General features: G+C 37.9%; 1 protein-coding gene across 1 annotated transcript; it reads left to right on the forward strand.

Moving 5' to 3' along the window:
• Positions 1 to 16,122: 16,122 nt before the first annotated feature.
• Positions 16,123 to 47,568, forward strand: LOC107159700 (fatty acid desaturase 2-like protein FADS2B). Its single transcript, XM_015506307.2, has 12 exons — positions 16,123 to 16,732; positions 24,019 to 24,129; positions 27,052 to 27,249; positions 28,826 to 28,927; positions 34,470 to 34,595; positions 37,546 to 37,606; positions 39,911 to 39,987; positions 40,183 to 40,280; positions 41,222 to 41,318; positions 43,831 to 43,910; positions 45,136 to 45,261; positions 46,547 to 47,568. Exons 1-12 carry the CDS (start codon positions 16,406 to 16,408, stop codon positions 46,593 to 46,595), a joined length of 1,452 nt encoding a protein of 483 aa, XP_015361793.1. The 5' UTR covers positions 16,123 to 16,405; the 3' UTR covers positions 46,596 to 47,568.
• Positions 47,569 to 72,089: the final 24,521 nt, after the last annotated feature.

Consider the following 72,089-nt stretch of genomic DNA (forward strand, 5'->3'; position numbering starts at 1 on the left):
ATGTTTTTAAAATAACCTTTTTATTTTTAAATAATTTTGGTTGTATACAGTATATGTGCCTTTAAGATTTTTTTTTCTATTTTTCACTCAGCATAATGCACTTAAGTGTTATACAAATTGCTACTTGTATGAATAATTCATTCCTTCTAACTGATGAGTAGTATTCCATTTTGTAAATATATAAATGTTCCACCATGTATTTAACCATTTACTTGTTGAAGGATGCCTGTTTTTGTTTTTGTTTTTCTAATTCTTGGCCCTTATAAATAAAGTTGCCATGAGCTTTTGTGTACAGTTTTTGTGTGAAAAAAAGTTTTTTAAAATATTTTTTTAGTTGTAGTTGGACACAATTCCTCTATTTCATTTATTATTTTTATGTGATGCTGAGGATCGAACCCAGGACCCCTAACATGCAAGGCGAGTGCTCTACCTGTTAGCCACAACCCCAGCCCCATAAGTTTTAATTTCTCTCGGACAAATAACCAATTGCCAGGTCATTCATATGTTAAGGGTATAATTACCTTAATAAGAAAATGCCCAGCTATTTTTCCAGTGGATCTGTACCCTCTTTCATTCCCATCAACAATGCATGGAGAGATCCATTTATGAGGCTGGTGCTTCAAAATGGAAATTAATGTCTCTAAATAATCAAATGAGGCTTTTTAAAAGCAGGTAACCAATAAGTTCTTTTCAAATATTTTTTTAGATATTAATGGACCTTTATTTTATTGATTTACTTATATGTGGTGCTGAGAATTGAACCCAGTGCCTCACACATGCTAGGCAAGTGCTCTACCACTGAGCCACAACTCCAGCCCCCAAATGAGGCTATTTTAACATCTAAAGTGACTTCATAGCTATAACACCTGACTTGACTGCAATTGTATAAATGGATTCCTCTGCCAACCAGGAAAAGAAGATTCTAAAGGTCATAAAAAGTAACAGTTATTAAAGAAAATAAAAACAAGTATTGCTGTACCTCAACAACAAGAAATTCCTCAATCAAACATATTACATAATTAAAATATCACTTTGTTTGAAAGGCAAATTTCTCTTTCTAGTTTTTATTTCTTAAGGACATAGGTCACTACCATTGAAGCTTCTGATCACTGCACAATAACTCAAGGCATCACCCCAAGATGTGCTAATTACAGCCAAGTGCAAAGACCCTGACATACTTAAGACCTACAAACAGCCTCTTAGGTATCCTTTTAAAATTATTATGTACTTTTTGAATCATCTTTATTAATGCACCATTAGAAATATTACTCAGGAGGGCTGAAGATGTAGCTCAGTAGTAGAGCCCTTGCCTAGAAGTCCCAAGTTCAAACCCCACCACTAGAAAAAAAAAAAAGAAAGAAATGTTGCGCAGCAGATATATATCTCCCTATAAAACAAACATATGATCCCTCTTTATTTAAGATCTTCCCTGGTTCAGGCAATTTAACAGGATCAGCAGAAATAAATACACTAGTATCTGATAAACACCTACTAAAAGCTCAGCTTCAGGGAAGGGGTGTGGTAAATTCTAGAAAATAACCTAGTAGCAGATTATGACAATATGAATTAAGAGCCTTAGAAAGGCTTTTGACTTTATAATCATTACGATTTTAATAAGAAAGAAAATGTAAACACCAAAAATAATTTACAATAGGTGTCAATAACTTCAAAAACAAACTATCTGGCCTAACACTTCCTACTCAAGCATTTGTTCTACAGAAGTAATGAAAATAAATATTTATCTAAAATAACTATATTATTGCATTATTAATAATGGAAACAATTTGAGCATCACCTAGCTAATAAGAGGAGTATTTCTTTCTTTACTTTTTTTTTCTTGGTACTAGGGAGTGAACCCAGGGATGCTTAACCACTGAGCCACATCCCTAGCACTTCTTTATTTTTTATATAAAGACAAGGTCTTGCTGAATTGCTTAGGGGCTTGCTAAGTTGCTGAAGCTGACTTTGAACTTGTGATCCTCCTGCCTCAGCCTCCTGAGCCACTGGGATTATACCAGGCTAATTGAGGTCTTTCTAAATAAAAGATAATACATCCTTAGTGTGGAAAATTATGTAGTCCTTTAACATTTTGTTTTTTTCAAAGAATATTTTACCTAGATTGTGGAGAGTAGTGATTTGAATCAATCATGGCCTCTGATTCTCTCAAGGTTACATTTGCACTGGGAGCTGCCTGTGTGAAGGTACACAGCCAAATGCTCCAGTTTCTATGGTGACATTAGCCTGAGAAGGCTCCGTATCAAAGTGCAGACCTGTTATCAGTGAAGGCCTTGAGTTCAGAACCTTCTCCCCGGGATAGTGAATTCTGAACAGAATAAGATGACCACTGTCTTGCCGGTCCTTTGTCCATCAGATTGCCTGCTTTGCTGAAAAATTCCCACAAATAACCTTTAGATGATGAAACCTATATAATAAACATACTGAGCTAGCTTGGAGTCAATAAAGCTTCACCAGGGCCCCAGCTTTTTCTCCCTATGTGTGTTTGTCTTTTCTTTATCCCCCATTACCCTTTGTCCAGTATCTCCAGAATTAATGACCACGGTAGAGAGAGATGAGAAGATCACAGCAATAGAGAAAATGTTAGGAAAAAAAAGGTGCTAGGTGGTTAAAAACAGGGTATGGAATAGCACATATGATGTAATTTGTGCAGTGTTATTTGAAAGACCAATATATGTACGTGAATGTTTGTGTGTGTGTGTGTGTGTGTATGTGCATGTATGTATAATGATCCTCCTCAAGGGAAGGGTCTATTGATGCGTGGTAGTCTTACAGGTCATTTTAAAACATTCATTTTCTTTAAAATATTTTCTATAGAATCAGAGGAAAATGTATAACAGCAACTAACAGATTCCTTTCTCAAAAAGAGTGAGCCCAGAAGAGAAGATACAATTTACTCACAACAAAGACAGAATTAACATCGATGTTCATAGCAGCACAATTCACAATAGCAAGACTGTGGAACCAACCTAGATGCCCTTCAATAGATGAATGGATANGAATGTCAGTAGAGGGGGCAGAGAGAGAAGAGGGGAGGGGAGGGGAGGGGAGGGGGGATAGTAGAGGATAGGAAAGGCAGCAGAACACAACAGACACTAGTATGGCAATATGTAAATCAATGGATGTGTAACTGATGTGATTCTGCAATCTGTATATGGGGTAAAAATGGGAGCTCATAACCCACTTGAATCAAAGTGTGAAACATGATATATCAAGAACTATGTAATGTTTTGAACAGCCAACAATAAAAAATTTAAAAAAAAAAGACAGTATTAAACAGAATATGGGAATAAGGCATCTTCTGTCTCATTCTCTGTTCTTCCACATGCTTTCTTTTGGGAAATCACTTCTCCAGATCAACACAAATGTGATTCCAGGGAGCTGACCTCATGAGAGGGACTTGCAACTTTTGGGGGTCAGTTCACTAGTCAGGTCCATAAACCAGGCTGGTTAATCCAACATCTTTCTCTGAGCCACAGAATGAGAACCAATCTGGGTCCCTCTTTGGCATTGGTGCAAAAGAGAGGCTCTTATAAGAATTTAAATTTCAAGTTTGTAGCATATACTGGCTGCATCCAGCAGGGCTGTTAATTCAGAAATTGGCAAGGGACAATGTGGGATTGAGAAAAGAGGAAAAAAAACACAGAGAAAGCTGTGGTGCCAGAGGCCAGGTGGGACACTATGCTCTGATGCAGGAACAGTGACCCAGAGCTAGCTCAGCACATTTATTATATAGGTTTTATCATCAAAAACTTTTGTGGGAAAGTTTCTTCAAAGCAGGAGGAATAAAGGACTATATTAGGGTGATCTTGCTATGCTCAGAATTCTCAGATTCTCTAACCCCTGGAGCTAGTGCCTGAGCTCAAGATCCAGACTGATATAACTCCATGCCTTTGCATAGTGTTTCCTCAGGCTCAGTGTCACCATAGCAACTGGGCAATCTTGATCCTCACTTTTGCACAGGAAGTTCCCAGCACAAATAGAGCCACAAGGCAGTCAGAGTTCATGATCCAAGTTGCCGCTCTCGACATATACCAAGGAAGTAATACGACTGAGAACCAAGCCAACATGGAAAAAACTGAGATGAATGTTGAGAGAGACAAGGACAAAATCTTGAAAAGTTATTTTTACCCCCTAGATCTAGCCATGCTAGAAGACATGTGTAGTCCTAGACTTTTCTATTTTAGAGCTAATAAGTTCTTTTTTAATCCTAATTTTGAGACAAATAATTTCATGTTTTCTTTTATCATTCTGATTTGCGTTTTTTCTTTCAACTCTTAGTTACTGCTAATATACATTACATCTTTCAAGGGTGTAGGTCAAGTTTTTGAATCAGGAGAGAAAGAGGTCATTTTCTGCCCCTCAGAGAAGCAGTATTGTGAGCTGGGTCTTGGAGGAAGACAGAGAGTGAGCATCAGAACCGGAAGTAAGCCGGGGTTCATAGAGGTATACATGTGAGGTGCTTGGAAAAGACTGAAATAGAGAATTTGTGTTAGGAAACAGGAAATGAGGGAGTGAGTAAAATTTTTACCAGGTTAATGGGTTTAGAAACTTCATAAACAATGAAAGATTCACTAACTGCTTTTTTTATTTTAAATATCTTTTGGTAGTTACATATGGACAGAATACCTTTATTTTATTTGCTTACTTTTATGCAATGCTAAAGATCAAACCCAGTGCCTCACACATGCTAGGCAATTGCTCTACCACTAAGCTAAAGCACCAGCCCTATACTAATGGCTTTTAATAAGGGCATGATCTGTTGAAGATCATCCTTCCAGGAGAATGACTTAGTAGAAGAGTCATATCTAATAAAAGAGTAAAACGAGGATTTCCCCTTCCCATCCTCCTTCACCCTTCTCTTGCACTGTGGTGCCTTCCACTGGTGAATCTCCTGGTCTTCAGTCTTGACTATATTGATTCATTCCACACATATAGTTTTTCATTAAAGCATTATAATTACACATAGTATTTGGGTTCATTTTGACAAAATCATACATGTAAGGAATTTGATTTCAGTCCACATCCTCCCCCTTTATCTCCTCCTCTTCCCCCTATTCTTCCTCCTCATATCTACTGATCTTCCTTTTACTCCTTTATTTAATGATTTTTTCCCATTGGTACTTTGTACATATAAATAAAGGTGAAATTACCTTTGGTACCTTTATGTATTGATAGAACATGATTTTGTTAACTTCATTCCATATTTCTTCCTCTTTCTTTTCCTTCCTTCCTTCCTCTCACTCTTCTTCTAGTTCACTGATCTTCCCTATATCTTTATAATATCTGATCCCCTCTCCACCTTCTTTCCCTTATTTTTCTCTAGCTTCCATATATGAGAAGAAAACATTTGACCCTTGATTTTCTGAGTCTGGCTTATTTCACTGAGCATGATTTTTTTAAAAGAGAGAGAGAGATGAGAGAGAGAATTTTAATATTTATTTTTTAGTTTTCGGCTGACACAACATCTTTGTTTGTATGTGGTGCTGAGGATCGAACCCGGGCCGCACACACACCAGGCGAGCGTGCTACCTCTTGAACCACATCCCCAGCTCCTGAGCATGATTTTTTTCTGCATTTCATCTATTAATTAGCAAATGCCATTATCACATTCTTCTTTATGGCTAAGGAAAACTACATTTTCTTGATTGCTTCATCTGTTGACACGCATATGAGTTAATTCTGTAATTTGGCCATTGTGAATTGTGTGGTTATAAGCATTGAAATGGCTGTATTGTTATATAAGCTGATTTTAGATCTTTCGGATAAATACCCAGGAGTGGGATAGTTAGATCACCTGGTGGTTTAATTCCTAGTTTTTTGAGGAATCTCCATACTGCTTTCCAGACTGGTTGTACTAATTTCCAGCCCCACCAACCATGTATGAGTGTACCTTTTTCCACACATCCTTAACAGCATTTATTATTATTCACCTACACACATATTTTTTAAAAATATGTCTAATTGTAGCCCTGAGAAAACCAGGGTGTTTCTTGAGGTCTGCAACATGGATGCATCTCAGAATAAATATGTTGATTGAAAGAAACCAGACACCCCTCCTCCCAAAAAAACATGATTTCACATACATGACATCTAGAAAATTGACAGAAAGCTATTCAGCGGTTGCCTGGGGATGAAGACAGGCCAAGAAGAAGGGTAAAAGAGTGAATTATTGTTTTAGCTCGATACCAATAGTTCTCTAAAACACACTTAATCTTTCTTGATCCAACCTCTTCCAAGTCTCTCAGCTGCTCTCTCACACATCTTTATTCTAAATTTCCTTAAAAAAAAAAAAAGAAAGAAAGGAAAAGCCGGACATGGTGGCACACATCTATAATCTCAGCAACTTGGGAGGCTGAGGCAGGTGGATTGTAAATTCAAAGCCAGCCTCAGCAGATTAGCAAGGCACTTAGCAACTCAGTGAGATCCTGTCTCTAAATAAAAAATATAAAAAATAGGGTTGGGGATGTGGTTCAATGGTTAAGCATCCTTGGGTTCAATCCCCTGTATATGAAAAAAAAAAGGAAAATGGAAAATTCCATACCATAATTGGAGCTCATTATAATGCACTGTCCTTATGTGAACATTTAATTTTAAATCCCCTGAAAATTTGACCTTCTTCTACCAGCCTAAGTGGGTACATTCTCCATTTTTCTAAATCATATTCAATCTAGCTCAGACCCCAAATGTTGACATGAATGTCTCAGACAGGTGCTTTTGATGCTCTGCCTTTCCTTGTGAGCTTCAGAACCTTGGAGAACCAGGAAAATTAAATGATAGAACGTGCCTCAGCCTCATTCTGTCATTCTGTGTTTGATCGTTCGACTGCACAGAACTCTTTTTAGAGGTTGACATTGATTTATTCTTCCACTGTGTCAGGTATTATGTTAAACACACCTTTCTGCTTGTCACAGTAAACTCTGTAAGAAAGGTGCTCAATAATCCCATTTCCTACTCACTAACTGTGTGACATAAGGCTTGTCATTTGCTTCTCTGATCACCAGTTTTCTCTTATAAAGCAAGATGGTAAAACTAAGTGGCTTTTCCTACTCTTCCGTGCCCCCCCCCCAAATTCATATTTGGGAGAATTAGGATTTTGGATTTTTAGGTCAGGAATGTTTTATTTGTTTGTTTGTTTGTTTGTTCTGTGTTAATTTCTCTAGTCTTGCAACTTTCTTATAGGTTTGAATTTTTTAAAAATAGGGAAGTGATAAAAGTAAATCTAATCACTTGGTTCTTAAATGACTGTAACACATGGATTCTTAAAACTCTCTAGAAATACAAAAGTTCATCTCTCTTTAAAATGAAGAGGTGCAATGATCATTGATTAATAAAGATCTCACCCTGGTCATCCACAGTGTTTTTTTAAAATTTAATGAACTCTTATATGCTCCCATTTTATCAGAATTTTATTATCCATCATTTCTACAAAAGGTAAATTGTTTTGTAATAATTATAGGATGTATAATATGTATATTAACTCTGCTAAAAATAAGGTTAAATATACTCATATTCAAGATAGAAAATAAATATACTCCAATGTTTACTTTAAAACAGATTCCACAACCTCACTACTCTCAAACCATATGAATCAACAAAGTGGATTCCTACCTTCACACACAAACATCTGCCTCGATTTTGCCTAAAGATCAGATTACCCAGGCCAGGGCAACGGTCCCTTGTACACCAAGAAGTGTGTGTGGGTGTGTGTATGCACTCAACGGTGCATGTACACATCTGTACACATGGGCTCAAGGGAAATAACATCAAGACCTTAATGGGCTGGTGTTGTAGTTTAGTGGTACAGCGCTCACCTAGCACTTGTGAGGTACTGGGTTCAATCCTCAGCACCACATAAAAAATAAATAAAATAAAGGTATTGGGTCCAACTACAACTAGAAAAATTTTAAAAAAATCTTAAGACGTGTAGTGTTTATTTTCCATTCTTTTAAGAGACATAGAGAAAAGAGAGATATCATTATCCTATCAAAGTTTCCCAGAAAGGACAAAGAAGGAGGACAAGTGTGAGATGGCAAAAGGAAAAGTTTAGGAGAGGTGAAGAAGGAGGGAAGGGGAGGGGAGAAGGAGGATCCAGCATCTGCTGTGGGGCCTGTTGCAGTGAGTCAGGTTACGCTCTTATTTTCCCACAAGCTCCACCTTATGCATCTACATAGGTGGGTAGGAAAGGTAGGTAAATATCTCTAACCTAACCATGACCCCTGAATTCTGGAGGATAAAATGATATCATATAAATTTTATCAAATCAAGACTGCAAGCCAAAGGCCTCATAAAACCACAGGATAAACCTACAGCACCTCCCAAAATCAAGGTGAGCCGGAAGTAAAACCGCCACAAAGTTTGCAAGTAAAATCTCGCTACCCAATCACTTGAAGCCATCTGAAGCATAGCCCTTAGGACATGCATTTATTTTTCTTTCTTTTTGTAAATATTTAATTTTTAGTTGTAGTTGTCAATACCTTTATCTTAATTATTTATTGTTATGTGGTGCTGAGGATTGAACCCAGGGCCTCGCACATGCTAGGCGAGCGCTCTACCACTGAGCCACAACCCCAGCCCTGCATTTACTTTTCTTAAATATAAGACAGTCTTTAAATATTAAGTATGAGAGAATCATCCCTCCTGCTTTTAACCTATCTAGCCTCTAGCATATTTAATCTCTTTGGGCTTGATTTTTTTCTTTCCTTTAGGAGAAATAGTGCTAACACTTCTCACACACCACTATTTTGAGAATTAAGTAAAATAAAATAAGTAAATATGAGGAATGCCAGCAAATGCTTGTCAAGTACATCCTCTTTCTCACTGAGAGACCAGCTACAGGTCACTGTCAAACCTGAAATTAGGTATGAACCCCTACTCATTTGTTGGTGTATTATTTTCTAACTTAACTAATACTTGGTGAGGACCTAATCCTATTCTAGTTTCTACAAACTGAGTAATGAATGAAAAAAAAAAAAACTAAAAAAAAAAAACCTTCCCTTTCTTCTAGCGTTTAATCCCTCCCTTTCTTCTGGCTTTCTTCATCTCGTCTTTGATCGGTTAAGCAGTCTCGGGTGTCCCAGGAAATAGACCTCCATTTGTATTTTCTCCGCATGAGATAAAGTCGCAGCTGAGACCAGGACAGGAAAGGGTAGTATTGAGTCTCTGAGAAAACCAAGCCGAGCTGCCCCATTTGAATCTTGCCCATGGCAGTGCCCAGGCCAGCCAGTCACAGGCTGATAGGGGACCAGCTGAAGCAGTCCTTCCAGAATGTCTGCCTCAAAACAATGAGACTCTTTTGGCCCAAGGCACCAACAGCTAATTGCAGTGTTTTACAAACAAATTTTGTTGAAATGATAAAGCAGTGCTTCAGAACAATTGCCCTGAGAAAAATGGGTGTGCAGTTTGCACAGTGGCTCATACACTCAAAGCCAGGGTGTGCCCAAGTTAAAAGAACCCGTTTAGAAAGCAGATTGGCCAGTTATCATGATGACTGTGCTCATACACGTACATAATGTCAGACCTCAGGGAGCTCTGAGCACTTTTTAAATAGACATGTGGGTAGGTAGGGAATCAACGGAAGAACCGAATTCCCTTTTTCTCAAGCCAATTTTCTACATGGTTCTCTGGTTAAGAAGAATGGTTATATTCTTCTGTCTGCAACATAGTACATCCAGTTGAAACCATTCCCATGGAGAACATGGAATATCTTGCCTTCATTTTAAAATTACAATTATCATAATAACAGGTTTCTTACATTAAAACCATTTTTCCACCTCCATTATTTCTTCTAAGTCTCAACAGCTCTTTAGAGATAGGCAGAGTGGGTATTATACTCAATTTGATGAAAACTAAAACTGAGGTTCTCCGAATGTGATATATGATGATGTACAGCTTTTAAGAAGGAAGTATGGATGAGGCTTGAACAACTCTATTAGTGCTAAGACCAGCCTCAAAGATCTTCTTCTCCATTAGCTATAGTGTTTGAATCTTTAAGACCCAAAAGTGGCATAGACTAGTAACAGAGTCAGCCACAGATCATCCTTTTAAATGGTTTTCATTTTTACCTAAAGGAGGAATACTCTGGTTTTAAGGACATCGCTACAGGATTATGCATAAGTTTGACTTGTTTTATTTGGGTGTGACATTACACTGCTGGAGAATGATCACTTATTAATTCAGAAAACAATGAGCCTAGAAAACAGCTCCAAAGTGGTACTGTAAGGATGGCCTTAGCTTAAGTAACTCCATTTTAAATAAACCTACAGTCCCACCAGGCACCAGCCTACAAAGTCCTCCAATATGTCAATCAGGCATAGTCTGATAAAGACAAGTCACTTTCTATAGCCCTGATAAGAGTCAGGGTAAAGTCACATGTTATTTGCCTTTGGCCTGATAAGAGGTGTGAGATCAGGACAGAAATCACCAAACCATGTGTCCTGACTCTATAACGTAAGATGTCACTAAGAACCATGGTAACAGCTGATAGGGGCCTAAAGGGTGAGCAGAAGCCCTGAAAATTTAGTATAAATTATGGTACAAATGAACTGACATTAGGATCAGCTGACACTGATGCACACGCCGGAGAGCCTGATGACATCCCAACTCTTCTCTTCATCTGCCTGATCCTCTGCATTGTCCTCACCACTCTCAAACTCTATAGCAGCCTCCTGACGCTGGTGAGAAGAGCAACTTCTCCTTACGACCGTCTCCTCAACTCCACACCAGGAGAAGCCTCTGTGGCTTCCTGACCTGATCACTGTGGTCTGAGTGAGTGTGCGTCTGCTGGACTTAAGGCCCTTGAGCTCAGCATGCAGAGGGAATGTCTATAATAAGTCTGTCATGATTAAGTGTGTTTGCAGGGCTTAGAGTTAACTTAGAATTGTGTCCTTTGAATTGATTATGTCTATTGCAGTGCCCAGCATTAAAGATTGTCATTTTCTTGATTAAGAGCCTATTGAGTGAACTGTATTAATCTGAGTGAATAAAACATTGAAAAAGGCAGACATTCTTTATGGACTTTCTTTATTTCTCTCCCTTGACTGCATAAGTTGCACCTTTTGCCCATCGCAACAGGTATGTGTGAAGTTCAGAAAGTCAGGCCCTGGTGAATGGGAGGATAAAAATCAGCCTGCTTCTACAATCTGTGATTTGTGCCTCATAATTTTTTCTCTGATGTATGTCTGTCACTTTTCCTACCACCTAAATGCTGATATTCTCATTTCCTCTAGGAAAAGAGAAATATTGTAAGGATTCAGTACCCATCGTCACCAATTGCTCATGAAATGTTACTGTCTTTGAATGCTATGTTGACTCAGAGATAACACATGCTGGTAAGGACAAGGTAGCAAGGGGAACTCTCATGCTGCTGGTGGGAGTGTAAAGTAGTACAGACATTATAGAAAACAGTATGGGGGTCCTCAAAGACTAGAAATACAGCTACCCTATGACCCAACAATCTTACTGATACTGCCAGTTAATGATGATGAGCTCTGCTCCCCCACAAGTTGAAATGTAACATTAGAGAAGCACTCCGAGGCAAGCATATAAAGCAGGGTTTATTTAAAAGGGGTAACATAGACTTCTCCCTGGAGAGAGAAGGGGGCCATAGCTGGTATCCTGGCATCCCAAGAAGTGAGGGTGTCCTACCTTTTTATATGTCTTAGGCTTCCTTTGTTCTCCTGCTCTCTTCCTTTATCTCTCTTTCTCCTATCTACCTGACGAGGACCAGGAGATGCTCGGTGGGATGGCCAAAATATGGGAAGCAGATGGGCCAAAGGGCCAAGGTGGTGTGACCCGGGCAGGAAGGGGGTGTAATTAACAACTCTCTGTAGGGAGGGACAATCCTGGGTGCAGGTTATCTTAGCAACAGGTTGGAGCAGGGGCAGGTTATCTTGATAAGGGTGGCGGAAGAGCTCTGAAGGCATTAGCATTTCAATCCCTCTCCAGATTTCTGGACTCACCCAAATTAGCTTCCTTGATCTGACCTGACTCCATTTACCTATCTAAACTGACTGCCTGCCTAATTCTGGCTTCACTACTACTGGTTAGTAGTGAAAAGGGAAATGAAAACAAGTATGTCAAAGAGACATTTGGCCATTCATGTTCATTGTAGCACCATTCCTGAAAACCCCAAAGTGGCATTAACCAAAGTACTCATCAACAGAAAAATGGACTTTACAATGTGCTATATGTACATAATGAAGGATTATTCAGCCTTAAAAAAAAAGAATATAATCCTGTCACTTGTGGCTTCATGGATGAAACTGAAGGATATTGTGTTGTCAAATGTCTCAAGCACAGATGACAAATACCACACATCCTCACTTCTACGCAGAAACTAAAACACACATCTCATTAAAGTAAAGAGTAGCATCGTGGTTACCGGGGCTGGTCGAGTCACGGAGAGGAAGGGTACAGAGAAGATGGTTAATAGGCACAAGGGTACAGTTAGGTAAGAGGAATAACCTCTTAATGTTTCATTGCACGGTAGGATAACTATAGTTGACATCAATTAGTTGTGTATCTCAAAATAGCTACTTGAGAGAATTTTTAATGGTGGCACACACACACACACAAAAAATAAGTTTAATGAATACACCTATCATCCTGATTTGATCATTCTATATTGTATGCATGTATTGAAATATCACACCATGCCCTATAAATAAGTACAATTACTATGTCAATTAAAATATTTTTTTAAAAAAGAATAATACCAGCAGCTAACATTTATAGAGAACTTTCAGGTATTTTCTGAAGCACTATACATAAATCAACATATTTACTTGTCACAAATAAAAATACATGAAGTACCATATTTACTTGTTACAAAGGAAAATCTATGAGGCACAAGTATTATTAGCTTTATCATGTTTTTAAAATGAGACCTCAGAAGAACATAGAGGTTGAGGTGCTTGTCCAAGTTCCTAACATGGGAAGCATTGGTCCTTGATTTTGAACTCTGGCTATGTAGCTTTCTACAAAAAAAACTGAATGCATAGAGATGGGGGTGCATTTTCTTTATTCATTTTGTTTCTTGCCTGCAGCTTTTCTTACAAAGAAAAGAAAGTTTTGTCCATCTTTCATCTCTAGGTTATCTAGCATAGAAAGTAGAAAATACTGTTATTGGTAAATAAGGTTTTCAATGACCTTCTTTTCCATTAATTTAGTCAAGATTTACCAATAATGTCTCCAACATTATGGAGACAGTATTCCATAATGTCTCCAACCACTGCCAGGCTGAGCAGTGGTCACACCAGTATTCTGAAGGTTGAACTGGTTTGACGCAGAGATTCTGCTTGGAGTCTCCTAAATAATTGGCATGATAGAGTCGGAGTAACTCCCGTTCTGATTTCCTGTTGAGTGACAGGTCAAAAAGATTCAATTGTTTTTAAGATAGTAAAAGGGCCTGGAGTCACAGTACCAGCCCACAGAAGTTCCTGCCCTTAGAAGCTGCTCAATACAGGTTAAAAGAATGGATTTGTAAATAAATGACTGGATGGCTCACCTTGCACTGGAAAAAATATTCCACCTTTTCATAAAACTCTTTGTGGGATTAATATCTCAGAATCTTATCTTTAAAAGAAGTTTTAGGTTAAACATATCTTTTGTAATCTTAACAATCTTCAGCGTTACATCTAAAGAAAGGCTTTAACTTTTAAACCTCCATATTGGAGCATCATGAGGAAGACTTAGCTCTCAATGTCAGAGACAGATCCCTCCATGTTTTGGGAAGATCTGAACAGCCCACATATACCAAGACACATTCTGACAGACTCACATCCATTCTGAAAAGGAGATTTAACAGGGGCCAAGGATACTGAGGACTTTAGCTAGGAAAACCTCATTACCAGTACTTTCTGAGCATTCTGGACATTTTGCACATGAAGAGTGAGTCAAGGCTGCCCTCACTATACTCAAGAATGAGAGAAATAAAGGTCTCTAGCTACCCCACACACATACCCGGACCTCTCCCGCCAGTGTGTCTGCATGGTATGACACAGTAAAACCACATGATTTCAAGTTTACAGGAAATACTAGAAAACTGCCCCAGCCAAACTCCTGAGATGCCCTCATCAAAGTGCCAAACATGTTGTTGTTCTCAAACTCCCATGAATTTATGCATATAACTTACCTATACTGAACGGATGCATATTGGATATAGATTATTCCAATTCAGAAATCATGAAAACTACTGAGATTTTCTGTAAATATTATGGAATTTATGTTAATTCATTGCAATCTTGAAAATTGTGCTTATTCTTTCACTTTACAGGTAGGACACAAAAGTGCAAAGAAGTAATTTCATTCATGTTCTATAGCTAATAATTGATAGAGCTAAAATATAATTCCAGGGTCTGGGGTTGTAGCTCAGTAGTTGAGCGCTCGCCTACCACGTGCAAGGCACTGGGTTCGAGCCTCAGCACCACATAAAAATAAATAAATAAAATGAAGTTTTAAAAAACAAAATATAATTCCAGATCCATCTGGCTTCAAAATCTATAATTTATCTTTCTTTCTTTAGTTCCCTACCATGAAGAGATGAATGCATAAAGGAAATGTCATATATATATGACTTTGTTCTTTGTTTTGATGGAATAAAACTCCATCATATATATGTGGAGTTTTATTCCATCAAAGCAAAGAATAAAGTCATACCATTTGCAGAAAAATGGATGGAACTGGAGAGCATCACATTAAGCAAAATATGCCAGGCTGAGAAAGTCAAGGGTCGTATGTTTTCTCTCATATGTGGAATCTAGAAAGAAAAGGAAAAAAGAGATCTCATGAAAATAGAAGGGAGAAGAATAGAGTAGAGAAAAGAGACCAGGGGAAGGAAAGGGGAAGTTCTGGATAATTAAACTGATCAAATTTTGTTAAGTTCATGTATGAATATATCAAATTAATCCTACCCTTATGTATTATTACTATGCACCAATTAAAAAAACTATTTTCTAAATTATAAACATAGCATACTTATTTGAATAAAATTTTGTCAGTACCACAAGAAATACAAAAGAACAAAATCTTCAATAGCACTATAATCCAAAGAAAACTAATGACAATATTTGGGAACATTTTCTTCCAATCATATCCCATTCAGTAAACAGTTTATTGACTAATTTTTCCTTTGTTGTACTGCAAGCATGAATCTGTTCCATTAAAAATTCTGTACAAACTTATTTTTAATATGTATATAATATTCATTCTATATACATAACTAATATAGTTCTTCTTCCTCATTGATGAACATTAAGGCCACTTCTGATTATTCAGAATTATAAATAATACTGAAATAAGTCCCTCTGTCCCTTATTATTAGAATAAATCACTCTGTACCCTGGAATTGCTTCTGTCTTATTTCTAAACCACCAGGTCAAGTCAGTTTTACAAATACAAAAACCCTTAAGTATGAGAACAAGATGAAACAGCTTGGAATGTGCAATCAGAATACCTGAATTCACTCACCAGTTTAGCTCTCATTCACAGGGTGATTCTGGCATGATACCTGAGACTTCCAGAACCTTGTTTTCTTGTTTGAAAATGGGACACTAACACCACCTCCCTCAAGAGATTGATGTGGGATTAAAAGAGCTAAAACATGTGACAGGGACTTTGTAAACCATCATGTGCTTTAGCAAACATCCCTTGCTATTACCTTCAAATGGGTTGAAAGATTTAGGTAATTTTCAAAGGGAAATGAAAAGGAAGGAAAAAAAAACTGGTTTATGCAAATTGGGGGTTTTAGTGGTTGGGTTTTTGTTGTTATTTTAAATATGTATATATTATAAAATAAAACCTTTTTAAAAAGTTTTACACTATTATTTAAAAGTCCTTAGTTGAAATGACAGCTGTCAAAAGAACATTTCCCAAGTCCACCAAACATTGTGTCACCCTGGAGATTTTGAAAGCTTTTGCCCACATGTCGAGTTAACAAACCTAAATAAATGTCTGCATCCACAGGCACGTCAGAGAGCAGGAAAATCCAACCCACCCGGATACAGTGCAGGAGAATCAATGCTTAGAGTTTAGCCCCACCCCCTGGGGCGGGACTCAACATTCTGCCCGTCTGCCATTGGCTAAGGCTCTTTGCCCAGGGACATTTAAGGATGAATGAGGATGCTGCTCAGAGGCCAGCCAGCAGGGAGAAATGTGAAGAGAGAAAGGTAGCCTAGCCTCCCTCAGAGCAGAAAAGATTCAAAACAGACAAGAGTAAGGACCGGCTGGGAAGGGGCGCACCATCAGATTTGTGAAGGGGCAACTAGGCTGTGAAGTTTTCCGAGTAGGCATCATACCTCAATGGAATGAAAGGGAAGAAAAGCAGTCATTTTGTGGTTCAAGCAGAGAATTGGAGGGTTTAGGAGTACACCCAGATAATCCCAAGGATCTAATGGCCATGAAGGTTGAAGAAAAGCTTGAGGACAAAGGGAGCCTGGCAGGAAGGAGTCGAGTGCACCTAGAAGGGATGCACCAGGCCAATGGGAAACCAATAGCCAATGGGAAAACGGATGGCTGTGGAAAGCAGGAAGCGAACGGCAAGAGCAATGGGCTCAGGGAAAGTCTCAACAGGTACACCTGGCAAGAGATCCAGAGGCACAATCAGGAGAACGACCAGTGGCTGGTAATCCATCGAAAAGTTTATAATGTTACTGACTGGGCCAAAAGGCATCCTGGTGGGCACCGGGTCCTCAACCACTATGCTGGGGAAGACGCCACGGTAAGAAACTCCAAGACTCCAAAGCCTCTCTCCCTCTCTCCTTCTCTCCCTCTTTCACTTTCTCCCTCTCTCTGCCTCCAAGTTGCTGGGTGATTGAGATCTTGGCTCTCTTCCTAAAAGCATTCAATTACGTGTTCAGGCTCTGCCACAGATCATCTCCTCCCAAACCAATTTTTCAGGATTCCTCTCTGACAAGAAATTGGAAGCAAATTAGGAATCAAGGTCTACCTGTCATCTGCTTCCAGTTTGGGATGAACTCATATGTACATACTGGATACTGTACTTGTTTATTCTGGATTTCATTTTGTCCTTAGGGTTGTGTTTTATTTGTTGCTATTTGGTTGGTTTTTGTTGTTGTTGTTGTTGTTTGTTTGTTTGTTGCTTTGTTTTGAAGTGGAATCACTATCTTATAAGAAGTTACAAATAAATGAGTGAAATCTAGAAAAAAAATATCTTCACCTAAGTAAATACTTCTAAGACTCCTATAATTGGAGTGTCTAAAAGAAAGAAAGCAGTTAATTTAGTGAGCATCAAAACGTTACCTGGATTTCTAGGTTTTGCAAAGCTCTACTGCATCCAGGAACTCATTTACTATGACAAAAATGATGCAAACTACTTTATGGATGCATTAAAATGCACCAACTCACTTAAACCTCCCCATAAGGAAGGTGAATATTATTCCCATGTTACAGATGGGAAAGTTGATGTTCAAAGAGGTAAAAATGTGTTGCACAGCCAGCAACTGATAGTGCCAAATTTTGGAATGAGATAAGCTTAACCACAAAGTCTCTTACACTTGGTTCTTTAAAAAACAAATTTTCCCTTTATTGATAAGGAGGTCTTCCAAACTCTTAAGTGCATTTAAGAATCCTTTTAAAATATTCTATAAGGTTGTTTGTTTTCTCTCAACTGCGAATCTTATTTTCCACCATTGTACAGATGAAGAAACAGAAGATTAGAGGGGAAAACCACTAATTCCAGGTCAGAAAACTCATATGACAGAACAGAAATTTAAACCTGGGATTTTTTTATTTTATTACACCTGTTGATGTCACTAATTAGCATATAACTTCTCCAACTGGTTTCAAAACACACAACTGGAGATATCATTTTGCTAAGCACTAGTCTGTACATGATATGTGCTACCTGACAACTTTGTAAAATATAGAAGATCTCCATTTTTATATTACCAACCTCTATTTTCTTCAAATCTCAATTTTTCTCCAATTTCTCATCTCTGCTCTGTTCAGGTCTTGTTCTAATAGTCAAATATCTACAGTCAGATGAATGTCTTTCTGAGCTTATCTTGCCATTCTACTCTGGTCAGATCTGATGACTTTTTAAACAAGGTTCAAACTTCTCCTTAAGAAAATGAGTATAAGCTTGTGACAAAGAAAGGGAGTATCATGTCCACTGGGAAGACACACACTGTGTAGACATCTAGAGTAGAGAATTGAAAAAAGTGAGATGGGAAAAAAAAGTGAGAATAACAGGAGAAAGATAAACAAATAAGTATTGAAACAAAGGCCACATACCCTTTTATAGCCCATCCCCACTGCCCACAATTCAGAGAAAATATGGACGAAGGTTTGCTAACACAAGTCACAGAATTAACTCAAAGGATGTGTTGGTAAGGACATGGGTTTCCAACCATGTTTAAATAATGGATAGCTTCACTGAGTTTGACGCAGCCCATGATGCATTTATAATTTACTAATGATCTTTATTCCCTTGGAGTCAGCAAATCATGATGCCTCTGCATACAACTCTAGCCAAAGAAGAAGAATTGATTAACATAATAGTAACCACCAGAACCTTAGGGACAAATCCTATAGCCCATTAGGATTTAAATATGCCAAGGAAGAAAATCATATGGTCAGTCGGCCATGTACCTTAGTCTTTAGGAAAATAAATCTAAAAATGTTCAGAGAAAAGATTTTCCAAGGGAAAATGGCTCCAGAATAGTTAACGATGCCAGCAGAGTCCCGGCAATTTCAGCACTCACTGGCTATTCGGAGGTAAACTGGAATTAGTTATGTGAACCTGGGAAAGTTACTGAGCCTCAGTTTCATGGTCTGCAAAGTAAGAATGGCGCTCTCTATGTGGTTATAGTAAATGAATGTGTGTTCAGTGTGTAGCATAATATAAGACATTAGGTAAAATTTGAGTAAACCATAGCTATGGTTATATTGTTATAATACTCAGCATCTATATTCTAAAATGGAATTATTATGTTTGTTTGCTATCAACTTGGTCTGCTGATTATGTTGTGTTTGAATTGATTTGGGAACAGAAAGGTATATGATGGAGAAGCAGCAAGTCAGAGGTACCTGTGGTCAGAAGTTCACTCTGTTACATATGAGGTGTCTGTAGGTTGTGCCTTGGCTGACAAGTGGGGCCCAGTGTGTGCCAGTCTTGGACCTATGGCTGCACTTCCCCAGACGGGGTACCTTTCTCTTATTTATACAGGAGATTTCCTTGGATAATGATACCCAAGTGGTCTGTTCCATGGATCATTAATCCATTCATTCATGCAGTCAGTTGTTCTAAAGTCCTTGTTAGGGGTCCAGTCTAATAGTTGAAAGCACAGGTTTGGAAAGAAATCAGGACTTGTTTGCATCTAAACTCCACGATTACTTGGAAGATCCTAAGGAGGTTGCTTAAGACTTTGGAGATTTGGTTTCTTTAATTAGAAAATAGGAATGATAATACCTTTATCTTAGTTTGTTTGTTCATTTGTTTATTTATTTATTTATTTTCTGTGGTGCTGGGGATTGAACCCAGGGCCTTGTGCATGTGAAGCATGCACTCTTCCAACTAAGCTGTATCTGCAGCCCTATCTTATTTATTTTAAAGTCAGTGGAGATAAAATAAAGTGCTTATTAGGGTTCTCAGATTAAATACTCAATAAATGAAAATTCCTTTATTTAATTATTACTTCATTCTTCCAAGAGGGATTCTAATATTCTCCAAGGAATGTTGCCAAAAAAAGTCTATGAAACAAAATTGCACATAAGCTCCAATTATTGCACATGAGTTATCTGATTCCAGTTGTATGATTTTTAAATCATTGCCAAAGCACTAGAGTTTAGGCCCAGTTCTTTTCACTTATATAAGCCTACCCAGGAATATCCAGAAACCTTCTCTAAGTCCAACAAGGAGAATTTATTATAAGTATTACATATAACTGCAACATGGTGAGCTATTTTGCAATCCGTAAAATGAAGATTACAAAGCATTTTGATGAAAGACCTACATATGAATAATGGGGCAGCCATAAATTTTATATAAGACAACAGTACACACCAACCTCCATGAAAAACGTAAAAGCAGTCTTGTAATGGGTGTGGAGGCAGCTGGTTTGGAACAAAGAGAGCAGGTTTATTATCCTGAATTCTGGTCATCCCACTCCTCATCTCAGGACATCGCACTCTAGAAGGGACACTGAGAAACTCCAGTTCTTTCTTGTGGGAGTCAAAGATGAACTCAACAAGGAAAGGATGACTAAAGCTTAAAAAATATAAGGAAAAAGTTTGTTTCAATAATCTGGGTGACTCTTAAGTTGAAAAACGTAGAGTTGCATGCAATTCCAAGGAAGAGAATTCCATGGGGTTTGGTATGAGCAGAGCCCATGGAAACGAAGCTAAGGCATAAGGGAAGTAAAGTGAGCCCAGGGGAGGCGTGCAGACATAACTCATGTCGTGAGCAAGCATCCAAACAGCAGGGGCATGCCACACTAGCCACTTCCTTTCCTTAGCACAATTTTAGCCAAAAGTATGTGCTCAGTTAATGTCAGTGAACTATCCTTATGTGATGATGAGAAGAGGAGAAGATGGAGAGAAGATGAAGCTAGAGAAGAGGTAGGGAAGAAAGAGACAGAAGGAGGGAGACAAAGAACCTTGATCGCCAACCTAAGGCATTTGTCTATTCCCCTCACTGCTTAGCACCTCCTTCCACTACCAACAGTGGTGCTTGGGCACAGCTTCCCTGCTCACACTTGTCAGAACAATAAATCAGACATCACTTCTAAGCTGTTAGTAAATGGAAAGTGAGAATCTGTGATTTCAACTTTCCTGGGCAGTCCAAATGTTATAATCTGATTCTCATTTGAATCATCTTGTAGTTATACACAGAGGTAAGAGGAGAGAGAGAAAAGGAAGTCCAAATTCTAATGGATGGAAATGGGCCATGAGAAGATGCTGTCTCTATAAGATCAACCTGGCTATTAGAGGATGAAGTAAAAAGGGCCAGTCAAAAGGAAGGAAGACCAGGAGGGAGCCCGGGGAACATGTTCAAGGCCCAGAAAAAGCATTGACAACAGGAGTGGAGAGGAGGGTTAGGTGGGAAGGATATTTAGGAGACCTGACTTATAATATTTTGTGAATAAGTAACAGAGTCTTGATCCACCTATGGGTATGTGGTTTGGAAACCTACTGGTGGCCTCCAGAATAGGAATTCCAGAAGAATGCACAGATTGAAAGGTAGGGTGAACTTCTCCTACTGTCCTCTTTGACAAGGGATGATGTAGTAAAGTACATCACTCCCTCCTCCGCCAAATAATAGCAAAAATTTAACATTCTTTCCAAGGCATTTGTAAAAGCAAATAATATATCACATCTTCCCCATGTTGGTACTATTTTAGAAATAATCACTTTCAAGATGATCTAAACTAAAAAATTTATGGGCAACATGAGTGAAAATGAATGACTGAGAAGGGAGTCAAAGGCGAACAGATGAAACCAAGACTTACAGAAGTGTCAGAAAATAGCAATACTGAGGTGAGAGAGAGACCTGCAGCCTTGGAGTGCAATACTTGATTCATCCTGATTCCTCATTCTAGAACTGCTGTCTCTATCTATTCACTCACTCACCCTTTTCCCCTGTCCATCGGACATGCATTCATCACATGCCACACCCCAGGCACAGTGAGGCTATTAGGTACATATTGATCAGTAACAGTACATATTCTCAGTTTCAAAAACTCACAAATCACTGAAGAAGAGGCAGGTGCACAGTTTCATTTCCAATGTAGTTGGAATACCTTCAGGAACAGCATCATGACGCCCACAGTGATCATGAATAACTTTCCTGAATGAGTTTATATGGGTCTTGAAGGATGCGGAGGAGACTTAACTGTAGGGAAAATGCAAAATGGAAGTCAAGGAAAAGGGAATAGTATGTGTAAATCTTCGATCCTATGGAAGAGCATAGAATGCTGTTGAATGAGAAGGCTCCAGTAGAGAATATGGCACATGGAAGGTATAGAGGAAGGCAAGAAGAGGGAGGCAGCCTGGAGCCATAGGCAATGCACTTTATGGGACTGAAACCTGCAGTAGAGGAACACCATTACCATCTTCCCAGCAGATCTAAATTGATTTTAGTATCACCTCAAAACAATCTAGCATCGTGCCCTTCGGAGAAAGAATTATACATATCAAGACAGGCATGGATCTTTATGGCTTCATGGCTTCAGAGTCGCATGGCCCTGAATTCAAATCCTGACGCTGCTATTGGCTGGCTTTTGGGAGCAAGACGTTTCTCCCCTCTGAGATTTAGCCTCTCTGTGTAACAGAAGCAATGGGAGGAACCTCACAGAAGTAAGGCTACAGCAATGAGAAGCCTTCAGAGCCCCTTGTATACAGGATACACTCTGCAAACACTGGCACAATCCCCCTTTCCTTTCCTTTACTCCCCCTCGTTCCTTCAACAAGAACATACTTGCCCAAGAATGTTGGTAACTGAACCTGTTCTTGCGGACTTTCAAGAAGAGATTTCACAACTTACTCAGCATCTGGATTCTGTTAGAAAATTATTGAATATTCTAAGACTACCTAAACTCCTTTTTGCATTGTCTTATTTATGTACAAAAAGCTCCACGGTAGCAGACTGTTGCTTTAATGTTCTGGAAAACTGTGACTCCTCAGTAACTGTTGTCGAAACATTGACCTATGAGCCTTAATGGGGATCAGAAAAAAATATTATCTGCACACTGGAAGATGAAATTGCAATAGATTTCACTCTTCTGTACGTTGACCTTAACCCATCAGGATGTTTTCTGTTCTAAATTTATTCTGAAGCAGCAAGAAGAACATGATTTTTTTTTCAGTATGGATCACCATGAGATACATCAATCACTTTCTTAACCACTGAATCACTCTTTTCCTGGTTAGGGGGAACTAAGCTTTAGGATCTAGAATGTGAAAATTTAAAACCATCTTTGAGATAAAGTAACCCATCATTTCCTGAGAGGGTAATAAGAAATGTGCAGAAGCTTAATTGGGCAGTGCAGAGCTTTGGGGAATTGAGGGACTATCATCACCCCCATTTAGGGAAAAGAATAAAAAACCAAGTCAGCAGAATTGTCCGTAGTTACACAGCTATTAAGTGTCAAGGCCATATTTTAGGTGCAGGAAGCCCACTTTCTAAGTCAGTGCTGTGCAAGGCCACACAGAGTACTTACATGGCTTCCACTCATTCAGGTTATAACTTTGATTATATTTCTTCATTTTTAGTCATTCCTATCCCAAAGCCATAAGAACAAAAGTTCAGCATCTCCCTTCTGTGGAATCCTTAAAAAAAAAAAAAAAAGACTGAACAAATCCTTGAGAGGAAAAAGTATCCCTTGCTTAAATAGGCTATAGAGATCCACTGCTTCTCAAAGTCATATGGTTGCTACTTAACAACAACATTTTAAATAGAGTGATTGGAGTCTTCCAGTGTCAAGCATAACCAAGAGTGTAGATAACCCAGAGCTCAAGGAATGTGCTCCCATGATTTTAAACTAAATTCAGCCCTTCTCTGAAAATAACTAATTCAAAGAGCCTAATTCTTCTGGGCCCCAGACAAGAACCACAAAGGAGCCCTCAACAGGAGATGTGGTGGCATAGCTGACCTTGGCAGCTACCTGCTTCAGATAGTGTAAACAACTATCACCAGAAACCTGATGCTGGACTTGAAAGTTCCATCATGGCCAATAAACCCAAACAACTGCTTCTTCTGATGTTCAGTAAAATAAACAGTGTTGCCATCAGTGCTTCTAGAGAGCCTGGTTATACTGGTCATGCCTAGAAAAACGATGCATAGAATAGTGGGGTCTCCAGCATTATGCCTTTTCAGAAGGTTCTCAAGTGTAATTTGGATCCATCAATTTGCACCATCAACCTGGACTTAAAAGTAAATGTTCTGTAATGGATTCTATGCTCATTTCTAGGTTGGGTGAGGAGGAGGGCTGATCTATGAATAAACATGTGTCTTTTGAGCTTCTAACTGGCCTCTCTGATTTACAGGATGCCTTCAGGGCCATGCACCTGGAGCTTGACATTGTGAAGTTGTACCTGAAGCCGTTGCTTATTGGAGAGCTTGCTCCAGGAGAGCCCAACCAGGAGAAAAACAAAAACGTGAGTCTCAGGATACAAGTACGTGGAAGGATGGAAACAAGCCATAGAGGCCAATTTACTGTTTTCTATGAGAAACCAATTGCTGTGCCTGGGTGAGCCCACAATAGAGTGCAGTAGTTCCCCCTATCTACAGGGGAAACATTCCAAGGCCTCTGGTGGATGCTTAAACTTTGGATAGATTTATTGAACCCTATGTACCAGTCAGGAAAGGGCATGACAGTTGATGTGGTAGCCAAGATGGCGACTAAGTGACTAACAGAAGGGAAGTGTATAGAGCATTCCTGTTCTGAGCAGGATGCAGCAGGAAGGTGGAGATATCGTCATGCTTTTCAGAACAGTGCACAATTTAAAGCTGATGGATTGTTTATTTCTGGGATTTTTTTATTTAATATTTTTTTGACCAAAGAAAATGAAACCATGGATAAGGGGGGAGTATTATGTATTAGTGGATTCTTCATATTTCAAAGAAGATTTATCCCCTTGAGAGCTCAGAGCTCTTAAACCTCTGTGAAGACAAGAAATGGAACTTTGGCCCTGCATTCCGTACTCATTCTGTCTCTAAGCGCCACCTCGGGCCAGGCAGCTTACACCTTTTTTCCAGTGACTGTTTGCAATTATGTGTTTGGTGTCCGTGACTACATCCCCTGCTAAACTAAGTTCCATGAGAGCAAAGAAAATGTCTGTATCACTTATCCCTGTGTCCTTCAGACTCATCTGCACAGGATCAGACATGTAGTAGAAACTCCATAAATAGCTGTTAAATGAAAGATATAAAAATATACTAAAACTATTGCCCTTTTGACATTCAGGGAAATTAGCATTCATGAAGAATAAATTTCTTCCTGAAAGTTCCTCAGCTATTTCACCAAAGAACTGGTACTCTAAATCACTATTCTCTGACCCCAAATATCTTCAGTATACCCAAGGTTGGATGCCATGCTTTCCTCAATACTTGACTATACCAGTTGCACTATACTGTCTTCTAAGGGACAAGGTCTCTATAAGACTAAAACTTCATTTGTTTAATTCTTAATTTTTTTTATTTGCCCAGAGTCAAATACTACTGTGAAACAGAGGGAGTAAGGACTTTATTCCCTCCTTAGGAAACAAGGAGACAGACCCCCCCCCCCCAAAGGAGCAGGACTGATCTCAGAATGCAGGACTGGTTATGAACAAATCTGAGACTAACACTTAGGCTCACTCTGTAAGGCCATGGCTCATTTTAGGAGATTGGTCTCTGAGGGTGGACAGCCTGAACTCATCTTCCACCCCTCTCTGTGGTTCAATGTCTCTCTCTCTCTCTCTGTAAAACAGCACCAATCATAGCACCAATCACATAAGAGTTATTAGGAAAATGATTGAAAGATGTAATATCATTCAAAGAACTTAGAACCGTGTTTGGGACATAGTAAGTGCTCAATAAATTTTAGATATTTTCAGTGTCTCAAGCTCAATGATGGTGTTAATGATTTGCAAGCTTCCAGGTATGTGCCCATCATTTGGGGTGGGTGGCCCTAGGTTGAAAAGGAAAGATGATGCAAAATTAAATCATTATTCCAAACAAAAACATGTAAGGAAAATAAAACTCCACCAGTTTCTGAGAGCCAGAAGATAGCCATTATCTAAAGCAGTGTTAGTCTCCGTAGGCGAAGGGCCACCATAAATTTCCTTGAGTACATCAATGTGGCTCTCTACAGGAAGTTGGAGCCTGAGCGTGAAACTGGGTGTGGGCTAAAGTCCAGCATCTGTCATGGACTTGCTGGTGATTCCAAGCCAGTCACTCTTCTGGATTTTGACAACCCTCTATTCTGTACAATCAATGGGTGGAAAATATGACCAGGCTGAGAGTAATCCCAGAGATGATGACAGATTACCATTAGACAATTATTACAATTATCTACGGATGCCAGAATCCCCGGGTTGGTGGAGGCCTGGGAGATGACCTTACCCGGACTTTTGGCAGGCAGTATGCCCTTCAAATGTTGTAAACCAGTGCATTTTGAAATGAGAATTTTGACTTCTAGAATTACTTTCACAGCCCTTCTCATTTCTAATTTCTTTCTTTCTTTTTTTTTTTAACATCTGTACAGCTGTGCTATTTTTTCTCATACCCTGACTTTCTCAACTGTCCTAGTTTCAACCCCCCTGGAGTCAATAAACTAAATGATAGTTCTTCCCAACCCTTGCATCCTCCTGTGTACCATGTGTCAAACTTGCAAACCAATGCTAGTATTGTACACCAGCACACACACGCACCTGCATGGTACACTTGTACAGGACCACGTTAACCAGCAGACACACAGTAACCCTGTGTTGGGTATCCAGTGAGAGGCTCTCAGGGAATTTACCCTTGGAGCTCATTTAAGCTAACTAGACTGTTCTATGCTCACCTCTTCTATGAAAGAGTCCTTTGAGCACATTAAATAATTAATGACAGGGAAAGCATTTTGGAAACTTAACTACAGTAATACAGATAGTTAGAGAAGTAGCTACAGTAATACAGATCCACATAGACAGCCCAGATCCCCAAAACAACAAAAACAGATTTCAGTCCACACCTGAGATAATACTGTGTTTCACAAACAGCTACCAGGCATACACATCTCTCAATGCGCTCTCCTTCGCCATCCCTGTCCCCACATAATTACTTTGACTGAGCTCCCTAACTATTGGACAGTTCACATGTCACTCTTCATTCTTATCTCCAGAAAGAAATAGCAATCATCACCTTTTTTTCAGAGATTTCATTTGTCTGTTCTCTGGCTTTTGTTTAATTTCTGGGCATTTAATTTTATCCCTGTATATAAAATTCTATTCATAACGTAATTTTATTACTAAATTAATAGAACCAATTATTACTTGTGCTCTGTGTTCCCTTTCCCCTGAAGGAATTAATTCCTCCCTTCAATATTTATTTCACAGTCCCAGCTGGTGGAAGATTTCCAAGAACTGCGCAGGACGTTGGAAGCTTCGCACATGTTCAGGGCCAACCTGTGGTTCTTCTCTCTCCACCTCATCCAGATCTTGATTTTGGAAGTCCTGGCATGGCTGATACTGTGTCATTTTGGCAACGGATGGACTGTCACATTGTTCATCTCTTTTCTTCTCACAGTGTCTCAGGTAAGCCAGTGTCCTGAGCCTAGATGGTGGCCTTGGAAAAGGTTGGATTTCTTCCTCCCTCTTTAGATTAGTGTCAGCAGCAGCCTACACTTCTAGGCAAGTTCCTCCTCAAGGTTAGACTTGTCTGCAAGTTACTAAATGACTTTGGGCCCCAGTTCCTACATATGTAAAATGAGGATAATAATAAATTTGGAATTATTCTAAGGTGGACTAAACAAGCTAATGTGTAAAACTACCCAGCACAGCATCCAGCATATAGTAAAGCTTTGGTTAAGGACGATTGCTACTGTTCATCTGTTCTTTTCCCCCAATTTTATCAACTAAAGTTCTGTCTATGGTCATATAACACTCATCACGTCTTTCATTTATTAATCTGCCACCATTTATTACTGCATGAGACCATGAATTGTTCAAGAGCAGAAATCTTTTTAAGTAACAATAAAAACTTGAGTTCCTTTGTAAATAACAACTGATGCTCAGCAGGGCACATGTGTGTGTACCTATCCATGCATTATAGCTGTCCATAATGGTGGGATTTATTGTTATGTATTTGTACAAGCATACAATGTCACAGTATAATTTCTTCCATATCACTCCCCTGTACATCTCCACTCTCTCCCCTCCACTCACCCCCTGGTCCTCTATTCTACTGATCTCCTTTGATTTTCATGAGATTCACCTCCCCTTTCCTTTCCTTTTTCTTCTCTAGCTTCGACATATGAGAGAAAAAAAATTATCCTTGACCTTCTGAGTTTGGCTTATTAACATAATGCTCTCAAGCTGCATCATGTATAGCTGGGCATTTGTTAAATCCTTGTTGAATAAGGGATGAATTTTCTCCTATGGGCACAAGACTGTATGGATATGGAGAGAAATTCACAGGCTTCCTGTCCCCGAGAAAGGTGTCATCCAAAATGGGTAATAAATCATCTGCTGAACATAGTGCAGGGCAGAGAGGAATGAATGCCAGCAGGAGGAACAAGCATGCGCTGTTGGAACAGAAAGGGACATTTAGTTCTCATTGGAATAACAGGGAAGGTTTTGTAGAGAATCAACAGTAACGTATTTATAGATTTCAAAATTTTTCTGTCCATTTTTTTTTGAAAGGACAATTTGCTTTATTATTTGGAAAGCAACTTTTGGAAACAAGAAAGGAAATAAATATCTGTTTTGCGCTTAGCCTAAATACTATGTAAATTATACAACAGCTCCCTGTGTTAGGTATTATTATCACCTTGTATCAGATAAGTAACTGAGGGTGAGAGCTTTGGAGTAACTTGCCCAGAGTCATACAACTGGTGAGTCATAAAGAACAAAAGTTTGTCTGATGCAAAGTCCATGGTCTTTCCACGCCTCACTGGAAGACTTTGTGATAACAAGAGCCTTCCAACCTGACAGAACCATTTGCATAAAAGGATGGGGGGTTGAATGTGAGATGTGTGAGACTCAGAAACTCACTTGAATGGAGGTCAGACAAAGGCCCCCCACCACCCATTCTCAGGCTCACAAAGGTACGAGTGGGCTCTTCAGATTCCTCTGGACTTCCCAACTTCTCTAACAACTCTGTCTCTCCTAGGCTCAGAGTTCATTTCTGCAGCATGACATAGGACACCTTTCCATGTTTAAGAAGTCCAAGTGGAACCACCTGATGCACAAGTTTGTGATGTGTCATCTCAAGGTAAAGGGTGTCAGGAAGGATGCTGGGGGAGCCTTGAGCATCATTTCCTAAAGCAACGGTTTCCAGGCTTGACCGTGCTCATGTCAGCAAAGCCCCATAAATGAGTGTAAATGTAATAATAATGTATATTATACACATTGATTTGAAATATAATGTTATAAAATATGTGCTACACTTGATTTTTAAATGTCAGGAAGAAAATTCTGATTTTTATTTAAGAAGCTCTTACATTTTTCATTAGCCTAAAAGGCTATTCATCTAAAAACCCAGCACCCCATTGCCTTAAGGAATCACCACCCACAAGAAAGTCTGTGTCTTTAAAAATGAAGAGATGTGCTGTAAAATCATAAATGGGAATACTCTTAGAAAGGAAGTGAAACTTTGTTTTGCTGGGAACTAGGAGAATTCAGCAGGCCTGATTCACCCTGGAAGGCACTGAAGAAATAAAGGAAATAACACAGGAGACATATAAAAATGAAGAGAAAGAATAGTCAGGAAAGGTCAGACAGCTTGTTCCAGAGGAGGGATGCAGAACCCAGGCTTCTGGAAAAAAGCAAGTAGTGGTGATGGCAACCAGTCCTATCCCCCCAACGTAAGCTCCAAGAAACAGGTTCCCTGAGTTCCTGGCACACTGTAAGCCTTCAATGAGCATTTTTGAATGAATGAACAAGTGAGTGCAGAAGAAAATATCAAAGCAAAAAGACTGGAAAGAGTGGCCTTCAGCCCCAGCCCTGATGCTGTTCATTATGTGACCTTGGTTAAATCTTGTTCCCTCTCTGGCCCTAGGTGTTTCCATCTGTGATAGTAAGAGTTAAGCTAGATCTCCTCTTTTCTATAACTTTCTAGGATTGGGTGACGATGTAATCTGGCCCCAAAGACAGGCAAAAGCCTCTGAATCTTTCACTAAATCAAATTTGTGATTTTAAGACAGTTCCTCTTAGGAAAATTCCAGAAGCACTGACTCTGAACCTGTGTTCCTTCCTAACACAGGCTAATAAAAAACTTGGCTGTCTAGTTCCCCAGCCTGGAGCAGCCTGGAAGTGGCCAGCTAATAAGAGGGTGAAGAAGCTGCTGGAGCCAGCTCACAGGGAGCAGGAGTAGGAACTGGGAGAGTAAATCATAAGGGAGGGCAGATGGGAAGGCACATCAGACGTGAGTCGGCCAGGTATCAGGTTCAGAAGCATCCCCTTCAGGCTGTTGTCTCACGTAATTCTCTCGAGGTGGGGCTTGCAGCACCCTTATTTTCAGTTGAGGTGAATCTTCAAAAAAATTAACTATTTAAGTGAACGTCCACAGCCTGGGATGTGAGAACATTTGTGGCACAATATTAAATAGTAGAGGTTCCACTGCTGTGCTTTTTAATCCTGGCTATTCAGAGGCACCCAGAAGAGGTCTTCTTTAAAAAACAAAAACACCAATGCCTAGGCACCATCATAGATGTTCTGATTAAGTTTATCTGTGGTGGGGTCTGGACATCATTTATATTTTTGAAAGCTTCTTTGTTGAATCCAACTTGCAGCCAAGACTGACATCTTCTCTAACAACAGAACTGCCTTCCATGGGAAATCACCTAGTGAGTTTGTTGGTCATCTTGGAAAGATTATGTTCTGCATTTGAACTTCAGTTCTTCAACTGTGAAATGAGGATAGATGATAGATTTGATGGTTAGAGATGTTGTTAAGATCACATGCAATACTCTTGTGTCACGCCTATCATAGTGTCTGCAAATGCTCAGTAATATTTACTTGTTACTAATATTAGGAACAATCTTTTCATAATCCAAATGAGGACTCAGAATAATTAATAAAAATTTTAATGTAATGGTATTAAGAGGATAGGAAAGTAAACCATAAATCATAGCAATCTTGATCTGCAAGGTACTTGGAGTTACCTACTCTTTCTTATCTATTGACTTTCCCATTGAGCAGAGTGAGGTGTAAATAAATTATTTGTATTTTTGATCCATATTACAGAGTTGGATTTTTAGATTCATGTTTTATATTTCTGTCCAGAAAAAAAAATTGTCATTTTATGTGATAAGTTTCACTTAATCAGAAGATTTCTGTAGGTATACTATTTTGCCACTGTCTACCAGTGTTAGATAGATATGTTTCTGAATTCACTCAGAAATACTTACAACAGAATAAAAGCAGAAGTTTTCTCTTATGTCTTCATAAGATTGAAGCCATGAGCCCTTTCATTTCCTCTCCCTTCCCTGGTGCTGAGTCAGAGACTCATCTGCCCCAGAGGTAATTGGCAGTTGATTTGGTGCTGGTATTTGGAATATTTCCCATCAGCCCCACCCTGGCTGGCACTATTAAAAAAATCAATGCTTTCCCATTGGTTCAAATTTGTACACAGATCTTTCTATATTGTTTCCTCAGAAATAATTTTGCACTAGTTGAAATGAATATAACCTTGATGGCTTGCAAGCAGAACTAGAAATAGGAAATGGCTCAGAAAGAGAATCAGGAGTACTCTGCCATTTTGCAGGTAAAGCCAGTGATTCACCAACAAAATGAATATAGGTTTCAACTATGTGCCAAAGAGAAAATTACCTGTAGGGAGGAAGGGTAGGCGAGAGGCAGAGGACAAAGAAAATTATAAGCAACAACATCCCTGCCTTTAACATGCATCACAGTTTCAAATATCAAAACTCCACTTAATGTCAGTTCTTCTGCCCTGGAAAAAACACAGATATTGAGATTCTTAGGGATTTCTACTCATTGGCTGTGAAAACATATATTTTATGGATTTTGTAGTATATCACAATAAAAGAGCTCTTCTGAAAATAAACCATGAAATATATACACTTATTTTGGATTTTTGTGCAATGCAGATTGAGCACCCCTAACTGGAAAATCCAGAATTCTCCAAAATTCAAAAATTTTTGAGCACCAATTTGATGCCACAATGGAAATTTTCACACCATAAAAACTTGTTTCACGCAAAAAAATAATTATTTAAAATATTTTGTGCATGCTATGTGTATAGGTACATATGAAGCTTAAATGAATTAATGTTTAGATTTGGGTCTCACCTCTAAGATATCTTTTTATGAATATGAAAATATTTTAAAATATTTTAAAAATTGAAATTTAGAACACTGCTGGCCCTAAACACTTTGAAAAGAGGTACTCAAGCTGTAAACTCCAAATGGACTCCCCATAGTATATTTTTCAAGCCCCTATAGGTACATGTTGAGAATAATAAGAATCAAATATTTTTATAGGAATAATGGGGCAGAATATTTGAAATTAGTCCTCCCTAGAATAGCTGGCTTACACTGTTTTCCATGACTACTTCCCAAACACTTGGTACCTGGGGAAAGGGAGTGTCAAGCATGCTCTTTCTATAATCTTCCCAGTAACCTCCCCACTTGCCTATGAGGTGCTCTTCCTTGTCTCCAGAGAGCATTTTCCAGACAGAGGGGCCCAAGAGGAACCAGTTGTGTGGATCACACCCAACCTTATCCTGGCTTCTGTCCTAAGTTCTACATTCCTGTGCTGTTGAGATCCACTCTCGATCTTCTGCCAATCAAAACATGCCTCCCATATTACCAATTTCCACAGCCAGACATCAGCTAAAAGAGTACAGCCAGCCAATGGAAGAGGCCAAAATGTTGGCTGTGGGAGGACTTAATTAAAAAGAGAGACGTTCTTATCACACTGCTCTTGTTGTTTACTGTTCCCATTAGGTGATGTTTTTCTTGGTCTGGGAACCCCATTTTATCCTGTTTATCTTGATATTGCAAATGTCTGGCTTAGTATTCGGCACAGGCATACTTCAAAGTAAATAGCAAGTGAGTTAATAAATGAGCAAATGTACAATTAATTGCAAGAGCAATGGGTCATAGGCAATTTGATGACAGAAGTTCAGAAGGCAGTGGACCCCAAGAGGGGAAATAGAAGGTGGTGGGTCTAATTTGGGACACATAGGGTTTGAGACACTACAGGATATCTAAGAGGACATATTTGGTAAGTGATTTTTCATTTGGGCATGGGACAGAGCAGAAATATCTAGGCTAAAGGGAGATATCCTCTATAAGGATGTTAGGGAGTATTAGAGAAGACAAGAGAACTGCATTCCTATTGGTGAGGGTGGGTGGGGGGATTGCTAACTCTATGGCCTATGGAAAGACAGTGCTAATGTTTACAGGCTTCCAAACATGCCTGTTCCCTATACCACAGATGTATGGTACCTAGACCAGCATTCTCCAACAGAAATACAAATAAACCACATTAATAGGTGTCATTTTAAATTTTCTAATAATCACATTTAAAAGATGACATTATTGGGCTGGGGATGTGGCTCAAGCGGTAGCGTGCTTGCCTGGCATGTGTGCGGCCCGGGTTCGATCCTCAGCACCACATACAAAGATGTTGTGTCCGCCGAAAACTAAAAAATAACTATTAAAAAAATTCTTAAAAAAAAAGATGACATTATTAGTGTTCAGGTATTTACAATGTTATCATTTTAAAATACAACCAAAATAAAAATTAATGATGTATCCTATATTCCTCTTTTCTATACTGAATCTCTAAAATCCAGAATGTATTTTACATTTGCAACTCATCTTAATTCAACTGGCCACACATAGCTGATGACTAGTATCTTGGGCAGGACAGATCTAGAACACGTATCAACTAGTTATTAAGGAAAGGCAAATCTGCAGTAAGGAAACTGCTTCTTATTATTCTGCAAATGATTAGCATAAATGAAGGGAAATTGCCTGTGTCGGTGTGCGAACACTTGCAGGCAGCACTTCCTATCTCCCTGAGCCACCTGCTGAGGTAGACGTCATTATTCTGTATTTATTGGAGATGCATTTGGGCCTCAAACAGGAAGAGTGATTTGCCCAAACCACACAGCAGCGTTTTATACATCTAGCATATGAAACTAGCTTGATATGCTTCCAAATCTTTGCTATTAAAACTTCCTAACTTTCATCGAGAGAGAGAGAGGAAGTCATAAACAACTCAATCAGAGGTGATTCAGGCTTGGCACTAGCTAAAATATTTTTATTCTCATTTATTTTTATATAAGAGCATTGAAGCCGGGACATGCAATGATCTGAGCCAAGCTCCCCAAGGACATCACTTCAGATCCACGATTCTTTGAAATATTCATTGAAGTAGGATTCCTGGGGCCACTTTTTCCCCAGAAGTAATTAGTCTTGGAGCTGAGGTTTCTTTATATGCAAAACAGAAATAATACTCTCTGTTCCATCGTCTACCAAAATTTCTTTAAATGAAGATCAAATAAGAGAAAGATGGAAAATTATTATTATTATTATTATTATTATTATTGTCATTATTGGGAGTTATTTTAGCCTGAAGTTGTATTCCTGGATCAGAGGATGATTGCCTGATAAGCTATGAGAACTTTTATCCAATGATTCATCCTGTGACCCAGCAGTGGAGAAAGCTCAAGAAAATCAAACACCTTATTTTGACCTTGAAGATTCATGCAGAAAACTGTCATGGTGAAGGGTATTTCAGGAGATAATTATTTTAGCTAATGAGCCTTCTCTTCTCCTTAGGGCCTGTCAGCAAACTGGTGGAACTACCGACACTTCCAACATCATGTAAAACCAAACATCTACCCCAAAGATCCAGATATTGACATGGGCCCGCTTTTTCTGCTTGGAGATTCACAGCCCGTCAAGGTTTGTTTAACTAGTTTTCCGGGCACCAGAGAAATGTTCCTGGAAGTGGTTCCTAGAAAGGCTTTGGTGCTAGTCACGGAAAGATCGAGCTGAAAGTTTTGGCCTCACATGCCATCAAAGAGCATCTTCTTTTAGGTCCAGGACATAGATTTCAAATAACTAAATCTGGGTTTACGACTTTGTGACCTGAAAGGTCATCCAGTCTAACCTCCCACAGCAGGAAATATGATAACCTGCATCACCTAGCTTGAGCAATTCCAATGACACACGGGTCCCTACCCAGTGCTTATCACTCCCTCTGAGGCAACATAAATCATGTTAGAAAGTAGATGACTGAGGCTGGCCTGACTCTTTGAAGTTTAGGGACAATACAGAGAGGTCAGAACATTCAATACGTACCAGACCATAAGCATCTAAACATCCAGTTATCTCAATGAATCTAGCCCAGTTAGAAGAAAATGTGCTGATATTCTTAGTTCATGTTCATTTTGGTGCATTTAGACATGAACCACATAGCTGAAATGCCTTGTAAGATACTGAGATTCCATCCCTGATTTGGACTCCTTAAGCAAAAACAAAGGAATAAGTTATCTCTAGAATTTCTCCATTATTGATATTTTCAAAACCTCAACTTAAAACTGTCACACAAAAGGCTATTTAAATTACCAGATGTTGTTGGAGAGAGTCATCCCTAAACAATGGAGATAGAAGGACCATCACCGTGGGTATCTCTCCTCAAGGGGAACAATGGATACTGAGAGTTGGATACTTAGAGATTGCTATCTCCTGCTAGAAAAAAAATAGGATTGTTAAAAAATAAGAATAGAGCTCTGTCAATTGTTGCCTGGACCTATCTAGTACATAAATGAAAAATTTTGTGCAACTTTTTGAAAATAGGTTTTCCCAGATTTGGTAGACTCACCCTTTGCCCCAGCTGAAATGGATATATTATGTTTGTATTTTAAAAACTTATTTGGCAGTTATCGCAAATCAGTTGTTTTGGACAATGGCTGCATAAACAAGTTAGCCTTTCCTGAGGTTTATGAGCTTGCACTAGAAAAATGATGTGTTGATTGACCTAACAGTCCCCACAGAGCAAGGAGGTTTGTCTCATTGATGTTCATGAAGCAGCATAAACCTCTCCAAAAGAGCTTCTGTAGAGCCACATGCAGTGCACATAGGCCTTTTCACAGGTGACCAAGATGATCCCTCCAACTTCTCCATCTGCCTTTGGAACTCATCCCTAAGTACTTAGAGTCAGTTCTATACACTATGATTTTAAAACCACTATGCAAAACATCACTTAAAATTATTCAAACTCTGAAGTTTAGTGGTTTCACATCAAAACCCTTCTAATGAGTCCTGAGCTTTTTCTCTCTACAACTCTCTTCAAACATCAATTTCTTAACAAGTATTGATCGAGTCTTCTATGCCTTGTGCTCATGTCCTGCAAGATGTGGGATGCTCCTTCAGGGTAGTGCCTACTCACCTAGGCTGCCAGCTCCCAAACATTTCCACCTAGTGCCTATTCCTTATCTCTCACTACGTAGATATTCTAAGGTTCGAGAGTAACTTCAAATTGCCATTATTATATCTCATACTCCTTTGGATTTGTGAAAGTTTTAGGAGGTGGAAGGACCAAATACAGGAAGACGTCTACATAGCAAGGAAGATTCCCAGTGAGGAAACAAGAGTCCAACGCCCTTGTTGTAACTGAATGGACCTAGAAAAAAATGTAGAATGGGTCTGAGTGATCATTCATTCATTTATTCACTCCTTTATTGAGTGTTCATAAGTACTAAAGGTTCAACCATTACTTCTATCCTTCTCTCAAAGTATTTCATTTTGTGTCCTGAGTACAGGCCAAACTAACCAAAGGGAATTCTAGAATATGAACCCAATTCTCAGCAGTGAGGCATTTTAATATTATGTGATATATATAAAATGAATAATGATTTCTGTTTTAGTCAGCTTTTTTCACTGCTGTGACTTAAAGAACAACTTTAGAGGAGGAAAAGTTTATTTGGGGGCTCACAGTTTTGGAGGTCTTAGACCATAGAAGGCCAACTCCATTCCTTGGGGCTCAAGGTAAGGTAGAACATCATGGCAGACAAGTATGGTAGAAGGAAGCAGCTCAGATGACAAACAGGAAGCACAGAGAGACTCCACTCTCCAGATACAGCAAGCCATGCCTTAATTCCCACACTCTATCACTTTAGTTACCACTCAGTTCATCCCTATCAGGGGATTAGTTCATTGATTGGGTTAAGACTCTCACAACCCAATCATTTCTCCTCTGAACCTTCTTGCATTATCTCACACATGAGATATTGGTGGACACCTGACATTCAAACCATAACAATATATAAAATGTCTAATAAATATTATGTGTATACACTACCATAATATCTTACAAATAGTAAATCACAGTGTGAGATCCACAATGAGAATACAAAAGAGGAAGAAGGGATACATAAGAAGAGCCATGTCTATATCTTTGACCACGTGATCATTTAATGAATGTCCATTTGATGAAATAATGGAGATGGAGCCTGAGCTTAAGCAGAATACTAAACATTGCAGTCAAAGAAGAGCTAGAAAAACTCATCAGAAATGTCCTTTTTCAGTAGAATGTTACTCTACCTAAGGAGAAAATTTTCCCAACTAATTTTCATGAGAATTTAAAAAAAAAATAGTGATCACAATCTCCATAGTAAAATAGAATAATCCATCTATGTAAGAATTTCCCAATTAAAGAAAAAAGATGTCACAATATTGACTCCTATGCCAATTCTGGTTCTTCTCAGGTATGACAGAAAATGAACCCTATGGCTCTTTCCACAGAAATTTCACAAACACACACACACACGCACGCACGCACACAAGTGTCCTTGAGTGTGATAGCCAGAAATTTTGTCTCTTATTTTAGTTTTATTCTCTCTCTATTCAGTATGGCAAGAAGAAAATCAAGTACATCAACTATGAAAAGCAGCACCTGTACTTCTACTGGGGTGAGTCTCCACTTCCCTACAGTAACCACTTGTCAAGCCACAAGACAGGATGAGAATCCTGTGACAGAGACCAGCCCCTCTTATTGTTCCTGAGAAGAGCAACATTCTTATTTCAGACACATAGACATGAATTTCTGAAAAGAAAAATCAAAAAGCAAACAAGCAGTTCTAAGTGACATCTGATCACTTGGGTATTGGGCAGGGAGGGAGGGAGATCCCACAAGAGTCAGGTTGGGGAGGCAGAATGCCAATCAAGGAGTCCTACATTCAGGACTCTCATCTTGAAAGAAAAGAATACTGGGATTTGTGTAGGGATGAAAGAGAGGTGGGGAAATAATATCCAAGCATTTACAGTGAAATGCCAGAAAAAGTAGAACTTGGGATAATAGTCACCAACAGAGCTCCTGTGTGGGAGAAACCTCTCTATCCCCATGGTCTACGTGGAGCTGTAGAATACATGATGCTCACGTGCGCATGCCACACACACACACACACACACACACACACACCAGCATGTGGGCATGTTGGCAAGGCCTAAAAGCAAACTCGTTTAACCGACCAATTACGAAAAGAACATCATGAGCAAAGACTTTGCTCCAAGCCAAATCAAACTCATGTTTGCTCACAAAGGATGTTTTCAAGGAGCCCCCAAATCTGCTCATCACGAAGTGATTGTACATTTTGGAAATAAACCCAAATCAGGGAGGAACCAAACATTGCCTGTAGACCAGTGATGTGAAACAGTGGCAGGTTTTTCTCCCCAGGGCATGTCTGACAATCTCTAGGGACACTTTCCTTATCCCAGTGGAGAGGAGGGATGGTCCTGGCAGGCAGTAGGTAGAGACAGGGATGCTGATAATGTTCTATGATGCAGAGGACAGCCTCACATAACAAATAATTAGCCCACCCCAAATCAAACAGTGCTGAGGTTGAGAAACCCTACTGCATGTGACTCACCCATGTACAGGTCACTAATAACCATCGGCAACATGCCCAAGGAGGGTGGCTGCTGTGTGAATTGTTTGAACCGTGGGGCCACCCATCACTGCTGTCAGTTCCATAACTGGAATTCAGTGTCTCAACCTACACTCATCGTCTGACCTTCTCAACTGGATGTGAAGTTATGCAATAAAAATTTATTTTTGGAACTTTTCTCACAAATGTGCCTTGAATTCCTCTCTAGGTAGTTTTGCAATTATGCCCTTATGTTTATCAGGAATGAGAGAATGGCGTAGATTAATTGCAGAATGTCCATCGCACAAAACACACTAACCCCTGACCCCACCCAGAGATGTTTTTACCATTTCCTTCCTTTCATATGCCAGCTTAGCATCTTGGGTACAAGTGAGTCGTACTCAAACTGTCACAGAAAAACAGAGCTGGACATTTGCCAAAGGCTGAAAGATGAATTTTATTCAGGCTGCTGCAATAGGGGAGAGAAACTTCAGTATAAACTGAGGTTAACTCTGCAGAAACAGAAGGTGGAAGAGAGGCTTTTTAAATGTCTGGGCATGTAAGGGAGAGCTGAAAGATTTTAAGAGATGGAGTTGGAGTGGGGGAGTTGGTCAATGTGATTAGGCTAGACCATCTGTGTCCGCTAACTGGCTCTTACTGATGTTAGTTTCCAGCCCTCCCACAAAGACTAGGACACAGGGGCCCTATGCTTTTTGATGATAACATTTCAAAGAAACGGTTCCCAGGTCTCTGGTTGTAGGAAATAAATCTCAAAGGAACAGAGAAAGGATTTATAATTGTAACTTTTCTAAAGCCAATTCCTCTAAGAAAAAGGGAGGTCAAGAGCTGATCCATAGTCAAGTTTTGGCAGGAAAAAAGTAGTGAATTCTTTTGGCAGCATTGCCTTTGTCAGAGAGGAACTTTGAGAGGATTGAGATCATCCCAGTCCCACACTCCTTCCTTATCCCCCCCCACACACACACACCAACACATTTTGACAGGACTCAATCCCATGGATCTGGAGGAACTAAAGAATTCCCAGGATATGGGAAACCCTTCAAAGCTCACAGCGGATTTTCAGAGACGCTGTCATCAAAAAATGATCAAAATCGTCAATGCTTTCCAAGCTGCTTTGAGGGCATTTGAACCTGAGCTGATGACCAAATTCCTAGCTCAGCCTGGTAGACTTGGGAAGCACAGTGGGGCCCTGGCTGGGGTCATGGATCTCCACCTTGTATTCTTTCTCAGGGCCAATGTCCTGGGAGTGTCATGGTAAAGAGATGGACACCAACTTGCACTGGGGTCACATTCTGCTCATTTGTTGGCCGTCTTTTCATTGTTGTTTTTCAGTTGGGCTCCCCCTCCTCATGCCTGTGTATTTCAATCTGCAATCCATGCAAGTGATGTACCTTCGAAGGTATTGGGTGGTGAGTAACTTGGCTCAGTGTCTAAAACTAGTCCAGGTAGAAGAGAGGAATGGAAAATGCTCAGGGCTCACCAGATGAAGCTTTCTTAAATAACGGGACATAAGATTAGACCAATACATGGGGTAGAGGGACTCAGCCCAATGAAGAAATGAAATTATGTTTGGTGCATCTAACTTTAAGTGCTTTTCTCTACAGGACATTGCCTGGGTCAGCAGCTTTTATATCCGCCATTTCATCACATTTGGCCCTTTCTATGGAATTTTTGGAACTGTGTTGCTCATTTATTTGGTCAAGTAAGAATATTCTCTTATATCTATAACCCAAATGATCCTCTGACTTTTCTTCCCACAGCTACATGTGATTGGCAGAAGACGGTGCCTACCTGCCCCGTTCCCTGGAGCAGAGGTGTTTTTAAGTAAATGTGAAAAAGCAATAGTTAAAATAGTTGAATGAGACAAGCTCCTTGCAGGAACAGTTTTCCCAATCTCCATTTTTTTTTTTTGTCCAGTTTATTCCCAAGTAAAACATTTCAGTTTATCTATTTAGACATCATATTCCCAGACAAAATAAAGATAGGTCAGGAACTTTTTAAAGTTCTTTTGTGACTAGAGATTTTCTCAAAACTAAAAATGACTTCCAATCATCCTTCTGACTAAATAGCCCTCCCCAACTCCCCAATTTATTCCTTCTTCATTCTGTTGCATTACTATTCTAAATCCTAAATAATTATAAGGACAGTAACAGCTACTGTGTGTCAGACCCTTTGTCAAAGTTCTTCCATGTATTGTCTTACCTGATGTAATCCTTGTGCCGTCCTGCAATGTAGATGGTATCATCTTTGTTTTTCTGCTAAGGGAAGTGAAGCTTGGAGAGATTAAATCAACTTGCCTAAGGTCATAGAACAAGGAAGGGCCAAGGTCAATGACAAGACAAAACTCAAACCCAGCTCTGATGACAAAGCCTGGTATTTTTATCCTTTCACCAGAGCTACAGAAATCTTTGCACTGCTCCCAGAAATTAGGAGACAGGGTAGGTCTTGGGGCTAACTGGCTGAGTGTCAATTCTAGATATAGAGTATTCGAAGAGGAAAATGAATGACCACCATTTCATGGGAACTTTGGACTCCTTCATTTCTTCTAATGCTTGGCTAGATGCACCAGGGGTTATGTAAGCCCAGTGATTGCAACTGAAACACCCTAAAGAGTCATCACTCCCTCCTTTTATTCCCCGAAAGGTTTCTTGAAAGTCCCTGGATTGCATATGTTACCCAGATGAGCCACATACCAATGAAAATGAGCACAGAGGAGAATCGCGACTGGCTCAGTACTCAGGTAATGATGGAGTTTATGAGGAAGAATTCCTGCAGCCAGGCTCACTTAGAATCTGATTTTCTCAAAAGACAATAGCTCATCTTCATAAAATGCTTTCTAGGGCCCCTGGGAATTGTGAGATGCTTTGCTTATAAGTGCATAAGCTAGGCATAATGATTATTATCATTTTATAAGATGATAAACTCTTAGATCACACAACTAATACGTGATAGAAGTGGTTTGATTATTGAGTCTTTCATCCAAACCCAAGGTCTATCTATTACAGCCCAGCAGCCATATCTAGCCTACTCCTAGTTTTATAAATAGAGTTTCATTAGAACACAGTCATGTTCATTTATTTACATTTTCATTTACATATTTCATGCTACTATTGCAGAATTGAGGAGTACCTTCGGGAGAAGTAAAATATTTACTACCTGGCACTTTATAGAAAATATTTGCTGGCCCCTGCTCTAATCTCCCATATGACACAGGATTTCCAGTGAGTCTGAAATTCATAAAATTACAGAATGAATTTTATATTTGGAAGACCTTTGGAAGTCTCCTCCATTACATACATAGGACATTCTGGGCAGGGGTCATGGCATATTCTCCAAATAACAGAATTATCATCGACACAGAACCTCCCTGCTTGGCACAGTCCCTTTCAACTGGTCGTGCTATGATAACAAGGGACCCCCTGTCATTATCTCACTTCTTCTACAATCTCAGACACAAACTCAGGAGATCCTTTGCAAGGTAAAATGGAGTGATTCTCAAGCTTTCTGATCACAGAACCAATTTTTGCCTTTTGGTTTTGTGTGTAGTCTATTGATTTAATCATTAGTTAGATGACTAAATTTGAAAAACTTATTATATCTTCATATTTCCATTTAGTAAATTGTTTATCAATGCCCTTAACCTATTGTGTTTCGTTGGTGGTGTTGTATGTTTGTTTTATACTGAGGATTGAACCCAGGGGTGCTTAATCACTGAGCCACATCCCTACCCCTTTTCTATTTTTATATTGAGACAGGGTCTCCCTATGTTACTTAGGGCCTCACTAAATTATAGAGGCTGGCCTCTAATGTGTGATCCTCCTGCCTCAACCTTCTGAGTTCTGAGATTATAGGCATGTGCCAAACTATTGTTGTATCTGGATATTTATATATTCCTTACTGTGTTCTATGATTCTTCATAGAGTAGGGATATTAATACATTGTCTGTAATATATGTTATAAACATTTTCCTTGTTAGTTCTTTGGTAACTTAATTTTATTATGAAGGGGATTTCTTAATATTTTTCTGTACCCACTTGCAATGTACCAGAAACTATCTATGATGGTGAACCACTTAGTTTCCTCATTTGCCTTATCATAATTCCGGCATGAAACTATATTAATAAATTTAATTAAAATAATATATTACCATACCATGTTTATAACTAAGACATGAATTTAGCAAAACCTTCCCACCAAGTTTTTAAATTCCTGGTCTTTGAAATGCCCTCCATCCCAGTTACAATGAAGACAAATAAGAAAAACACTTCATACTTTTAAAAGTTGTTGTAAATCACAAAACAAAAGAGTTTTTGTGTATACAGATTGACGTCTAGTGTATCTAAAGTTAAAAGTGTGAAATTTTAAAATATTTATTTGTTATTAAATTTAAAATAATAACCGAACTAATGCATGTTAACATCAGAATGACAATGTCATCCTACATTTAGTAGCCTATGGAAAATTCCACAGTATAACTATGAAAGAACGAGAATTTAAAAAGACAACTAATGTCTTATAAGCATTATAGAAATAATTTCAACTTGCAGACCCCATTAAAATGTCTTGGTTACCTGGAGATCCTCTGAGCCACATTTCAATTAACACAAAGCAACTACAGATTAACATTCAAAATGACAACAATCCCAGCTAAAATTAAACCTTAAATAGGCACCAAATAAAATGAATTTATATGGATTCCTAATCTCAGCATCCTGAAGAAACCTATCAGTTCTCTATCCACATCATGTTTTTTAATGCATAAAATAAAATACAGGCAATTATGAAGAAAACTGCTAATATTACAAAGCACTTTTGTGCAGAGGCCTGGGTTAGGGCCCTTGAATGCCTTATTCCTCATTTAGAAGTGTTTTAAGTCCTCTCTGTGTAAATGGTGATCTACCCCAATAAATCTCCATCATAATCTCGCAGTCCCACCTCCATCTGCCAAAGTCTTTATTCACAACACCTTAACCTTCTGCATCTAAAGATCAATAGTGATTGCCTGCTCAAGTTCTACCTACTCTTTCATATCTATTGCCACATTTGTACTTCATGGTGAAATATTTCATTGTCTTTTAAAATGGTAAATTCCTTGAATTTTGGAACTATGTGTCTCTTATAGCCCTCGTATTTTCTTATGCAAAATATTCAATAGCGCTTTATGGTGGTTGACTGAATGACAGAATAAATAAACATTTTCTTAATTGGACACTTGGACTTATTTGTATCTAATGTAATCTTTTTCTTTACAGGTCTTGGCCACCTGTAATATTGAACAGTCTTTTTTCAATGACTGGTTCACAGGACATCTGAACTTCCAAATCGAACACCAGTGAGTAATAGAAATAATTCATGAATATGCAAGGATATTCACTTTTATAACACCCCAAAATATAGTCCAGAGTCCTTCAACTGAAAGTCTCAGCAGGAAAAAAATAATCAGTATTTTCTGAAGGCTGCCATTTTCTGTTAGCTTCAATGGTAAGAGAAGGAGAGAAGAAAGGAAGGAAGACGATATAACAATTATGAGAAAATGGAATGGAATCTCAGGTGTCAGTAATTTAGTTTTCACATACATTCATTCTTAGAAATTGGTGATTGTGTGTGTGTGTGTGTGTGTGTGTGTATACATTTCATTTGCTGGTAAAACCAAAAAATAAAATAAATCATACCACTTGAGTAAACATGTTGTATTGAAATGTAATCACAATTTAATTTAAATATCTATCTATGTTGAACCAAAGTTACAAAATAACCAACAATGAATTCTAGCCCCTTATGCGATTTCCAAATGGTATATGGCAATACTTTACCAAAGAGTTAGTTAGGTAGACAAACATTAAAGAAAGATAAAATGTTAATACCTGGAGGGTTGATCTCCCCAGAATAGTCAAGGAAGACATTTTCCATATCTTCTTTATATAAGCCATATCTGGGAGATGCAGAGAAGAAAAGAGATCTTATACCTGTTCATGTGATTTTCTCATCCTTTCTTTTACAGTAGTCCTTAAAAATCTTAGCAAAACAAGAAAGGGTTATTGTTCATATTTTCTCAAAGATGAGGTTAAAATCCAAGAAAGTTACTGACTGAAGAGTGAAAACCTTAGATAAGACCCAGATCTCCTAACTTCTTATTTCTGTCTTAAAACCCTTCCCCATGTACTATGACTAGACCTTAGTGAATACTCACCTATTCATGGGGTAGAAATTAGATGGATAGAGAGGGACAGACATAGAGACAGGGGATGAGAGAGTTCTTCAGCTCTCCTCGGTAGTTCAAAATGATAGACAGCCCCCAAATAAACATATTTGATGGAGCTAGTATTCCTTCTGTTAGCATTTCCCAAACATTGCCACCCAAATGGGTCTGGCTCACAGAGGTGTTAAGAGATAAGATGAGAGCATCTTGGCAAGAGTGCTAGAACTTCCCAGAAGTATTGAGCAAGGTCAAGGTTGGGTCTACATTGCTAACAGAATTGTATTTGGTAATACAGGAAAGAAAACTCCTTTGGTTTCTCTACAGGCCTAAGCTTCATGTCTGCTATCTCTTTCCCTAGTCTGTTCCCCACAATGCCGCGCCATAACTATCACAAAGTGGCACCCCTGGTGAGGTCACTGTGCACCAAGCACGGATTGCAGTATGTGAATAAGCCCATGTTGAAGGCATTTGGAGATATCATCAGGTAATAACGTCACTTCTCTTGGCTCAGACCTCTCATTTCCCCCTCACTGCCAGTCCCCAGACTGTTCACTAGCTCATGAATCACTATCTACCCAACATCCATTTACTAAGGAGCACCTGTGAGTCCAGAACTAATACCAGAGTCTGCATGGAACAAAAACTACAGCAATAATATGTCTCTCCATCCTACTCTATTTCAGGCTTCTTGAAACCAAGGCTTCATATCATTTGTCTTTGCATCTTCCCTAGAGCTTTGTGCATGGTTTCGAATTTGGGTGGTAGGAGGGACTCTCAAATCTTCTGGTCCACTACTGCCAACTCAGATGCCTGCCAGCTCTACTGGGACACTATGTGCAAAACAGATGAGTGACATGCCCTGAGTAGTGAAACTAGAGGAACTAAACATCCATGCTAATCCTGAGCCCTTTACAGAGTTTCCTACAATGCTGGGCAAATCAACAGCCAATGGTCTGTGTTTAGTAACTTTTTCTTTTAAAATTGGGTGGTGGGGGGAAGTACTTTGAAGAAGGCCAACAATGCCAGGCCTGTTCCTCATTAAAAAACTGGGTCTCATCTGACCCCGATCTAATGCCCCAGCTCAGACTCTCCACAATTCCCTCTTCCCTCTCTGACCCCCACATATCTGGCAAATTCTTGCCAAATTCCCTGCCTCTGGATAATCTCGTCCCTTTGTCACTTAATTTCCACCTGGAATGTTCTTTCAAATAACCACCTCCTCTCATATGGCCCTGTCAATCCCCACTCACTCTCCAAGGCTCATCACTATTTCCTTTTCCTCATGTTGGTCTTCACAGATCTTCAAGACTAAATCCACCAGGTGCTTTTATAGCACCTAATTCTCCACATTGATGATCTTTATCCCAACCATGATCAAGAAACTTACTGGATGATAAATTATTTAATGCATGTCTCCTAAGCTGGACCAGGAACTCCCTGTAGACAGTACTCACTCCTCTCCATTGCTATAGACCCAGAGTCTAGAAAAGTATGTTCCTCATTAAAAACCAGGATAGATAGAAACATTGGTATATAAGTGTATGGGAACACAGAATAAAATGAAAACAAAATTCAAATCTTTCCCATAAAGGAAAAGTGGAGTCAGTAGTTTGTTGACCTCTTCCCTGGATAACAGAGAATGACATTTATCAGATATAGCTGCAAATGACATTACCCTGAACCACGCAGAGGAACTAAATGTTGCATGGAGAAGCTCCTTTTCATTACAGTCTTACCTCCTGATTTTTTTTTTCCCTCCTTCCACACAGGGCCTTGAAGAAATCTGCAGCCCTCTGGATGGATGCTTACTATGAATGATGCAGAACCCTTCTTTTGATTGTGTCTTTGAAGTGGGTTGGTGAATGTGCAAGAGTTCTTCCCTGCTTATCTGGGAATTAACTAGCACCATTGGGATACCTGGGTGTTCCAGGAACGTGAATCCCAAGGATATACCTTGACCCCTTCCCTGAAGGTCTTCTCTGCAAACAGGAAGCGGAAGAAACAAGATGACTTTGGCCACAGGAGCAAAAGGGAAATGGGAGCTCACTCTTTTTATTTTTTAAATTAGAATCTTGAAATTAGTCATACCAGTAGACCTTACTCAGATCATCTCAGTCAAGGGATGTAAGTACAGGAATAGGTAAAAGTTTCACAAATGAACTGGCCAAAGGAGAGACATCTGATGAAGTACTTTAAGAAAAGGTGCAATTGGTCTTAGAAGGAAACCACTTATTTAAGAAGTCTGTTGAAGCACAGATTTTTGCTTGTTTCTTTTCAAGTATGTGAACTCCTTTTTCTTTAAAAATTGATCAAAATCAACATTAAAATATCTTTCAGTATTCACTTCAGACTTTTAATCTTGCATCCACCTATGTGTATACATGCATCGTGTTTCCATATGGAGAAATTAGAATTTCCATAGGATCCCTTACAGGAACTTTCAACCTCCAGCCTAATAGCAACTGACCAAGCAGCTCTTTATTTAAAGGTGTCTTATAATTGGCTGAAAAAATAGACTGTCCCTTAAGTGCAAAATGGGGTTGCATCCTCACTCATCACCAGAGCAGAACTACTGTGCACTCTTAGTGGGTCACCCAGATGAAAGAAAGAGCTATGTCAAAGCACTTTGGTTTGGCACCAAATTAAATGTGTCTTAAGAGAGTTTTCCCTGAGAGTTTCAGTGCTAGAGAAACGAGTGGACACGCTCAGTTCCCAACGGTGTCTGGAGTCTGTGCTTTTGTTCAGCTATCCACAAGGGTATGACCTTAGCTGCAGGGAGGGAAAGTATGATCACACAAGCTTCCTTCCCCAGCTCAAAAAATAAAAATCAGCATTATTGGTTTATCGGTTGTCTGAAATTCTACTGGTAAGCATTCACCCCTCCAAACCATGTAAATAAGGTTTTGGTTGTTTGTTTCTTAATTAAATCCCTAGTGACAGTAACATAAAAAAGTCCTGCACAGCTCCTAGGGAATGAAGAACATACATAGCTAAGAAAATAAGGAATGGTCACTTGGGAGCAACAAACATTGAAAGGTCATAATATCAAATAGGGAAGTTAGGCAGGGGATGAAAAGAATAAAAGGCTCTTGTGACCTCATGATTCTTCCTAATGGTCCTATCAGATCTACGGATAATTTCTCTTGCCTGAACTCAGGGTTGCAGGAGGAGGTGGGGTCCATGGCTGGCTTTTTCTCTCTTTCCTGGTCCAGTTCCCAGAGATTCTCAAGCACTGCCTGTTCTCCTGGTACTGGAAACAGCAATCAGACCTCTCCTAGGAAAACTTGATTACCTTAGAGGAATTTTCCACTCAGTGTCAAAATTAGTCCACTTTCTTGTACTCAGAGTTAGTTACCATGCAATTCTAGAAAAATCTGGGAGATATAGATAGATTAGTTCAAAAACAAATAAAAAAAATCAGTTCAAAAAAAAAAAAGGTGCTCAGTTAGCTAGTCCTTAGCTTTTCTTTGGAAGTGTTGAGATTACAATTTTTTTCACCTTACTCTTTGTTGGTTTGTTCAGATTTTCTATTTCTTCTTGATTCACACTTGGTAGATTGCATATTTCTAAGAAGTTATCCATTTCTTATAGGTTGTCCAATTTGTGGTACAAAATTGTCATGATCGCTTATGATCCTTTGTATTTCTATGGTTTAAAAAAGATACAAACTAAACAGTGTCCTAAGGATTCACAAACACAGAGCAAGCAATGCTTGAAAGGGAACCCAGAGAATTATAAACACAACATCGAGTGTTTATAATTAATAAGAAAAATAAGGTGGTAGGTAAGAAAGAAGGTAAGTGGCAGCTTGACCAGCTAAGATGGAGTGAAGGTAGTGGGGGTGATAGAGTGGTTCAGACACTGGACTCAGAAGCAGACTGTGACACAAGGGAATGAGAAGACTTGAAAGAAGCCAGTGGGACTTAAGCAGAGGGAGCAAGGGCTAGAATGGTAAAAAAAATCAAGGTTTGACAGGATGCATAGGGCCACTTAGAGTTTGTCTTCACTCCAAGAACCATGAGAATCCATTGAGTTTCACTTGGCGAGTTAAATATAATTCTCAGAAGTGATTTAGAGACTCTGGATCCTGGCTGATTAATTGAGCTTCATTAATCCCATTGAACGGAGAACCTTATGGTAAGAAAGGCAGACATAAAATGGTCTGAGAAAACATTCACCTAAATTCTACCTTAGTGCTCAGTGGTCTGGGAAGTTTGAAAGCAACCAGCTTTGGTTCTCAACCTCTGTTGGTCATATTGAAAGAGCAATAAAAATACAGTCAGTACTTCACTAAGTGTACATGACTGTCATCACAAATGAAAGAGAAAAATTAGTAGAGATTGTGAATTCAGAAAAATGATGATTTTTATTGATTAGTCACCTACTATGCAAATTAAAATTTACTCCATAACTACACACCTTTTGGTGTTCTCTTAATGCAAGATTTTTCTGATTACAAAAATATGTTAATGTAATTCCTTCCAATTAGACACACATAAATTTTATCAAATATATGAGAAGTGCTTCCATATTCTTATTAAATTCAGCATCACGTCATCAAGGTTAATTCATGCTCTACATATTGCAGGATTTCCTGCTTTCCTGAGATTGAATACTATTCTATGTACATACTATATTTTTATCCATTCATCTACTTATGACTTTAGTTTGTTTCCACATCTTGCTTATTATGAATACTGCTACAATGAAGATGGAAGTGCTTAATGTCTCCTTTAAGATGTTAATTTCAGTGACAAAACTGGATGACCACATGTACTAGATGGAATCTAGATCACTACCTCTCACCCTCTACAAAAACTCAGCTCAAAATGGATCAAAGACAATGTAAACCTGAAACTACGAAAGTACTAGAGGAAAATTCAGGAGAAACATTTCCACATATTAGCTCCACCCTTCATCGACATGGTTTCATCTAATCCTCATAACAGCCTCGAGGTGCAGGTGCTAAAATTAACTTCACTATGTGGATGGAAATCCTAAAGGAGGTTGAAAATTTTCCCAGATTTCACAAGTAGGAACTGGTGGAGGAGGGTTTCATTCCTAGGTATACCTGACTTCCTAGTCAATGCCCATTTCCCATGCCAGGAAATGCAAATTAAAGGGAAATCAAGTGGCATTTAAAGACACTGGCAATTGGCATTTTGGGGAATATGTCTTATAGTTTCTCAGGAGCTGATGGAATGGGCATGATGGCAGTGAACCCTCCACACCAGGGTGTTACACCTTAACAGGTGCCTGGGGAAAGGAACACAGGAGGAGCAATAGACATAAGAAAGCCTCCTTAGTGACCAACATCGACTCACTAATCCTTAAAGAGTACCCAGCTTGGGGCGATTTCATGTGGAGAGACTCAAACTTAGATTTAATCTTTCAGAAGAGCCAAACACTGCATTAAATATGGAAGGACAGGATGGAGAATTGATTTAAGATTGTGCAATTGCACAGCATGAATTCAAACTAGGGAAAATTCCTATTCCCCATGATTGTATTTGTATGACTTTCCCCAATACCCTGTTTCCTCTAAAGTTTCTTCCTTCTTGACAAAATTAAGCAATAATAATTAGGCAATGATAATTTGCCTATGTTTTCAGTTGGGCATGAAGTAAAGGAAATTGAATTAGAAGTCAGAAACCTAAATTCTAATTTCAACTCATTATCTCTGTACCCTTCAATGAACTTGGGTCAGGTCACTTGCATACTTCATATCTCAGTCTCCACAAATATAAAATAGGTGTAGTGCATAATGTTACTGGCCTATATGAAATCATAGTACAATCAAATGAAGTAAAGCAGAATGATTTTAATTAGTGGGGAACACCCATTCTTTTGATGATGATGATGATGATGATGATGGTGATAGTGATGATGATGATGAGTAGGATTTTTCCCATTCTAGACCCACTAAAATTTAAAAAACAAATCATGGAGTCACATCGATCCACAGGATGGAAATATACTGCATCATTTCAAGAATGACACGGGCTGCTTTCCCTAGGTGAGAGGTTTATGAGTCACAAAAAAGCAAATAATTTCTCTTGTTGCAACAAGTAACACCCATGAGTCACCTTCCACTCCTGAATGCACTAAATAATCTGGCATCAGCAGCCAGATCCCAAGCTGGAGGGGTAGTAGGCAGCCAAGTTTAGGTAGTAGTTACCTAAGCTTCTGGTTAACCATGTGAGCCTTGTTGTAGGAATTCTTACCAAATATAATTATATGATTTGTTGCTTAATCAGTATATAACAAAGGACTTCCTTGACTATTTCCTTGCTAATCATCCACTCTCCTGGGACAATCCTAGAACAACATAAAGTATAGGAACTTGAACTTAAACTCTACTGAGAGAAAGAATGCACCCATATGTGTTTTCTTTTCCAACATTGTTTACAAAAATTTGCAAACAGATGGAAATTTTGAAAGAATTTTAGAGTGAACATCCATTAGCTGTCACTTGATTCCAAAATCAATATTTTAGTAAAGTTTCTTCATCCTGTATCTATTTACATACTCAACTTTATGGTTTGGATGTGATATGTCCCCCAAAAGCTCATGTATGAGACAATGCAAGAACATTCAGAAGTGATATGATTGGATTATGAGAGTCTTATGATTGGGTTATGATGGGGATTAACTGAGTGGTAACCGAAGGTGGGTAGGATGTGGTTGGAAGAGGTGGATCATTGGGGGCATGCCTTTGGGGTATATATTTGTTACCTGGGGAGTAGAGATGTCTCTCTTTGCTTCCTGATCATCATGTGAGCTTCTTCCCTCCTCTACACCATTCCACCATGATGTTCTGTCTCACCTCAAACCCCAAGGAACAGAGCCAGCTGTCTAAGGACTGAGATTTCTGAAACTGAGAGCCCCCAAATAAACTTTTCCTACTCTAAAATTGTTCCTGTCGGGTCTTTTAGTCACAGAAATGAAAAAGCTGACCAAAACACCATCTTTCAAGCTATCCATGAATCTATTAGATTTTGCTATCTACTAAAAGTAAATTTCTGGATGTTTGATTTTAAAAATAAACCTCAAATTATACAGATAATGAAGTACATTTCTCATCTTTAATAGACTTTGTGAAAATTGTGTAGCTGCTTTACCTCAAGGAAATATAATGTGGTTACCTTTTCTGAAAAATCAGTTACAAGAACAAACATATCTAACTATTCATCTCTCTATGAACATGTATACATATGCACACACACATACACACATATGTATGCCTTTTGTACTTTTTATTTATGCATGTCTTTCATTTTATTTATTTATTTTTAATTTTTTTGTAGTTGTAGATGGACAGAATGCCTTTATTTTATTTATTTTTTATGTGGTGCTAAGGATCAAACCCAGTGCCTCACAAATGCAAGACAAGTGCTCTGCCACTGAGCTACAGCCCCAGCCCCATGTCTTTCATTTGATATTCATCATTCTCTTTCATTTGGAAATGTTTTTTGAGGACCTACCATGTGTAAGGCATTGGACCAGGTGATATGAACTAGAGAGGCAGAAAACTCTAGTAGCTTTTACTCTACTGGAGAAGGATGTTTGTTGACAAACAAATGGAAGAAAATCTAAGATTATTGTATATCAATGAATAAACAAGGTGATATGAAAATGATGATTAGCAGGGCAGTTTAGGAAGTCAGCAAAAGGTAAATCTGAAGAAAACATTGAAGGAGGCTGTCATGAGATCCTGATGAAAAGAAGCATCAGAGACAAGTGCAAAGTCCCTGAGTTAGGAACCAGAGTGGGAGGCCTGTGTGACTGTGGGATGGTGTGCAAGGCCATTTCCTCCAATCACTGAAACTTCATGTATTCATGAGGGCAATGCATCTTGGCTACTCAACAGCATTCAAAATGATTTTCTGTTACTTTTACTTGCATAGTTTTCTCTGGGAAGAATTCCAGAGGAATTCCAATCAGGTGAATTCTCTCTTTTATAAGCTTTTGTGTTCTGTGCTCCTGACTGATGTAATTGATCTCTGCCTGCCCCACCCACTAGACTGAAAACTTCAGGAGAGTCGTGACAAGCACCTGCTACTTGACATTACCAGCCTCAGTCCATTGTGTAGCATACAGTGTTCCATCCGTGTTTTAATGGTTAGTTAGAGCAGTGGTAGATCAGCCAGAAAATAAAATTGAGTTTATACTGAAAAAAATTCTAAAACGCTAGGCTGTGCTTGGCTTAGAAGAACACATGGTTCCACATGGAAGAACAGGAAGGGACCTCCCATGAGATCTCCGTGGGTGGTGTCATCAGAATCAAGTGAAAAAGGCCTTTGAACCGGGAAGTGTCATGATTGGAATCGGGCTCTAGAGAGACCCATCTTGAAACCACAAGATACTGATACAAAAATAAACTGAAAAGGAATAAACAGGGGCACTTTGTGGACCCTGGATCCATAGAAGATGGTAAGGAATTAAACACTAGGGGAAACGTAAAGATAATTGAAAGATTAGATTGTTCGTTTTGTATTAACCAAGGAAGCAAAAGTAGGAGATGGAAAAAAACCAAAGAGTTTCTTCTCAACACATTCAGTTTATTGTATGAAAAGAAAACCTAAGTGAAGATATCTAGGAAATAATTAGAGAAAGAAGTCCTCTGGAGCTTGGAAGGGGAATAAGGACAAAATCTACCAACTTGGATATATACCAACTTGGATGCAATGTCCAAAGAACTCGCCAAGAAAAAGAGGAGAGAAGAAGATTTGATTTGAAAAAGAATCTTAAGGATATTTTTCTGTGTCTAGGGCCATAACTTGGTGGTAGAACACCTTAACCAAGTAACCCAGAGGCCCTTGGTTCAATGCCCAGCACTGAAAAAAGAAGAAGAAGGAGGAGGAGGAGAAGGGGAAGAAGAAGAAGAAAATAGGAGGAGGAAGAAGGAGGGGGAGGAAAAGAAGAAATTTTTGCTTCAGGGAGGAGGAAGATAGAAAAAGGGTCCACAAAGATAAAGAAAATGAACTGAGATCTAGCAGGAAATATAAGAATCGGATGCAGAAAATGAGAGAGGTGATAAATAAAGACAAATGCTGAGAGATAAACCATTGAATGTCATATTTGACTAACACAATTCATTTTGGGAAAGTTGAGTAGGGTTTCTATCAAGATATCTAGGCCGAGGAATGTGTACTGCACACATTGCCATTATTCGGTAAAAAATCATTCATTTGTTCATGTTTGGAAGTTTGTTGTCATTTTTGAAAGCACAGATGAGAATACTATATTTGCAGAGCATCAAACCTTGTTCTAAAATGGCACAAACATAATATTGTAGAGTTTATATGAAACACCAGGGTAAATGGAAGAGGATACTCAGTATTCTGATAATCATTCTGGGGTCTGCACTGCCCAGTTGACCCAGCTCACCTCAAAGATGAGAGGAGTGGTATAGCAGCATATCAGATGTCCCTGCATACTGGCTGCAAACTGTGGTCTGCACACCACTGCAAGGGCAAACATGTCTGGATTTCACTGATATGTCTATGAATATTCAGGAGTTTACATATGTATCAGTAATTAAAATATTGAATCACTACTATGTTGGCTGGTAAATAGCCACTACCCAAAGTTCCACAATTCCTGATCCCTGACAATGTGACCTTCTGCCAGGACACCCTCCACCTCAATTTGCCCAAGAATTAGGGTGGGTGTAATTTTCCATACCTTTTAGGCCCTATTCAAAGTACTAAAAAGAGCTTGTTTACAGAAGACAAATAACCCATCTAAAATCTAATTTAAGCTCCAGGTCTTGGATGATTAGAGCTTGACTGTTTCAACATAACCTACAAAACCTCTTAATTAAAGGCAAAAAACCAAAACTGCAGAATGTCAAAACACAGTGAGAAAAACAATAAATAATCTTTTTTTCCCCTCTCTCATGATAAAGCACTCCAAAAATTCCTGGTAATTGCTTCATAGAATTCAACTCTGTGTTCAGTAAGACCAAAAATATGCCTGTGTATACAGAATTTTTAAAGCCTGCAATTTGGATCCTTTGCCCAGTCAATTGAGAAGTATTTACAAAAGAGATCTGGGTTCCCTTCTTTTTGTGACGAACCCAAACATTTGACTCAAGCCAAGGAAATCTTTGTTCTGACATCTTCTTTAATGGTGAAGAACCAAGCAGGGAGGAAGAGAGAAGAAGGCTAGGCTGCCATACACCACCTGGAAAGTTAGTAGCCATGGGGGTTCAGTGACCAGAACCCTGTAGGTGGCTTCTTCTCTTAGTAGTTACAGTTAGTTAATGCTTCTGAATCATTGTGTGGCCACAAATTTGCTGCTTCTTCTCCAGAGATCATCTCCTTTATCCATAGATGATGAAAGACATACAAAAGGATTATTTTAAACTTTAAAACATGGAAGTGTTGGTACGATGGCTGCATCTCCCTGGACAGTCCAGACATTTGTATGTGGAGATCCTTTTTATTATTTAGCTATATCCTATAAAAGGCAGTCCTCTAGTGTTCATTCCAATTTAGGCACAAACCCCTGTGCCCTCCCCCACTGCTATAGTCTGAAAGGTATTCCTCAAAATTTATGTATTGAAATTTTAACCCCAAATGCAACAATGTTTGGAGGTGTGGCCTCTGGGGAGGTGTTTAGGTCACAAGAGCTCCATCCTCATGAATGGATTAACACCATGATAAATAGGGTTTAAGGGAGTGAGTTTTCCTCTCTTCTGCTCCTACCAGTGTTCCTCCCCAGTGAAAGACACAGTGCTCAAGTACTACCTTAAAAAACAGACTGGGGCCTTGCCAGAGGTCAAACCTACTGGCACCTTGATCTTGAACTTTCCAGCCTCCCACATTGGGAGAAATAAACTCCCATTCTTCATAAATTACCCAATTTCATGTGTCCTGTTATTACAAACAAAACAGATAAAGGCGTCAACCATGATTACCTATCATTTCCTAACCATTAACTTATTTTATTCCCTTATAATATTTAACACTGTCTTAAATTATTTAATGGTCATCTTATCTCAGCAGAATATGAATTCCAACACGGAAACCTTGAAGAATGTTTGACAAATGAATTAAAATATCAGTATATGCTTGTCATTAAGAAGGGGAAATAAAAACAAAAACAAAATTAAGATGCATCAAAAATAATGGTGGCAAAAAATAAAGTCCTTAACAGCACTGAAAAAAAAAATCAATGTCATTTTACAGAATGAGTAAGCACTGGAGGCAATGCTTTCTCATGCTCTAAATTAAATAAGGGGCTTATATAGGAAAACACCTAAGTTTTCATCTAGGTGTAATAGTCTAATAGGTCTCATAAACAGATGGGTTATCTTGTACCAGTAGGTCTTGGATGCCTTCAATAGGCCTTCAACTTTTTATTAATAGCTTTAATAGTATTTCACACGTCTTCCCTACCAGAATGTAAACTTCTTGAGACTCAAGCACTGTCTTATATATTTATTTGTTCATTTTTGTGTTATTGGCAATCAAACCCAAGGCCTCGCACATGCTAGCCAAGTGCTCTACCTAATGAGCCACACCTTCAACTCTCTCTTGCTCACTGCCAAATCCTCAGTGTGGTACAAGGCTGGGATTAAGTCAGGTGCTCCATAAACAGCTGCTGAATGACTAAATTATAGAGACTCTTCCACCTTTTGTAACAAAATTTGTTGGTCATGTAGAAATCATGAGGCATCCATCATTTTGGATAGCAGAAAACTCGCATCAAAGTGTATAAATGTCCCTGTGTCATCTTTCTCTGTGGAACTGCTTAAACATTCATGAAATTATTATTAGCTCAAGAAATCCCATCAAAAATGTTTCAGGAATTGAGAGCCAAATCCTAATGGCAGATGACACAAAGAAGGGAAGCAAATGTGTCAGAGCCTGGTCCCTGGGAAAGTCTCCCTTGCTATATATAATAGGATGAAATGGTAATGAACAAGTGGATATTTCAGGGAAAAGGATGGATTTGTATCACTTGCATTGACTCAATGAAAAATATAGATTATGTGAAATGAAGGCTCCTAGAGACCAGCTACCCCTGCTCTCTCAAAGCCATTGGACTTACTGCAGAGCAGCACCCACTCACACCTGTGGGAGGCTGACAAGAGCTGAGCCACTCAACCTGATGATTCCATTTGTCTTCCCCAGGTTGTTTAAGCAGAGGGTTTAAGGGGATAAAGCTTTGCCTTTGCAACAGGCTACCTGAGTCACCATGCGGCAGAGGTGTGTTCCGTGGGAATGTTCACTCCACTGAGGAATTTTTTAAAGGGCCAGCAGAACCCAGGCTTTGACTCCATCAGCAGCTTTTCACCATTTTCATATTTTGAGGAAGTCCCTTTCAAAGTTTTCTGTAAAATATTTCATGTTTCTACTATAGCGACACTTGGGTTTCTTGGTGGTGGTGGTAGTTGTGTGTTGGGGGGTGGGGGTTGTTATGTCTTATCTGATTTTCCTGAACTTTATTTCAACCTACTCCTTCCTTCTCCATCACAATTAAATAGCACCACTAGCCACACAATTGGTTGGAACAAGAATCTAAGAGTCCATTTTTATTTTTTTTTTCACTTCCTAAATTCAATCCAAAGCAATTAGTATGAATTCTTCTTTTTCAAAGTAGTTAAATTAAATTCCATTCTATTTCATGTATTACACACTAGCTGAAGCTGCTATTAAATCTCATCAAGGGTTTCCCTTGTTTACATTCTGTTTGCTATAGCCACTAAAACATGAATTCCATGAAAGTTGTATCCATATATTCCTGTTTGCCTGTCTCTTCACAATGCCTAAAGTGGTCCCTGGTACACAGTTGGCATATCTGCTGCACTAATATTGGACACTGTTGAAACAACAGAACATCTAACATCAAATCACTGAATTTATGTTTTTCTCAAGGACACTGCATATAAAAACTTTTAGTGCAGTGCCTTGAAATAGAAAGCTCTTATAAACATTCTTATTGATGTGTGATTGTAGCAGTTATCACCTGAAATTCTTAAAAATAGAGTTAAAATATTTCGTAACAAAGAAAAATAAGTATCTGAGATGATGGATATGTTAAATACACTGATTTAATTTTTCTAGATGTATACATGTATCATAACATTTCTTTTTTATCAATTTTGTTTTTTATTGATTCTTTTTAGTTATACATGACAATAGAATCCATTTTGATAAAATTATACAAGCATGAAATATATGTTATTCTAATTAAGACTCCATTCTTGTGAGTGTACATGATGGTGGGATTCATTAGGTATTTTCATATATATACATAAGTCAATATTTTAGATTCATTCTACTGTCATTTACCATTCTTATCCCCTCTTCCTTCCCTTCATTCCCCTTTGTCTAATCCACTGAATTCCCTTTTTCCCCCCTTTCCTTTTTTGTGGTTTAGCTTCCATATGAAAACTAAACATTTGACCTTTGATTTGGGGGATTGGCTTATTTTACTCAGTAGGATAGTCTCCAGAACTATTCATTTACTGGCAAATGTCATAAAGTCATTCTTCTTTATGGTTCAGTCATATTCCATAGTGTGTATACCAATTTTCTTTATTTATTCATCTATTGAAGAGTACCTATATTGGCTCCATAGCTTAGAAATTGTGAATTAAGCACAATAAACATTGATGTGGCTATATCACTATAGTGTGCTGATTTTAAATCCTTTGGATATATGTCAAGGATTGGGATAACTGGATCAAATGGTGGTTTGATTCCTGTTTTGTGAGGAATCTCCATATTACTTTCCAGAGTGGTTGTACCAATTTGCAGTCCCACCAACAATGTATGAAACATTCCCCTTTCCCCACATCCTTGCCAATATATGTTGCTACTTACATTCTTGATAGTTGCCATTCTGACTGGAGTGACATGAAATCTCAATGTAGTTTTGATTTTCATTTCTCTAATTGCTAGAGAGGTTGAACATTTTTTTTCGTATATTTGTTGATCATTTGTATTTCTTCTTTTGAGAAGGGTCTGTTCAGTTCTTTTGCCCATTTGTTAATTGAGGTTTTTTTATGTCATCATAACCAAAAAAAATTATATATATAATCATTTGTCAATTTTTAAAACAATAAAATATGTATAGGAGAAAAAAGAGGGGCTGTGAAGAATAATTGACCAAGATATATTGGGGTAGTGGATGGCAATGAAACAACATAATCAATGCTGATTACCACTAACAAATTTAGCTTGGATTGTCCTAATAATACAAGCAGTTGGTCAATAAAAGAGCAACTACAATGATGTCTTCTGTTTGGTAGGTGTTTTGGCAATGGATTTAAATGCATTGAACTATTCAGCAAGCATGGACTGAATAACCGAATGCATGATGAAGTCCTTAAATGCATGAAATTCTGTAGCTGGAGAATACAATAAATAAAATGAAGGCTGCAATGAGTGCCAAGTATAGGCTTCAGCAAGCAGAATGAAGAAGCCGTGAACTCAAAGACAAGTCATTTGAAATTACCTAGTCAGAAGGGAAAGCAAAAAATAAAAAAAGAAAAGGAATCAAGAAAGTTTATGGGGGTTGTGAAGTTGTGCATGGATTATGGAAGGTTCAGGAGAAGAGACAGAAATAAAGGAAAAAAGATTATTTGGCGAAATAAAGCTTGAAGACTTCCCAAGTCTTGGGAGAGATTCATGCATCCAGGTACATAAAGTTCCAAATACTTAAATTTGGATATTCAACCCAAATAGGGCTTCACCATCATATTATAAACAAACTGTCAGAAATCAAAGAAAAGGAAATTTTTGACAGCAGAAAGACAAAAGAGGTATATCATATATAAGAGAATTTTCCTAAGACTTTTAGCAGTTTCTCAGCAGAAACTTTACAGGGAAGAAGACAGTGGGCTCATATATGCAAAGTGATAAAAAATTGTCAAGTAAGAATATATTACCTGACAAACCTGCTCTTCAGAAATGAAGGAGAGATAAAGACTTTCCCAGATCAAAAATAGCTTAGAGTTTATCACCACTAGACTTGTCTTACAAGAAATGTTAAAGAGATTTATTCAAGCAGAAAAAAAGAGGATAACTAATATGAAAACATGTAGTTATAAAACTGGTAGAGTAAGTACATAATACTACAATGATAGTGGATAAATCACTTTTAATGCCAGTATAAAGATTGAAAGTGACTATAACTACAGTAACTTAATGGATACACAATATATGAAGATTTAAATTGTGGTAGGAGTTTTAGAGTGCAGTTTTTTAGGAAATTAAAGTTATTATCAGCCAATATTATTATAACATAGGGCTTTCTATAAGCTTCAAGAAATGACAAAGCAAAAACCTGCAGTAGATACACAGAAGGTAAAGAAATAAGTCAAAGCACAGGACTATAGGAAATGATCAAGTAACAAAGAAAAATAGAAAAAGAACAAGGAAACAGAAAATAGTTACAAAATAATTGAACAAGATTGCAATAGTAAAGCCTTTTGCATCAATAAGTACTTTAAATATAAATGAATTAACTTCTCCAATCAAAGATATTGCCCAAATTAACAAAAAGGCCCAACAATAGACTCCCTACAAAAACACATTTCAGCTTTCAGGACATATGTAAGCTGAAACCTCTTTCAGGCACAAGCAGGTGCTCTGCAGTAAATCCAGTGGCTTTGAGAGAGCAGGAGTAGCTGGTCTCTAGGAGACTTCATTTCATAATAAGACATGGATTACAAATGAAAACCTATAAAGAACAAGTGGCTATATTTATCTGATGAAACAGATTTTAGGTCGAATGCTGCAACAAGGCAAAGTGGTATTTTTAAATAGTAATAAAGATGTCAATGCATCAAAATGCTATAACAAGTTAAATATATATGCACCCAACAATGGAGCACTGAAACATATAAAGCAAATTTTAATAAATCTTAGGGCCTATAATCATTAATCAGCACAGAAATGTAAATTGAATCACTATGAGATATTACCTCATACCTGTTATGATGAATACTATGAAAAATAAAAGATGCTATATTTGTTTGTGAGGATGAAGAGAAAAAGGAACCTTGGCATAAGGATTAGAATCACTTAATGGTTACTAGTGGTCTTGGCACAGTCATTATGGAAAACAATATGGAGTTTCCTCAAAAACGTAAAAGGAGAGCTGCAATATGATCCAGCAAATCTCATTCCTGCGCATGTGGAGAGTGGTGATTTGAATCATGGTCTGAGTTTCTTGTGGCTGTGTTTGCACTGGGAACTACCTGTGCAGAGTTGCAGGTCAAGATGGCCTGTTTGCTATGGTGACACCAGCCAGAGGAGGCTATGTGCGAAGACATGCAGCAGTTTTCAGTAAGGATCTTGAGTTCAAGCACCAAATCTCCAGAACGAGAATTCTGAACATAACAAGATAACTCTAATGTCTTAGCAGTCCTGCATCCTTCAGATTGCCTGCCTTGCTGAAACTTTCCCACAAATAACCTTTTGATAAAACCTATATAATAAATGTGCTGAGCTAGCTCCGGGTCAGTCAAACTCCATCAGAATTTGGCTGCCCTCCTGGCCCCACCTTTTTCTTTCTGTGTACATCAGTTTGCCTTTTCTTCATCCTCCATTGCCCTTCATCCAGTATCTTTCCCTTAATTAATGGCAATGGCTGAGCAGACATGAGAGGGCTGCAGCAGTTGGCACCTAAACTGGGACATGAGAGGCCCCAGCATGAGTATATATCTAAAAGAATTTAACTGAATATCTGAAAGAGAAATCTGCATCCCCATGCTCATTGAAGCACTATTCATAATAGCTGACACAACCTAAGTGTCTATGAATTAATAAAGAAAATGTCATATATGTGTTTGTGCATATGTATATGTGTGTAAATATATGTGTAGTATTGGCATAAAGACATACAGTCCAATGGAATAGGATAGAAAATTAAAATTCGTGTAAACACAGTCAAGTGATATTCAAAAATACTGCAAAAAACACAATGGGGAAAAGATAATCTCTTAAACAAATAATGTTGGGAAAACAACAAATAATATTATTAAATAATGTCTCTTAAACAAATGTTGGAATGTCTACATGCTAAAAAAAAGGAAATTTATAGCTTTATCCTATACCATCCTCAGAAAACAAATCCAAGTGGATTGCAGACTTAAACATAAGACCTGAATCCAAAAATATTCAAGAAAATAATTCAGAAAAAGATGAAAAAAGTTCTTGACATTGATGTTGGCAAATATTTCATGGGTATAACACCACAAACATCTGTAACAAAAGCAAAAAATACACAAGTGGAATTACATCAGACTAAAAAAACTTCTGCACAGCCAAAGAAATAATCAACAAAATAGAAAGCCAATGTACAGAATCAGGGAAAATAGTTGCAAACAAATCATACATGTGATAAGAGATTAATACCAAAATTCATAAAACACACTCAAAACTCAATAACAAAAATCAAAAATACCCCAGTACTAAAAAAGGGCAAAGGACTTAAATAGACAATGCCTTCAAACAACACACACAAATGACCAACAGGTATAAAAAATGATGCTCTGCATTACAAGTCATCAGGGAAATGCAATCAAAATCACAATGAGATGCTTCTCACACCAGTGAGGATGGCTACTATCCCCAAGTTAGTTAGTTAGATAATAATAGATATTATCTATAATAGATAGATAATAATAGATAGATAGCAAGTGTGGGTGAAGATATTAAAAAGTGGGAAAACCCCAACACTGCTCATGATAATATAATGTGGTACAGCCACTGTGTAATAGAGCATACTGTTTCTCACAAAATAAAAAGAGAACTACAGTACGATCCAGAAATCCCAATCCAAATGAATTGAAAACAGCTTCCCAAAGAGATATATTCTCTCCTATATTTATTACAGTTATAATCATTGTAAACATGTTATAGCAACAACCCAAATGTCTATCAACATATAGATGGACTTTGTTTTATTTTTGTTTTTTACTAGAGCTTTAAAATTATTCGTAGTAGTTGGGTTCATCCTGACAAACTCCCACTTTTACCTGACCCTTTTACCTTCCATTCTCCCTCCGATCTACCATTCTCTTTACTCTACTCTGCTGGACTTGCTTTCCCTTATCTATTTATTTATTGATTGGTTCTATTTACTTATACATAAATTCCCTGTGGTATATGTATATGTGCATGTAACATGATTTTTTAAGAATTCCTTCCACATTGCCTCTCCTTACCCATTCCTCCAATCTGCCTCTCAATCTTTTTTCTTTGCACTACTGATCCTCCCTATACATAGATGGACTTTAAAATGTAGTATCCAAAATAATCAGATACTATTCAAACTTCAAATATCTTGCCAATTGGTTATGGTATTGTGTAACTGAAACAATTCTTTAACTTTTCGTCAAGATTCCTATTTTCCCCTTTTTTATTCTGTCTGTTCAATTTTGAACTCAATGGTTCATGGACACTTATACATATTCATATCTGTTTCTTTTCTTGTTCATAGGATTTTTTGAAGGCAGTTATTTTTCATGGATCAGTATTTTTGAGGACAAAAATGTTTGGTTAGAATATAAAAGTATTGTTTATATACATTTATTTATTTATTTATTTGGCACCAGAGATTGAACCCAGGGTGTTTAATGACTGAGCCACATCTCCAGCCCTTTTTTAAAGTATTGTATTTAGAGACATAGTCTCACTGAGTTGTTAACTGCCTCTCTAAGTTGCTACAGCTGGCTTTGAACTTGTAATCCTCCTACCTCAGGCTCCCAAACTGCTGGGATTATAGGCATGCACCACTGCACCTGGTTACTCTTTTATTTTTATTTTTTATTTTTCACACTTTTATTTTATGCATTTTTCTCTCATTTAACTGTTTTCCTTGACACATTTTCTTTCTTTTACTATTCTAACAGACAATCTTTATTGATCTCTCTTTCACTTTACCCTTATTATTTTTACTTCTATTTTCTCTTCTCCTCCCTCACAATCATCAAATCTTATGTCATTTCTTTTCTATCTGGTTAATCAGCTGAAATTCTAAACCCCTATGTAAACTTACTGTATTTACTGAAGGTAATAAATGATCATATCATTTCTGTTTATTGTGACAATTAACTTAGTAAATGCCAAAGCAAGTAGTATTTTTGTTTAATGCTGTAAATTATTTACATTGATTGTTATTATCTGTCTCTCCCTAAACTCTGAGGTACTGGAAACTTTCAGGAGGACCACAAGTCCACCGGGTATAAACTCTACTGCCTCACATCCACATTGTTAGATGGGTAGATGCACAGACAACATGAAAAAGCAAGAGAGAAAAACACCCCAAACAAACCAAAATAATTCAGTAATAGAATCCAGCAACACAGCAGTGGAAGAAATGACAGAGAATGAGTTTAGAATGTTTGTAGTTAAATTGATCTGCAAGGTAAAATATGATGTAAGGAGTGGCTTCAGGGAGAAAATATAGGAACAAAAGATCACTTCAATAAAGAGATAGAGATTCTGAAAAACATCAAGCAGAAATACTTGAAGGAATAACAAAATTAAAAATTCATTCAAAAGCATCATCAGCTACTAGACCACTTGGAAGACAGAGTTTCAAGCAATGAAGACAAAATATATAATCTTGAAAATAAAGTTGACCATGGAGAAAAGATATTAATAAGCCATGAACAGAACTTCCAAGAAATATGGGACCACATAAAAAGACCATACTTAATATTTATCAGGATAGATGAAAGCTTGGAGATACAAACAAAAAAAATGTGCAATCTTTTCAATGAAATAATACCAGAAAATTTCCAAAACCTAAATAATGAAATATAAAGTCAAATACAGGAGGCATACAGGACCCCCCAAGTACACAAAATTATAACAGAACAACACCAATGCACATTATTATGAAAAATGCCTTAAAATACAGAATAAGGATAGAATTTTAAAGGCTGTCAGAGAAAAATGACAGGTCACATTTAGAGGAAAGTCAATCCAAATCTCAGCTGATTTCTCAACCCAGACCTTCAAAGCTAGAAGGTGTTGTAATATTACATACCAAACTATGAAAGAAAATGGATACCAACCAAAAATACTATACCCAACAAAATTAAGCCTCATATTTGAAGATGAAATAAAAAACCTTCCAAAAGAGACAAAAGTTAAAAGAATTCACAACTAGAAACCTGTTGTATAAAACATATTCAGTAAAATATTTCACGAAGGAGAAATGAAAAATAAAAGTGAAAAACAGCAAAGGGAGAAACTGCACTAGAAGAATAGTCAATCAAAGGAGAAACCAACTCAGAGTAAAAACCAGAAATAAATCAAAATGACAGGGAATAAAAATTGTATCTCAATAACATTGAATGTAAATAGCCTAATCTCATCAATCAAAAGACATAGACTGGCAGATTAGATTAAAAAACAAGATCCAACAATATGCTGTCTCCAAGAGATTCACCTCATAAACAAAAACATCCACAGACTGAAGATAAAAGCATAGAAAAAAGATATATTCACACAGATTTTGTAAACAAACAGGGGTGTCCATCCTCATATCAGATAAAGTGGACTTCAAGCCAAAGCTAATCAAAAGGGACAAAAAAAGCCATTACTTACTGCTTAAGGGAATTATACATCAACAAACAAAACAATCATAACCATTTATGTCCCAAACAATGGAGCATCTACCTATATCAAATAAACCCTTCTCAATTTCATGAATCAAACAGACCACAACATAACAACACTTAGTGACTTTAACTTGCCTCTCTGATTTCCAAATAGGTCCTTCAAACAAAAACTAAATAAAGAAACTATTGAACTAAGAAATACAATTAACAATTTAGATTTATCAGCCTTAAATATATAGAATATTTCATCCATCAATGACTGAATACACTTTCTTCCAAGTGTCACATGGATTATTCTCTAAAATAGAACATATTTTAGGGCACAACACACCTTTTAGCAAATACAAAAAAAAATAGACATGATACCTTGAATTTTATCAAACCATAATGGAATTAATTAGAAATCAATGATAAACTATAAAACAGAAGCTACTCTAACATCTAAAGGCTAAATAATATGCTATTGAATGACCAATGATAGCTGAAGAAATCAGAGATGAAATAAAAAATTCTGAGATATAAATGAAAATAGTGACACAACATATCAAAATCTCTGGGATACTATGATGGCCGTTCTAAGAGGAAAGTTCATTGTGTATTGTATTGAGTACAATCGTTAAAATAATAGAAAGTTACCAAATAAATAACTTAATGTTACATCTTAAAGCCATAGAAAAAGAAGAACAAATCAACACCAAAATCAGTAGAAGATGGGAAATAATTAAAATCAGAGCCAAAATCAATGAAATTGAAACAAAAAAAAATTTTCAAAAACCCAAAAAGTTGATTCTTTGAAAAAAGTGAATAAAATTTATAAATCCTCAGCTAATTTTACAAAAAAAAAAGAAAAAGCTCAAATTTATAATATTTGTGATGCAAAAGAAAATATCAGGACAAACACTAAAGAAATAAAAATGGTAATCAGAAACTATTTTGAAAATCTATACTCTAACAAAATAAAAAAGTCATGAAGACTTGACAAATTTCTAGAGACTTCTGACCTATCCAAATTGAATCAGAAAAACATAGACAATTTACACTTAATAATTTCAAGCAAAGAAATTGAAGATGAAATCAAAGGCCTACCAATAAAGAAAAGCCCAGGAGCAGATGGACTCTCAAACACATACTACCAGACCTTCAAAGAAGAACTTACACCAATACTCCTCAAATTACTCCATAAAATAGAAAAGGAGGGAACCCTTGCAAACTCATTTTATGAAGCTAGTATCACCCTGATACCAAAACCAGACAAAGACACATTCAGGAAAAAAACTTCAGAACAATATCCCTGATGAACACATATGAATAATTCTTAATAAAATACTGGCAAACAGCATACAAAAATAAATTAAAAGGATAATGTACCATTATCAAGTGGGGTTCATCCATATAGAAATCAATAAATGTAATTCATCACATCAACAGATTTAAAGACAAGAATTGTGATTATCTCAATAAATGCAAAAAAGCATTTGACAAAATATAGCATCAGCATACATGCATGCTCAAAACAGTAGAAAAATTAGAGATAGTAAGAACATACCTCAACACTGTAAAAGCTACATATGATAAATCCAAGGCCAACATCATTCTAAATGGAGAAAAATTGAAAGTATTACCTCTAAAAACTGGAACAAGACATGCGTGCCCTCTTTCACCACTTCTATTCAACATAATACTAGAAACTCTAGCCAGAGTAATTAGGCAAAAGAAAGAAATTAAAGGTATTTGGATGGGAAAATAAGAGCTAAAAATATCCCTATCTGCTGATGATATGATTCAAAAAACAAACAAACAAAAAATCACCAAAAAGCTTCTAGACCTCATAAATGAATTAAACAATGTAGCAGGGTATAAAAGTAATAACCATAAATCAATTGCATTTGTATACACTAATGATGCATCAACTGAAATAAAAATTAGAATAACTATCCCATTCACAATAGCCTCAAAAAATATTTGAGACTCAATATAACAAAAGAAAGAAGTGAAAGACCTCTGCAATGAAAACTACAGAACACTAAAGAAAGAAATTGATGACCTTAGAAGATGGAAAGATCCCCCATGCTCTTGGATAGGCAGAATTAATGTAATCAAAATGGCCATACTACCAAAAGAACTATACACATTTAATGCAATTCCCATTAAAATCCTAATGTCATTCTTCATAGAAATAGAAAAGGCAGTTAGGAAATTCATTTGGATAAACAAGAAACCCAGAATAGCCAAAACAATCCTTATCAAGAAAAGTGAAGCAGGAGGCATCACAATAACAGACCAAAAATCATACTACATGGCTATAGTAACAAAAATGTCATGGTCTTGGCACAAAAACAGGAATGAAGACCAATGGAACAGAATAAAAGACACTGAGACCAACCCACATAAATATAGTTATCTCATCCTAGATAAAGGCAACATAAATATACATTGGAGAAAAGATAGCCTCTTCAACAAATGGTGCTGGGAAAACCTAGAAATACATATGTAATAGAATGAAATTGAATCCAAATTTATCAACCTGTACAAAACTCAGCTCAAAGATCAAGGATCTAGACATCAGACTAATGACCTGCACCTATTAGAAGGAAATGTAGGCCCAACTCTCAATTTGTCAGCTTATGAACAGCTTTCCTCAACAAGACTCCTAAAGTGTAAGAAGTAAAATCAAGAATCAACAAATGGAGCCAGGTATCATGGAGCATGCCTGTAATCCCAATGGCTCAGGAGGCCGAGGCAGGAGGATTGTAAATTCAAAACCAGGCTCAACAAAAGTGAGGCCCTAGGCAACTCAGTGAGATCCTGTCTCTAAATAAAGTATAAAAGGGCTGGAGATGTGGCTCAGTGGTCAAATGCCCCTGAGTTCAACCCCTGATATAAATATATGTTAATAGCAGCTCAATTTCCAATAACTAAGCTATGGAGCCAACCTAGATGCCCTTCAACAGATGAATGTATAGGGCTAAGGATATAGCTTAGTTGGTAGAGTGCTTTCCTCAGATGCACAAGGCCCTGGGTTCAATCCCCAGCACCACAAACACAAAAAGAAAAAAATTATGAATGTATAAAGAAAATATGGTATATATACACAACATAATATTACTCACCATAAAGAAGAAGGAAATTATGGCATTTGCCAGTAAATGGATGGATCTGGAAACTATTCTGCTAGGTAAAATAAGCCAGTCCCAACAAACCAAAGGCCAAATGTTCTGATATGCAGATTCTGATATGTAAGGGGGAAAGAATAAAAGTTCATTGGATTAGACAAAGGGGAATAAAGTAATAAAGGGAGAGGGGATGGCTTTAGGGAAGACAGCAGAATGAATTGAACATAACTTTCCTATGTTCACATTGAATACATGACCAATGAAACTCCACATTCTATACAACCACAAGAATGGGATCCTAATTAGAATAAATTATACTCCAAGTATGTATAATATGTCAAAATATATTCTACTGTCATGTATACCTAAAAAGAACAAATAAATTTTTGAAAAGAAAGAAAGGATACATCTGACTACAATGTTGAATCTACTGTTAGCTCTGTGTGGTTTAAATGATTCAAGAATTAGTACTCCTTACATAACATGAAAATGAGTGATGAGTCTTCAAATGCTGATGTGAAGTCAGCTGAAGAAGTTTTGGAAGCTCTAGATAAACTGACTTGTGACAAAATTAATTACCAGAGTAAATCTTCAATATGGATGAAAACTCCCTATTTTTGCACGAATGCCTAAAAGGATTTTAACCCACAAGGAAGTCAAGTTCATGCCAAGTTTCAAGACCTTTAAGGACAGAATAACAATTTTGCTTGGCAGTACTGTGAGGCTACATGTTGATACCTTTTTTAATCTGAAGCAATGAGAACTCCAGGTCCATCAACATATCAATAAGCACAGGCTTCCAATGTGCTACAGGAGCAAAAACTTTATGGATGAACCAGCTCTTCCTACAAGATGCTGTCTTGCATTTCTATACAAATGAAATGGAGATGTACAGCCTGGAGAATAACAAGTTATTCAAGATTTTGCTTATGTTGATATTACTTCTGCAAAATCCTTTTCTGTTGTTCTTCATCCCAATATCCAGGGGGTATTTCTCTCTCCAAACTTCACCTCTTTGATCCAACCAATGAATCCAGTAATTATAGAAGCTTTTAAAGCCTACTACTTGAAATGACCTTTACCCAGGTGATTGCTGCAACAAAGGAAGACTTTAATACAATTCTGCAAGGATTACAACAGCTGTGAATGCATTGAGGACCTTGCTGGGATGATGTCACCAAGAAATGTATGAATGGCATCTGGAAGAAGATACTTAAAAGATTTACCTATGAATTCAAAGGATCTGCCAACAATGAGGATGTTGCAAAAATCAACAAGGCTGATTGACTGGCAAACAACTTTAATCTGGGTGTGGATGAGGATGACACTGAGCTCCTAGAGATGGCTTCTGAGGCATTGGCTAATGAGGAGTGGAATGAGAACTAGGATGCATAGTTGAAGAAGAGGTGAGAGGAAAAAGAAACTGCAGGAGAGGAAAAAGAACCCTAAATGAAAACTCACAATGAAGAATTAGAAGATGCTTTTATAGAATTCAAAAGCCTCCTTAGTAAGTATGAGAACATGGACTACAACACCAAAATGTTCTTATTCACAGGATGTTCATAGTGCATTTTCTGTTTACAAGCAAGTCTATGATGAAAAAAAGAAAGAAAGAAACCAAGCAAACTATTATAGACATATTTCTGAAAAGAGTGAATCAAGAAAAACCTCAGACAGGGCCCTCAAGAGGTATTCCAGAAGAGGTCTTGTCATCCCAGGAGAAGACAGAGCATGTGTGTTATTGTCCTAATGACCTTCCAGTTGGACTGATGTGGAGATCCTGACCCTGTGTAGGCCTAGGGTAATGTGTGTGTTGGTGTCTACATTTTTAACCAAAAAAAAAAAATGTTTAAAAATACAAAAAATTAATAGAAAAAGGTTTGTAGAATAAAGTATACAGAATAATTTTGGACAGCTGTAACATGTATTTGTGTTTTAAGCTCAGTGTTATTACAAAACAATCAAAAACAGGGAGATACCTCCTGAAATTTGTAGAGTGAAAACAAACAGGAAGTTAAGATTAACTCTTTTTTTTTTTTTGAGAGAGAGAGAGAGAGAGAGAATTTTAATATTTATTTTTTGGTTTTCGGCAGACACAACATCTTTGTTTGTATGTGGTGCTGAGGATCGAACCCAGGCCGCACGCATGTCAGGCGAGCGCGCTACCACTTGAGCCACATCCCCAGCCCAAGGTTAACTCATTTTTAAAGAAATAAAAATCCTTTTTTATAAACTGCATGTAGCCCAAGGATATGACAAAGTTTGCAACCGTGCATAGCAACACCTTTGTTTTTCACATTCATTAGCCACTCACTCACAGACTCACCTGGAGCCACTTCCTGTCCTGAAAACTCCATGCATTGTAAATGTCCTCCACAGATATGACATTTTTAATCTTTTAGACTTTATTTTAATAGACTTTTTCTATATTTCAGTGAGCTTACAGACCTCAGGTCTTACACTGGCCTACCATCCCTCACAGCACTCAGTACAGTAATATGCCTTGCAGGTCTGTAGCCCAGGGGCAGTAGGCTACACCATATGCCAGATATGTGACAGGTCATACAATCTCAGGATGTGTAAGCACACTTTGTGATGTCTGCACAACAGTGAAATCACTCCAAGACACACTTCTCAGAATGCACCTTCATTATTAACTGATTCATGACTGTGGTTGTATAGCTCTGTCATACAGAACAATGCCTAAAGTCTGTAGTACCGTATTGTGTACTTACAATTTGGTTAAGAGGGTAAATCTCCTATTGTGTTCTTGCCACAAAAAAACAGGGGACACATAAGGAGACATTGGAATTTGATGGACATGTCTATTACCTTGATCATGATGATGACTTAATAAATGTAGCACATGCCCAAAACATCAGGCAGGTACAGTAAATATGCAGCTTTTTGTACATTAATTACAATTCAATACAGAAATGTAGTGGAAAATAAGAACTTATTTAAAAGCAGAAGCTTTTAAATATTTATAACTGAAGATAATTTGATATTAACTCAAACTAGATTGCAATATATTTAAGATATTTTCTGTGAGTACCATAGTAACCATTAAGAAAATAACCTTTAAAATATAGAAAAGGAAATGAGAAAGGAATAGATGGTGAAGTACAAAAATATTTTTTAAAGGCAGTAAAGGATGAAATTAGGAGCATGAAAAAAACAAATATCAAAATTGCAGAAGTAAATCCTTCTCTATCAGTAGTGAGTTTAAATGGAAATAGATTGGAATCTCCTATCACAAGATCAGCAGAATTAATTTGTTAAAAATCCAACTTTATCAATCTAGAAGAGACTAGTTTTAAAGACACAATATGTTAAAGGTAAAATGATGGGAAAAGATATGCCATACTAGCAGTAACCAAAACAGAAAAGAGGTGAAAGTTTGGTGTTAAAAGAATACACTATAGGGCTGGGGGTATAATTCAGTGGCATTTCCAAGGTCCTGGGTTCAATCCCCAGTACTGAAAGAAAAAAAGAAGGAGGAGGAGGAGAAGAAGGGGAAGGGGAAAAAGAAGGAGAAAGGGGAGGAGGAGAAGAGGGAGGAGGTGGAGGAGGAGGAAGAAGAGGAGGAAGAGGAGGAGAAGA

This window comes from Marmota marmota, unplaced genomic scaffold, assembly GCF_001458135.2.
Source record: "Marmota marmota marmota unplaced genomic scaffold, marMar, whole genome shotgun sequence".
Lineage (NCBI taxonomy): Eukaryota > Metazoa > Chordata > Mammalia > Rodentia > Sciuridae > Marmota > Marmota marmota.

Excerpts from the sequence above, each read along its gene's own strand:
- LOC107159700 (XM_015506307.2), top strand. The coding sequence starts at position 16,406 with ATGGCCATGAAGGTTGAAGAAAAGCTTGAGGACAAAGGGAGCCTGGCA. Across the intron at positions 16,733-24,018 it reads ATGCTGGGGAAGACGCCACG|GATGCCTTCAGGGCCATGCA; the intron begins GTAAGAAACTCC and ends TCTGATTTACAG. Across the intron at positions 45,262-46,546 it reads GCATTTGGAGATATCATCAG|GGCCTTGAAGAAATCTGCAG; the intron begins GTAATAACGTCA and ends CCTTCCACACAG.